Below are 71012 nucleotides of genomic sequence, written 5' to 3'. Positions count from 1 at the left end.
CTGGAGCTTAACCCCCATTTAATGGATGGGTCATTGAGTCTCAGAAAACCATCCTGGCTACCTGTCTCCCCATCCAGGCAAGGCGGGTAGCCATGCTTCCCAGCTAACCCGTGTATCTCTGCTGCTTAGAACATTTCCTGTTGCCACAGCAACACCTCTTGGGAGGCTTGCCCTACTTTGCATCCCTGGCATAGGGCAGGCAGCCTCAACCCACTCCTGAGACAGAGGGACAGGGCAGATCCCACTCGCTGTGGAAACACGACCCACTGGAGAAGCAACTGGCCTCCCACATTCAGCTACTCAGCCAATGCTACAATGTCAGTACTGGACTGGCCAACCCCTGGCACCAAAGGAGAAATAAGTTGTGGTCTCAGCTCTGATAAGGGGAAGCTGAGGACCAAGCAGCTAGAGCAGTCATGACTACAGCCACAGCATGACCAGTACAGCAGTGAAGTACAAGGCACAGTCGGTTCTAAGCTCTCTTAAGTATGAACTCAGATGAGGCTTCCATTAACGTGGGTATCAACATTATCTTCCATTTTACAGAAATGGAAACTGAGGCTCAGAGAGCTTAAGAAACTTACGGAAGGCTACCCAGCTGAAAAGCAGCAGAGCCGAAAGCTAGATGCAGTCTCAGCTTCATTATGGGTATATAGCTAAAGGGCCCTGACTCCAGGCTCGTCCAGAAGGGTCTTCTCAGGGAAGATATTATCCCAAAGGTAAGCTCCAAAAGAGGAGATGAGGGAAGGAAAGAGCAGTAGACCAGAATTTGGAGAGAAACTTTAAGAACTACCTGATTCCTCAGTGGTGGTGTAAGCAGTCAGCTGCCGGGCTCCCTGCTCCAAAAACCTCAGTTGGCCTTTGGGCAGCCTTGAGAAAAGAAAATGCAATGGGTAGGAGGAAAAAATGCTGCAAAGGCAGGTGGCAGCCACAGGGCACTGACCCTGAAGAGGCCAAAATGGCCCTATGTGGAGGGCCAATACCAAGCTGGTATTGGCTTAATTTTCACAGCACCAGCACACACCAAAAAAGGCTTTCATTTCCAAGTTAGCTCAAGGGCCATGAGTGTGGATTGTGGAGCTCACTGCCCGAGGCCAGCACTTCCCCCACGACTTCCTAGCTGTGGGGGCCTGGACATGGTGTGAGTGTTAGCAAGAGATAATAAAGCTCATACAGGAAAATAAATAAAGGTCTGTTTGGGCTGATAACTAAGAGGTTTCTGTCTGGGGTGGCTTGGCCTTGTTGCTCTGAGCCTGGGGCAGCACAGTACCTCGTGGTTGGAGCCCATAGCAGAACCATACAATGGCCAAGAAGGAAAAAGACAGAGGAACGGGAAAGTGCTAGGTCCCAATATTCCAAGTAAGGCCATGTTCAGGGAACCCCACTTCCTTCCCTTGGCCATGCCCCCAATGACCTCACTTCCTTCCCCAGGCCACACCCCAACAGCATCACTTTCTTCCAAGTCCCTCCACAAAGTTCTAGTCCTGCCATAGTCTGATGACCAAGCCTTCAACACATGAGCCTGCGAGGAACATTTGAAAACCTCAGCTGCAACATGCTGTAACTTCCTTGGCTTTGGATGTGGGGATGATAATGAGATCCCCAAAGTGCACAATGCAGACCCAGCATGTGTCACTCTCAGCTGTAACAATTACTCAATGACACACTTTGGACACACACCAATAAGAGGTCGTGTAAGCCGATGCACAGTGAACAAACAGGCATGACTGAGAGGTCTCAGTGTGTGTGCAAACCTACTTCTTCCAGGAATTGTATGCAGGACCTTCATAGCTATGGGTGGTAGCAGGATACAGCTGAGAGAAAGAAAAGAAAAAAATGGGATCCTGCATGGAGAGAACAAGCCCGTGTCCATACCCAGGTGTCAGTTGGTCTTCCTGTGCACAACCAGGGTCTGTCTGTAGGGGGTGGAGCATGAGCACCTGAGGGGCGACAGGCGTGACACGTGTGTTCACTTAGCTTGAGGTGAGGAAGAAGCTGGCTGAGGTTTTTCTGCTTGTGATATAAAGAGAAATCTCGGTTCTGGAAAACAAAGATCAATCAGCAGAGGAAAAATAGTGCTTAAAGCTTAAACCTCCTACAGCAAGTCCCCTGAGGGCATTAAAGCCACAGTCAGGAGAAGAACACAATTAAGATTAAAGTCAGGAGCTGCCGAGGGGGAGTGGGCCAGCCGTGGGCTTTCCTGTTTTCCTAGGAAGGAGACTGACCCAGCAAATGCCATTTTCTCCTTGGAATGACTCAAAATCCTAGGGGCCTCCAGCAGCCCCCAAGCTTTTGAAGATATGAATCTTCTCAAACCTGTCTGCCCAGCCTCCTCCCCATCCTCCCCTATATACACACACTTTGGGTAGGTGGAGGTAGAGGTACAGGAGAGAAAAGGCTGCCTACTGAGCTGCCCTGAAACAAGACCACCTACCACTGCCCCCTGGTGAGGAATAAGAAGCATAGAGTAGCCAAATGCTGGTGACTCATGCTAGTGATCTTAGCTGCTCAGAAAGCTAAGATCTGAGGATCACAGTTCAAAGCCAGCCCAGGTAGGAAAAATCTATGAGACTCAACTCCAATTAACCACCAAAAAAAGCCAGAAGTGGAGCTGTAGCTCAGTCAGTAGAAAACTAGTACAAAAGCTCAGGAACAACATTCAGGCCCTGAGTTCAAGCCCAGGACCAGAAGGAGAGGAGGAAGAAGAGGAAGAGAAGGAAGAGGGGGGAGGGGAGGGGACTGCTGAAGTGATCAGCAATTATTCTAGATCACAAGTATGAGGAGCAAGGAGAAAACACAAAAACCCCTGTTGTTCAAACAGCACTGAAGATTTTCCAAAGACATGGCTTGGCATATTTGCATACCCACCTCTACAGTTGAGCAAGGCACAGAAGCCTGGCACTTGTGGACAAAGTTAAGGCCTGACTCCTTATCCCCATTGCCATGGTTTTGGCTTTCCATCACAGCTCCACCCAAGTGTACTGATGGGAGGCCAGAGCAGGCTCTCATCTCCAGAATATGAAAGGTTGATTGTTAACCAACTAAGAAGCTAATGCAGAGCCAGGCTCTACACAAGTGGCTCAGGCCTGTAATCCTAACTGATGAGGAGGCTAAGATCTAAAGATCACAGTTCATGAGACTCTTAGCTCCACTTAAACAGCAAAAACCCAGAAGTGGGGGTATAGCTCAAGTGGTCAAGTGCCAACCTTGAGAGAAAAAGTCAAATTGGAGCCCTGAGTTCAAGCTCCAGCTCCAGAATACACACACACACACACACACACACACACACACACGCACACGCACACACACACAAAAAAAACATGAGAAGACTCCAGTGTAGGAGCAGCACTGTGCCTTCCCTTTATTAGCCTAAAGATGGGCAGGTATACAAAGAGGAAAGGAGTCTTGCTCCCCAGTGCTCCAATCCCGCCAGGGACACCAAAGGATAACCTCTGGTAACGACATTAGGCCATTCTCATCTAGAAAGAAGGAAGTAAATGGGCTTCCTGAACTATCCTGTCTACCACTTATTTACCTTCCCCTCAATTGCCACCCATGGAAACTCAAACTCATTTTCATTTGTCTTTTAATTTCTCTAAAAAAAATTTACTCTGTGTGTGTGTGTGTGTGCGTGCACGCATGTTAGTCCTGGAGCTTGAACTCAGGGTCTTAGTCTCTCACTTGGCTTCTTCACTTAAGCTAGTGCTCTACCACTTGACCCATATTTCTACTTCTGCCTTTTGGCTGGTTAATTGGAGATAAGTCTCACAAACTTTTCTGCACTGGGTGGTTTTGAACCATAGTCCTCAGATCTCAGACTCTTGAGTAGCTAGAATTACAGGCATGAGCTACTAGCGCCTAGATAAATGCGCTCTTGTTTACTGAAGATGCTATTCAAGCTGAACTTGAAAACCGCCTCTGTAAGAACTACTCATTTCTGGATACCACCCATGTGTGTATGAAATATACGTGTTAATAAACCTACATGTTTTCTCTTGTTAATCTGTCTTTGGTAACAGAGGCCTGTTCCTACTAGGAGAGGGTGTGGATGGAAGAAACAACCCTCTCTAAGAGTAGCAACAGTGAGACTCTAGTGAAATAGCATGGGGCTCAGGGCAGAAAGAAACAGCCAGAAATGATTCTGGATTACAATTCCTCAGCAAAAGTTCAGAAGAAAGAAGAACTCACCTTGACTGGATGGGGGAGGTAATGCTTTAGAAAGGTGGGGGTGCTTTTCTGTGGGTCTTCAAGGACAAGTGTTTAGATAAATATGAGGAAGCATTATAGGTAAGTGGACACAATGACAGAGACCATAAAAGAAAGGCCTGATGTGCTAGAGCAGGATGGGAAGATGAGCATCAGTAGGTCTAGATGGGAGAATATTGGTTTGAGCAAAGGAGAGATGAAGGAAGTAGGTAGACCAGATGGCCTCAGTAATCACCAAGGGTTCCAAGCAAGAAAATTGAGTTCCTTTGTTGTGTTTACACCCAGGTCATGCAGACCATTCAGTAGGTACTTAACATCTGGATGGATAGATGGATGGATGGATGGATGGATGGATGGATAAATGGGTAGATGGACTCTCACGTTCATGATGGGAATATGATGAGTATGAGAGCAAAGGATGTAGCTTGGAAGCTAGGAATCCAAAGGTTAAGCATCTGTTTTAGCACTAATCAGTTATCATGGGGATGACTTCTAGGCCTCAGTTTCCCCACCTACAAACACCAGGTAACACTCAAAGTTTCTTCACCATGACAGTCTGTGATTTTGTACACTGAAGCAGAAGTACAGTATCCTACCAGTTAACAAAACAATACTAGGCAGGAGAGCCAGGCCTGGGTCTATAATTCATCAGATACCACCACAGTTCCTATGGATGCATTCCAATTTTTTTTTTTTGCCTAGAGTTTGAACCTGGGGGCTGGGCACTGTCCCTGAGCTTCATTTTTGCTCAAGGCCAGCACTCTACCACTTGAGCCACAGCACCACTTCCAGCTTTTTCCGTTTATGTGGTACTGAGGAATCAAAGCCAGGGCTGCATGTATGCTAGGCAAGCACTCTACCACTAAACCACATTCCCAGCCATCCAATACTTTTTTTGTCGGTCATGGGGCTTGAACCTGAGGCCTGGGCACTGTCCCCGAGCTCTACCACTTTGAGCCTTAGTGCTACTTCTGGTTTTCTGATGGTTCATTAGAGGTTGCAGTCTCACTGACTTTCCTACCTGGGCTGGCTTTGAACTGTGATCCTCAGATCTCAGCCTCCTGAGTAGCTAGGATTACAGGTGTGAGCCACTAGCACCCAACCAACATTTTTGGATTTGATGGAAGGGCTTAATTTTTAGGAGAGAAGAGCTGAGCTGCATCTTCTCTATCCCACTTAAGAAACTAGAGTGACTTGGGAAAGTATTCATCCCCACTCCTGGAACTACCCTTCACTTTTCTGGCAGATAAATGGGGCAAAGCAGATGCATTTAGATAGAGTGAGGCAGGAGGGAGTTTATAAGATTTGAATATGCTTTTTGGCTGCTTTTGAATATTCATTTTCCCGGGGGAGAATTGGACAGCTAGATCTATGGGCCTACAGGGAGGTTATTTAAGGTTGGGGCGGGGAGGAAAGAGGCACAAACACAGGGTTGGCAGGAATTCCTGTTCATCAGATTTTCAGGAGTGAACTGTGATTCTCCTCCAGTTAAAATGTCACAGGCTCAGAGTAAATTCTGGGAGTTGACACGCCTCATGGTTACTGTTGCCAAGCAACTGCCTCCCCGTAACCATGTGAACTAGCAGATCATTGCCAACAAGATAAGCCCAAGGAGGTGAATGGTTGGGGAGCCAACCCAAGACTCCAACAGGCACCCCAAGTTCTGAAACATGTCCCAGAATGTCAGAATATACCCACAGCTTCTCAAACATCTTTCATAATTCTGAAACAGAGCCCAGAACTCTAGCACAAGCCTGGAATCCAAAAATCTGTCCTCAATTTCCAGAATATCTAACCCAAGGTTTGTTACACACCCACAGTATCCAAAGAGCTCCTCCACTGCCAGCAGTTTCTGTGCACTTTCTAGGTATGCACCCCTGAGCCCTAACCCATTACCTTGGTTGGATCAAACAAATGCTTATAAATTAGTTTTTACTTCCCCTTGGATTAACTCTTCCTGGAAGCTGGGATTCTTTTTACTTTCTTTCTTTCTTTCTTTTTTTTTTTTTTTGCCAGTCCTGGGGCTTGAGCTCTGGGCCTGAGCACTGTCCTGGGGCTTTCTCAAGTCTAGTGCTCTGCCACTTGAGCCACAATACCACTTCTGGCTTTTTCTATGGATATGATACCAAGGAATCAAACCCAGGGCTTCGTGCATGCTAGGCAAGCACTCTACCACTAGGGCCACGCTCCTGGCCTGGAAGCTGGGTTTCTGACCCACAAGAAGTGTGGCTCACTCAAGACTTGCATTGTAGCCAAGGGTCACAGGGGCAGCCCGTAGGGTTGTCCTGATGTCTGCCATACACCAGCCCTCATAGTGGGCCTGGCCCTGGCCCGACCCATTCTTGGGGCATTCCATCCCATCCATGCCTAGTCCTCTACAGTGGGCTGAGCTGTTGCTGAGTCATCTTTACTCTCCACCAGGATCCTGGGGTGACCATTAGCACATGAATCCCAGGATTAATTAATAGGGATGGGATAGACTGTGCAGCCTTAGAAAGCTATCCCCAAAACTCTCCTGGCCCAGGCTGCTAGAAACACTTAGACAGGATGTTATAAAGCCTTTCTCTCCCGCTGGGGATTAGGGACCTTCCTGTCCCAAAGCTCTGCCCCTTCCCACCCTCTCCCTCCCCCACCCCACCACCGCCTCACATCACTTTCCAAAGTCACTGGGAGAAATTTCTGAATGGCAATACTCTCTACACAGAGTAGCAACCTCAGCTCAGACCTTTCTCCTCATTCCCACCATACTAAATCAGTTCATTCTTGGCTCCTTTCTCTCCTGGATCCCATCCTGCATCCCATCCCCACCACCTCAGAGTCCAGGCCTCCTCAGTCCTCAGTCCTCCTCTCCCTCTCTCCAATCCTGCCCTACTGGCATTACTACCCAGATACCAGGCCCTGACAACCTCACTCGCCTGCATAGAGCTTCAGCACCCATCCTCATACATTGCAAACCAACACAGGCATTTGCCTTAGCATCTTAGATCCTGAAATCTGGCCCTGTCTACACTTCCTATTGAATCTCTTCTGACTCCTGACAGGCTAGTTGGCTCCCAGATTTCTTTACTCACAGATCTTTGTCTTATCCCTCTTCTTCCAAGGCCCCTGGCACCATCTCCAAATCTCCCATGCCATGTGAAGACCACTCCTTGAAGACCACTGAGGACATGCCTGTCCAGTTCTTCCTGGCTAGACCACTGATCTCAGAGCTGGCTGGGGATTGGCAGAACCCTAAGGGTTACTGATCGCAGAGGTCTTCAGATTGGGCCTTTGGGACACCCTAATTGGAGGGTGGGAGGGGTCTTGGAGTCCATGGTAGGAGGGCAGTGGCCTAGCCAGTGACATCTGCTCCAACACAAGTGGCCTCATGCAGATATGGTTTCGATGTCATTCATTCACTCATCAGATATGTGTGGGGCATCTTTGCCAGGGAAAGACTAGTGGTAAAGAGTCAAAACTCTGTCCCCGTAAAACCTGCAAGAACGGTATCAGCCAATGAAGACACCAAAACTAGGAAGGAGTGAAAATGCCCAGGACACAGACAGATAGGAGCAGAGGACGAGTGCTCCAGGAGTGCAGAATATCAGTAAATAGGTGGCAAGGGAAGACTCTCTGAAGAAAGGGCATTGAGCTGACTCCTGAAGGACAAGGTAAGAGGATAAGAGGTAGATACACACACGCCATCCTCCGCAGATTACATTTGTGCAAAAGGCAGAACCTGGGCAAAAGGTCTGAGACACACACATACATACATGACACCTTCAAAGCACAAAGAAGAAGCAGGTTTGGGTGCTGTGAGCCTGTGGTTTTAGTGACCTGGAAAGTTGGAGCAGGAGGATTTGGGTTTTTTGGTTTTTGGTTTTTTTGTGGGTTTTTTTGCTAGTCCTTGGTCTTGAGCTCAGGGCCTGGGCACCATCCCTAGACTTCCTAACTCTAGAGCCACAGCACCACTTCTGGCTTTTTTCTGTGTATGTGGAACTGAGGGATCAAATCCAGGGCTTCATGCATGCTAGGCAAGCACTCTCCCACTAGGCCAGGCTTCCAGCCCCAAGGAGGATCATTTGAACACAGGAAATCAAGGCCACCCTGGCAATATAATGGAATCATAAAAAGTAAATAAAACTTAAAAAGAAGGCAAAAGAGTGGTGACCAAGCTATGGGAGATAAGCCTTCTATAGTCAGTCCTGCCTGAGGAAATTGAACTTTGCAGATAATAAATAGGTAGAGCAATCTATAGATAGATAATAGACAGATAGATCGACCATTGGTCTTATTCTTGCCAATTTACTTCCTGAAATAGCATGTCCTAGGATTGCCCAATGCCAAGGGACCCTGGTGACAGAGCTGAGAGCAAGAACCGGGTTCCAGAAGCCACCCCAGGTACCATGTGTCACCCCTTCCAGTAAGTCACAGGGGGAAGGCCTGTCCCTCCCTCCCCTTCCCCCACCCTGCACACAGGTGGGACGCAGGAATGAGGTAATGTCTCCCAGGCCAGGCCAGCTCCTGGAAGCAAGCAGACAGACAAATCAAAGGCTTATTGGATTTGCTAAACACTCAGCCTGTGGCCAAGGGCCTCCTGGCATCAGACGCCACACAGAGGGAAAGGAAGATCAGACGATGAAATTAAAAGGCATTTCATTTCCAGGGCCAAGTCTGACACACGCAGATCAAGAACATGGCTCACCCTCATTTCACACCCACCAGGCCCTGAGTCTCCAGCCTCTGTCTGCAGCGAACTTACCCTGACTGGGGCCTCATTGCTTACATAGTGGCATGGCGTCTCCTACAGGTCTCCTTAGGCCCCTGACCAAAGGACTCAGAACATGTAATGGATCCACCTGATGGAGGTACCAGAGGTACCTGAAGTCTGTCATCCTCCACCCTCACTGTCTCAGGACACAGTCTGAACATGGTTCCCTCCTTCATACATGAGAGTAGGCATCAAACTGGAAGGAAAGGCTACTCCAATCAAGGCCAAGTATGGAATGAGCAGGAAGAGAAAGCAAACAGGTATATTCTAAGCCCCAGACTCCACAGAACAGCTCTGCAAACAGGCCAGTCATGTGACCTCTGAATGCACAAATCCCTCTCTACATCAAAAGCAGACTTGTTGAGGGTACATAGGAAACAAAGGCTATGTTTTATTTACTTTATGCCAGTCCTGGGGCTTGAACTCAGGTCCTGGGTGCTCTCCCTGAGTTTTTTCCTCTCAAAGTTGGTACTCTATCCTTTGGCTTGTCACTGAAACTAAGAGCCCCATAGATTTTTTTCCTGTCCAGACTGGCTTAGTCCCACGATCCTCAGACAGCCTCCAGAGTAGTTAGGATTATAAGCATGAACCACCAGCACCCAGCCAGACTGTGTTTAAGAGGCACCCAGAGGCCTGATTTTCCACGTGAGTTCCACTGGTGGGAGAAATCTCTGTTTTCCAATCCTCACCCACATCACCACCAGTTTCCCCAGAGCCTCAGATCAGAGCAAACTATTTGTATGTAATTACATTAAATTGCATAATATTTTCACTGCTTCCCCCGAGAGTGTCACCTGATTTGTCTCTGTTCATTTCTTCCAGATCCATCAGGCCACTGAGATAGTTACTTGTAAACAGATGGGGAGTGTGTGTGTGTGTGTGTGTGTGTGGTATGAGTAGGGTGTATGGCAGTCAGAAGACCAAGGCTCCCCCTCTGACTGCTGCCCTGGCTAAAGGGGACAAGGGGACAGACAGGCACTGGGAGAAAATGGAATTATAAGTGGGCTTCTTCAGAGATCGTGCCACTCACTGCTGGCTCTTTTCCATGGCTTTCTTTCTTTTCTTTTCTTTTTTGGTCTTGTTTTGATGTGCTGTTGTTGTTTTCCTAAAAAGCATCTATTAAGCACTTAATTTGTGTCTTAAACAAGACAGATCCTCTTCCTTTTCTGACATGTCAGGACTGAGTCAAGTGATTTTCTGGATCTATAATCTCCCCAGTAATCCCATTTCAAGGGGTTCTGCTGAATGGCATATGTGGCCAGCGGGAGGTCTCTGATGGGGCGTCATGAGGTCCTGCTTTGATGCCACTCAATGGGGCAGGGTGACTGAGGGATCCCAGGTGCAAGCAAGCTGGGGCATTCACACTCAAACCATAGGGCACCACCTGATCTATGCCAGTACCAGGAACCCAGCTGGGAACAAGGAAAACCAAACTGTGTCTTCTGACAGAGACAAAAGCAACAAAGCGAACATGTCAGCCAAGGTCGAAGGAAGGAGAGACTCTGTGCAAAAGCACTGGGGTGCCATATTCACAAAGCAGCCAGGAAGCCAATATCGTTGGAGTGGAGTGACAAGAGGGTAGGGTAGGAGATTAGGTCAGAAAGGAAACCAAGAGACCAGTGCAGGAATTCAAGTGCCAGAATGATATCAACCCCCTCTCCCGAGTGCCTGAATAATATGTTCTGCAACTACTTGCCTGTGCAATATTAATACTTGGCAACACTAAAGCCTGGATAGGTAAATGCATTCATTAAATAGCTGATAGGAAACAGGACCATAGACCCAGAGCTTCTGCCTGGAACAAAGGTGAGGGCTGAGTGAGCTTTCATAGAGACACATAGGCCACATCTATTTATTGAGCACCTACAATGTACCAGGCATTTCTCTAGAGGCTGAGGATACAGTAATCACAAATCCCTGCCCTCATGACCACCCGTTCTAGAGAGGACAGTCAACTACAAATATCCAAAAAGGCAAACAGGAATCTGTCCCACTCCAGGGTCACTCGAGAGAAAGGTAAGTGTGGGCCAGGGTAAGGAGGACTTGACTTTGGAAGAGATGGGTCAGGGGCACATCCCCCATGACCTGAAGAAGGAAAGGGAGGGAGCCCCACAGATACTCAGATGAAGGGTGTTCCTGGCCAAGGGAACAGCACGAGGCTGGCAGGATGAGAAGGTATGTGGGAGTTAGTCACATGGGGTCTTGGCTTCGGGTGGGAGTCAAGTAGAAGCTCCAGGAAGAGGATTCAGATGACAGGACAGGACAGGCCAAACCAAGAGAGAACAAGAGAGCCATTGAGGCCTTTGTATCCACAGCCAAGATCTCAGTGACTGGCCCCAGGTAGTGGGGGAAGAGGGAAGAGGCAACTGGAGCATATATTCTAAAGGCAGAACTCCCTGTCAGAGACTGACTATGGGAGGCAGAAGAGTGGGGTCCAGGAAGGCTCCAGAATCTGGTGTGTGCATGTGAGCAGATGTGCACATGCACACCAGTACTAGAGGTTGAACTCTCACCTTCTTGGTTCACTCAAGGCTGTCAGTCTACCATTTAACGCAGGCCCTCATTTCTCGCATTTCTTTCTAATTAATTAAGAGTCCCTCAGATTTGCCTGACTTAAATAGTAGAGTACTTGCCCAGCAAGCACAAAGCCCTGAATTCAAAACCGGAGTAACCACCAGAAAAGAAGGAAGGAAAGAAAGAATGACAATGCCTCATCAAATCATGAATTTTTAAAAGACACAGAAATGCTTTGAATTGGAAATTCTGGAGCTGGAAAGTACAAGAGCTAAAATAAACACCTCATTAGAGGTCCTCAACAATAGATTTGAATGGGCAGAAAAACCAATTGTAAACTTAAGGACAAAAGACAAAATAAGAAAAGAATGAAAGAAGGATGACTTTAATCTACAGATTAAAACAAAAGAAACTATAGGAAAAATGCAAAGTAGTAAAAGTGCTGAAATCCAAAGAGGAAGTTGGGGGGGGGGACCTCAAAACTAGCAAGAAAAAAATTAAGCATTATTTCCAGAACACAGTAAGATAAACTGCTGACTTCTCTTCAGAAACAATGAGGGCCAGAAAGCAGTAGAATAACATATTTGAACGGCTTTTTTTTTTTTTACAAACCTGTCCATCAAGAACATAATATTATTTAGAAAGAGTATCTTTCCAAGAAAAAAAAAAAGGAAAGAGAAACCACAAAGACATTCCAGTACTAAAATCAAAAGAAAGGACATCACAAGAAAATTATAGAATACCTCTTCTTTTTCTTTCCTTTTCTTTCTGTCTTTTTTTTTTTTGCCAGTCCTGTGACTTGAACTCAGGACCTGGGCACTGTCCTTGGGCTTTCTCAAGGCTAGAGCGCTACCACTTAAGCCACAGCACCACTTCTGGCTTTTCTCTGAGTATATGGTGCTGAGGAATTGAACGCAGGATTTCATGCATGCCAGGCAAGCACTCTTACCCCTAGGCCACACTCCCAGCCCTAGAATACCCATCATAAATACAATTCAACAAAATACTAGTAAGCCAAATCTACAACACATATCAAAATAGCTATGACCCAGTGAGGTTCTTCCAGAAATTCAAATTTGGCTTCCTATCTGAAACACAGTTAATATCATACAGTAAATCAATATATAATTTTTTAAGACTCACATAAGTATCCCCCATGGTGGCTCAAGCCTATAATGTACTGGGGAGGTAGAGTGCCAGAGAGCATGGTTCAAGGCCAGCGCAGACATAAAAGTTCTCAAGACTCCATCTCAACCAATGGCTGGACATGGTAGAGCATGCCTGTCATCTTACTCCAGGAGCAGCACAGTGGCCGGGCACAGTGTGCATTCCCAGTGACAGGGAAAACTACCACTAGCCAAAGAAGAAGGCAAGACCCAACATCAAAAATAACCAATTGGAAGCTGGACAACGGAGGCTCATGCTGGTAATCCTAGCTACTCAGGAGGCTGAGCTTGGAGAATCACAGTTCAAAGCCAGCTCAGGCAAGAAAGGCCATGAGACTTTTATCTCCAATAAACTACTCAGAAAAAGCCAGATGTGACATTGTGGCTCCAGTGGTAGAGTGCTTGCCTTGAACAAAAGCCGCTCAGGGACTGCACCCAGGTCCTGAGTTCGAGTTCCAGTTGAAGATGCAGCGGAACTCGTAATGCACCAGTCTAATAAGCGCAAAGCTCTAAGTTCAATTCCCATTGAAGGGGGGGAGGGGGACCTCATAGGGGCATCTCCTCAACACAGAAAAAGGCACTTGCCAGATTCCAGTGTCTTTCTATGCTAAAAGCACTCCCTAAACTAGGAATAGGAAAGGAAATTTTCTCAGCCTGATAAAACCCACCGCTGACATCCTATGTGATCGTGAAGTCCTGGTCGCTTTTCCACGATAATAGTAACAAGTGAAAGAAGGTCCAGTGCTCCATCCTGTCCCCGCCCATGGTCCACTGGTCCTCCAGCTGTCCCTTTCTGGTGACCTCCTCCACCCCCAGAGGCATCTCGCGTGCATCCTAGCCTTCTTCCTCTAGCTTTGCACCTTTCCTTCCTTCTGTCGGCCAGCCCTTCCCTTGCCTCTTGTTAGTCGGGATGTGGTTTGGGGGCCATGGGTCCCCAGATTTGGCAGTATTTGGAGGGGGTGACTTTAAGTAAGAAGTACTTAGGTTGTGGCAGGCACCACTCTTGGAAAGTATCAGGGTCACTCTCTGGGACCTGCTAGCTCTTGGGAGAGGGTTATTTTAAAGCCTTCCCCTCAACTGGGCATAATGGTGCATGCCTGTAATCCCAGCCCTCGAGAGACTGAGACAGTCAGATTCCACGTTCCAGGCCTGCCCACGTTACAGTGAGACCTTATGCTCTGGACCCCTCCAACCGGGACCTCAGTAGATCTATCTTCTTTATAAAGTGCTTTGTTATGGTAGCAGAAACTGCCTGACAAAAGCTAACTAACCCACCCGTCCTCTCACACCATCACAGTATTAGACTCAACAGGCTCCACACAGCATGTACATTTACAGTTACTTACCATTTTCATTTTAAAATAAAATTCCTCATGTATAATAATCCCACCCCTGTGCCCACCTCATTCTAGGCCGTGCCCACACCTGGTAGAGCCCTACCATATTATAGGTCCCGGAAAGCACTTGTTGACTGACTGAGTGACTGCACCTGCTCTGGCAAAAGCGAACTCCAGGCCAAGTGTCTACTGTGCAGCCACTTCCCGGATTTGCCTTATTCAACTTGATCCTTAAAATGGTGCCAGGGTATAGAACAGTGAACCAGCTCCCGGCCAGACCCCAAGGAAGTCACTGTGAGGCCTGGGAAGGAAGGAAACTGAGCTCCTTCTTCCATCCCCCTGTAAGGCCCTCCCCCATTTGCAGCCCCTACAGGCCAGCTAGAAGCACCCCAAGAGTTGTGAGGGCTCCCTCTTTCTTCCTCCAGAGGACCCCCGCCAGTCTTAGGCTAGTTAATCCTGGGGTGACTGTGGCACCTGAGTGCCCTCTAGTGGGGGCAGGAAAGAGAGTCCCTGGGGTGAGAAAGTAGGAAAGGGGAGGGGGAGAAGCGGAGACAAACGAAGAGAAAGAAAGGGAGGAAAGCAAAGGGGTCAGGCAGGGCAGAGGAAGAGAGAAGAGGTACTGAGGAAAGGCTGGACAGAGGGACAGGGGAAGATAGGCAGGACCTGTGATCCTGCCTGATTATCCTGGGTTCAAGTCCCTCCCCTTTCCCAGGCTCCTGTTAGCTGGATTTCTGTCTTCGAGTCCTGTCTCGGCTCTGGAGCCTCCAGGGCCACTCCTGGCCTAGGGAACCATGGAGAGGAAGGAAGACAGCTTCCATCAGCAGCAGGGCAAAGAGGTCAGGAAGGGGTCCTCCCTGTTCTGCCTCTCCACCCCCATCAGAGACAGCCTGGAGCCCCACCACCCCAGCCACGCCAGAGCTGCACACCCCGGGTCTCCCCAGCCCTGGCCCACTCCCTCCTCACACAGCCACCCTAAAATTTGAAAAAAAAAAAATCTCAGCAGCTGTGGTTGCCATGGTAACAGAACCCCCCCACACACACACACACACCCCGCACATAAATAAACTGCAACCTGGGGACCGAGCACTGCTGGCAGGGCCTGGATGTGCAGCGCCAGCTCATTTCCCGCTCTCCTCGCACTTCGGGATAATTAGTGCAAATTAAATTTCACACCCCTCTCCCCAGCAGTTAGAGCTCCCCGGGAATGAATACTTCGTCTAAAGGGGAACAAAGCACACCAATGGGCAGCCTCCAGGAAACATTCCTCAGCTGTGAGGGCGCCATGGCTCCCCAGGGGTGGCAAAGACGCCTGGCTGGCACCAGGGGTCCCTCCGGGGCCTGCACAGAGCCTGGGAGATGGGACACCTGAGTCCTGCCCTTTCCGGTCCTAACAGCCTTCTCCCAGGCTTCTCCCAACTGTAAAACCAAAGGAGTCAACCCCTCTGGGAAAGGAGGCCCTCAGGTCCCCAGGATTCCCCACGCCAGCTTGTCTATCCACACCTGCAGCCGGTGGCCTGGGCGGCTTCCCAGCCCCCCCCCCCCCCCCCCCCGGCAGGTCACACAGGGTCCTGGGCTCAGCCGGTTTCAGCCTGGGTTAAGGCTCTGCTGCCAGAAGTTTAAGTCCTGTATCCGTTTCTGATTAGGTCGTGGAAAGTACAGAGTCAGCCTTGTCATGCTCCTTTATTTATACGTATTAAGTATCAAGAGCTGGGGTTCAATAATAAAATGCTGGTGCAGCGTGCACAAAGCCTTGGTCATGCAAAAAAAATGAAAAATCACAAAGGATACGGGTAAGAAAGCATGGACAATGCCCCTCCTCCAGCGTGAAGAATAAGGACAGCGCTCCCCCCCCCCCAGTCATAGGCAAGCATGCATTCACTTTGATCCACACACAACGGGCAGTTTGATATGGAGCTTCTCAAACATTAAAATGCCTAGGCCTGTGGATCTTGTTAAAAATGCAGGGCCTAGTAGCCAGACAGAGGTGGCTCACTCCTGTAATCGTGGTTATTCAGGAAGCTGAGTTCTGAGGATTGAGGTCCAAAGCCAATCCCAGGGGAAAAAAAAAAAACCAAAAAAAACAGAAGTGGAGTTGTAACTCAAGTGGTAGAGAACCAGCTTTGAGCAAAAAGCAAAGGGACAGTGCCCTGAGTTTAAAACCCAGTACAAGGAAGGAAGGAGGGAAGAAAGGAAGGGAAGGAGGGAGGGAGGGAGGGAGGGAGGGAGGGAGGGAGGGAGGGACGGAGGGAGGGAGGGAGGCAGGCAGGCAGGCAGGCAGGCAGGCAGGCAGGCAGGCAGGCTAGGAATGTGGCCTAATGGAAGAGTGCTTGCCTAGCATGCATGAAGCCCTGGGTTCCATTCCTCAGTACCACATAAACAGAAAAAGCTAGAAGTGGTGCTGTGGTTCTAGTGGTAGAGCGCTAGCTTTGCAAAAGAAGCTCAGGGACAGTGCCCAGGTCAATTTTTATTTTTTCAATGCAGGGCTTGGATCCCTAGTTCAGAGTGAAGGTATCTGCCTTTCTAACAAGCACACCCAGGGTTATCACCCCAGACCTCATGGGAGAAACCACAGTGAAAGAGGAAAGGCCTGGGCCGGGAGTTTGGCCTGGTGGTAGAGTGCTTGCCTAGCATGCACGAAGACCTGAGTTCGATTCCTCGGTACCACATACCTAGAAAAAAGCCAGAAATGGTGCTGAGGCTCAAGTGGTAGAGCTCTAGCCTTGAGAAAAGTCCAAGGACAGTGCTCAGGCCCAAGACTGGCAAAAAAAAAAAAAAAAAAAAAAGGAAAGAGGAAAGGCCTTTGGCATCCCACTCCCACTGCTGTGGAGCTGGAACCTTCTTTGGAGGGTTGCCCTCACTCAGCATCCTTGCCCACCGGAAGAGGCAGGCTCTGCACCCCTCAAGCCTCTTCCTGTGTCCCTTCTTCCTCTCAGGAGTTCCTACAGTCCATCACTGTGCAAGCAAGCCTACCCTGAGAGGCACAAGGGTTGCTGAGAGACACAGCCTAGATTCCATCTTCAAGGCAGGGAGAGGGGAGCCAGTGATTCCCCACACCCCCCTCACCTCCACCCCTGGTGCTAAGAATGAGACACCAGACCCTGTGCGTGCTAAGCTCCCACTGTGTCACAGAGCTCTGCTCCCAATCCCCATTAACAATGCTACAACAAGTGAGAAACCAGACTGCTAAGCAGAAAATGGGTGAGAGCCAGACCCTGAGTTTAGGTCCTGGGTTCAAACCCTAGTGCTGTTAAGCAAGAGATTAGCTGTCTAGAAGACTGCCATGCCAAAGCCAAACCAGGCAAGGCATGCGGGATTTCAAGACAAGTAAAATGAGTCTTGTATAGATGTCCTCGAATCTCAGAGACACCCCCATTTTGATAGACCTCAGATTTCACATGCGCGCTGGCTATGTCCATCCCACTGGACGCCAGGTCGCTGAATAGAACTCACCCCTGCACTCCTATCTTTGCCTCCACCATCACAGCCAGGTCTAGAAGTATTCAGCACCAGCTTAAGTCACAGGCTGTTCCTGCTGCCTGTCTTGTCTGTCCTTCAAAGTTATGGAACTTGTCTTCTCAGGCTTTCTTGTCTCCTCTAAACAGGTTCGACCACAGCACCAATATGGTGATGCCAGGACATGGTTTTCTGGGCCCAGGCTGGTCTCATTAGCCCCCAGGTACCACAGAAAGAGTCCTAAGCAATAAGTCCTGGCCTCACTCTGCCACGTATTTCCCTACTGGATTCCAGTTGTCTCCATCTGCCAAGTGAGATAATGCAATACAATGATGCTTAAAGATCTAGCCAATCAGAAAGCCCAAATCCTCTAGGCTACAGTGATTGGCTCCAAAGCTGACATATGACCCAAGCTGAACCAATGAGAGAAGAGTCCAGCCTGGAGCTCTGGTTAAAACTCTTATACACAAAGCATCCAGGAAGAGAGCACAGCCTGAGAACAGGGCCAACCCTTATCCCTGAGGGTAATGTTCAAGCACCTGGATCCAGCCATGCCTGAAATCAGTTACATGGACCAATAAGTTCTCTCTCCGGTCTGAAGTACACTTCTGGTGTTTGTAGCCAATAGAGTCCTGACCTACATAAGTCTTTCCACTCCTGATATTTAATGCTTTCTCCTATCCTACAGTTGGATGGCCTTCCTTGTTCTTATCTGATATCCCTCCCATTTGTCTTGGCTGAACCTGGCTAAAATATGTCCTCCCCCAAGATGCCTGCCCCAACTTCCTGTCATTTTCTCCTACTCAGTAAAACAATTCTATGGAAAAAAAAAAAAAAGCCTAGAAAAGCTCTATCTTCCTTTGGGAAGACACATAGAACAGATCAAGCCTTCTTTCTGAGAAATTCAAACATGAAGAAAGACACCATTTCAACTGGGCACTGATAGCTCACGTCTGTAATCCTAGCTACTTAGTAGGCTAAGGTCTGAGGATTGTGGTTGGAAATCAGTCCAGGCAGGAAAACTCATGAGACTCTTATGAACAACCAAAAAGCCAGACATGGAGCTGGAAGTGGCAGAGTCCTAGCCTTGAGGGGGAAAGCAAACAGGAATAAGAGGCCCTGAGTTCAAGTCCCAGTACTGGCAGAAAAAAAGGAAAGGAAGGAGGAAATGGCAATACAGGGTGTGTTTGCAGCTTTTGTGCAGGAACTAGCAGGGCTCAACTCCTGTGAAATATCTGAAAAGCACACCGTGTTCTGAAGAAGGGGTGCCAGGGGCTTTTCACCCAGTGCCATGCACTGCAGCAGCTGAGGGTATGCCCAGGCTGAGGCCAAGACTCAGCTCTGGAAACCCTTGTGGTTCATCCTGCCAATCACACAGGACTGGACATGGCAGCTATGCCAGGAAGCCCAGGCCAAGAAGATGACACTAGAAGCCAAAAACATCTGCACACTGTGTCCTGCAGCCCTCAGGCACAGCAACCCCCAGCTTTCTTCCCTCTGCTCAGCAACCCAGGAGAAGGAGCACCTCATTTCCTTGCTTCCAACCAAGGTCTCAGGATCAAAGCTCATTGGGTGACAAGACTCACATGCTCAGCTCTGAGCCAATGGCTGCTTCAGTTGATCAGGCCTGACTTTTCTCTATAGAATATACTAGGGAAAACAGGCGGGGGGCATAAAAAAAAGAGGAAATGAATGCTGGCCAGAAAAGACACATATAACTATCTGTTCACTCTGCATGAATTATGAATTTTATTAGGTCAACTTATTAGGTAGTTGCTTAGCCAGCATTTCTTAGACTAGAGTCAAACAGTAGTAATCGAATGTTAACTACTTGAGTATCACCCAGTAGACTTGTTAGAATGCAGATTGCTAGGCCCTCACCCAAAGTCTTTGAACCCCAGGTCAACAAAACTGGGTTAGGGTCCAAGAGTCCATATTCCTAAAACAAGATTTCAGATGATACTATTGCTACCAGTCCAGGGCCCACAGTTTTGAGAACCACTAACATAGAAAGTGGTAGCAATCACACAAAAGGTGTGTGTGTGTGTGTGTGTGTGTGTGTGTGTGTGTGTGTACGTGTGTGCGCGCGCGCTTGTTCTAAGGCTTGAATTCAGGACCTAGGTGCCGTCCCTGAGGTTTTTTGCTCCAATCTAATGCTCTACCACGTGAGCCACAACTCTACTCTGGCTCGTTAATTGGTTAAATTGGAGTCTCACAGACATTGCTACCCTGGCTGGCTACAAGCTGCAGTGTTCAGATCTCAGCCTCCTGAGTATAGCTAGGATTACAATTCTAAACCACCAGTGCCTAACCAGCTTTGAACCTCAAGGTTAGACTGATGATTGGCCTGCTTGAATTGCCTGCATGTAACTAACTTGGGGCAGGATCTGGGCTAGTGACTGAGCTGTGCTGGCTTCATGAAGATGGTAGGACACAGAGCAACAGACTCTAAATTCCAACAATTTAGACAAGATCAAAGTTTCGACAGTCCAAGGAAATATCATCCAAGGCAGACAGGTGAGTTTTACCAACTTCTATCAGTGCTGTGAATCCTGGGGTTCAATGGATCTGTTCCAGACACAGAAGTGAGGAACAGAAGAGGGAAACAGTTCAGTTCTTTTTAAGACTACAGCTCAAAAGGTCACAAGACCCTTTTGGCTAGATCCAAGTCAACACCAGCTGCAAGGGATGCTGGGAAATGTAGTCTTAAGATACAAGGCTAGCTGGGTGCTGGTGACTCATGCCTGTAATCCTAGCTCTCAGGAGGTTAAGATCTGAGGATCACAGTTCAAAGCCAGCCCCAAAAGCCAGGCACCAACGTCTGTGAGACTTTTTTTTATCTCCAATTAACGACCAAAAAACCAGAAGTGGCGCTGTAGCTCAAGGGGTAGAGCACTAACCTTGAGCTGAAGAGCTCAGGGGCAGCTCTCAGGCCCAGAGTTCAAGCCCCATGACTGACACACACAAAAGAAGAAAAGATGAAAGGCTATGAATACTGGAGGCAGCTGGTATACTGCATATCACCAGGTATTGTGATTTGAAGTGTCTGAACAAGGCAAACACCGGGGAAAATGGCAGCCCCAAAAGAATTCCCAGGGTGTCTCTCAGTGGCAGTGTCCCCCTCACTCCCAGATACCAGATCCAACCACCATCACCAGCCCTCACTGTGGACACAGCACTCACAATCTTTGTGGCTTAGCCCTTTCCAAGTGGCTCTGATGGGCATTCTTTTCCACTTGATGCACAGCTTTGAAGTTTATTTAATATTTGTTTGCTCCAAAAGGAGACTGTTACTTATTAAATAAAGCCATGTTCTGCTAGCCAACAAAATAATTGTCTCTCGCTGAATGGGAGTAAGACAGCACGCTCAAGCCAGGGCTCAGTTTTCACTGGCTCCATGGTTGAAGTTCACCTCCCTGTCTTATTCCCACTGCAGATGTCTCTCTGTTCCCAATTTTCCCCACAAAGCAGTGACTCATAAACAAGAACAGATTTCTCTTGCTTTGCAGAAAAGGTAAATTGCTGGCAGAAATAAATTTGCAGATGCTAGGAATTCCACAGCAAGGAGCCCATTGGTGGAAAGGGTTTCACATCCGGCCTCCTCCCCTCCCCCCTCCACCTGCTGGTTCTCTAGCTTCCCTTCCCCTGCAAAGCTGAGTGCAGATGGGACCTTGGGGAGGGGGTCAGAGGTGGGGTGGGGCAGGAAGGCAGACACTTCCCCCCACACCCAAGGGGGTGATTTCGTTCCAATTTCTGGGCCTGGGATTGGGTCGGAGAGAAAGGTCCCAGGCAGGGCCGAGGACTTGAGCATCCTCGCCTGGTCCAGGACACTGACCCCAATGTATATGGGTTACTCTCAGCCTGTGCACCTGTCACTTGGCACACAGAAGACCCAGGGGAGCTGCCCAAGGCCTGCTGAGAGGTGATTTCTAGACCAGGCAGATGGCAGGAGCTTGACCAGCCAGAGAGGTCTGAAAACTGCCACCTTGCCCATGGAATTCAGGTCAAAGGGTAAGAAGGGGACAAGCTCCCATTTCTAAACACTGCTCCATGTTTGCACTGTGGCCAGACCTCCCCCCTACCCCCCTAGCATCTTCCTCCATCCTCATGACACCCCCCTCCCCCACCCCGCACAAGTGTGTACCCATTTTGCAGATGAGGGCAACCACTCACCCACATCACACAGTGCCTGCCCTCTAGTGGCAGGCTGCAGGTTAGCACAGACCGTGGGACTGGTGGCTCCCACTTCTCTTCTCCATGTTCTGCCCGCTTCTCCCAGCCCACCCCAGGCTCACTCCTGCCCAGGAATCTTGACTATCTCGCCTCCTCTTACTGCTCTTTTCTAAGCACAGAACAACCAAGAGAGAACATTTCCCCAAAGTGAAAAAAAAAACAAGGAAAAAGCAGCCAGGAATGACCCGGGGAGAATCTCTGAGCCCAGTGGAAAAGCTCAGCCTCTCCGCACAGCCCAAAGCCTCAAAGACTCAGCCCAGATAGAGCACCAGGACCAGGCACTTCCTGTGCCCTCCAGAGGAAACCCAGCGAGGACCGGAAGCCAGGTGCTGTGGCTCAAGCTTTGTTACCTCAGCTCCTCCTCGAGAGGCAGAGATCAGGAGGACCACAACCAGAGGCCTGCCTGAGCAAAAAGATTGTGAGACTCCCAACTCAGCCAGTAAGAAGTTGAGGTGAGAGCCAGGCAGGGTGGCTCACGCCTGTAATCCTAGCTACTCAGGAGGTTGAGATCTGAGGATCAAGGTTCAAAGCCACCTGGGACACAAAAGGACCTGAGACTCTTATCTCCAATTAACCTCTAGAAAATGGGAAGTGGGGCTTGGCTCAAGGGTAGGGTGGAAGCCTTGAGCTGAAGAGTTCAGGGACAACGCCCAGCCTGAGTGCAAGCCCCATGATCCACCCCCCAAAAAAAAAAAATGTTGAGGTGAGGATACACACCTGTCATCCCAGATAGATGAGGTCACAATTGGAGGACCACAATCCAGTTGGGCCAGGCTGAAGAATGAGACCACTCATAATAATAACAACAAAGGCAAAAAATGGGGTGGGGGCATGGCTCAAGTGTTAGTGCACGTGCCTAGCAAGCACAAAAGCCCTGAGTTTAAACCCTGATACTGCCACACAGAAAAGGAAAGAAAGAAAAGGAAAGGAAAAAGAAGGGGCAAAGTGGTAGTACATACCTGTAACCCCAGATACTGTGGAGGTAGAGCAGAAGAATTGAAGCCCAAGGCAAAGATGGCATGAAACCCTAGCTGAAAACCTAAAAGCAAAAGGCGAAAAGACTAGAATGTGGCTGGCATGGAGTACTTTATTACTTCAACCTTCAACATTTCAAGGAAAGAAAGAAGGAAGGAAAACTCAATGATAATTCAATTTGCATACTCTGAACTACTTTTGCAGTTAGTTTTAGGTTTGTTGCTTTTTGATTTTTTTAATATCCTACACCTCCTACCCAGGCCTAAAATTTTCCCTATAGATAACGTGTTCATTGAAATGCTTCTAATTATTTATTAAAATCTAGATTTCAACCCAGTCCCAACCCACTGCCCTGTCAAAAGCGGTTAATCATTCACACCCTAGCGTGAATGAATCCCAGTCTTCTGAGGATGGAGCTAGAAGTTTAGCTGTCCATGGTCCACTCTTCTCCAGTGGCCCGGCTTCATTACCTCCTACCACTCCAGGGCTGAGAAGTACCAGATGTGTCCAGCGCCTGCCCGGCACAAGTCAGCTGCCTCCCCACACTAATCCCTAGCATGGCAAAGGCCTGACCCAAGTTTCCACAGGCAGCAGATGGAGAGAACCAACTTTTGTGTTGCCCTGGCAACCCCGAGGGTGGGGGAGAGGGGAGGGCAGGGGCGAGGAGCTAGCACTGCGAATGCACCCTCACATGTGCCTACAGATCATGGAGGCACCAAGGGGGTGGACACAGGTTCTCGCCCCTGGCCGGGTCTAGAGGCCACAGGGGTCCCTGGCGATGCCCTGGCAGGTGGAACCAAACAGGGCTGCCCAGCTCCTCACCACTGGCTGGAGAAGGGCCAGTTGTCAGGTCAGAAGCGCCGGGTGGCCGCGGGGAGCCTGGGTTCCCTGCGCAGGGGTTCACGGATCCCTTGGGGGTGCAGAGATTAAAGGGGTCTGGACCTGGTGGGCCTGGTGGGCCTGGTGGCCTGGTGGCCTGGTGGGCCTGGTGGACTGGTGGACTGGTGGGCCTGGTGGCCTGGTGGGCCTGGTGGCCTGGTGGCCTGGTGGGCCTAGTGGACTGGTGGACTGGTGGCCTGGTGGGCCTGGTGGACTGGTGGGCCTGGTGGCCTGGTGGCCTGGTGGGCCTGGTGGCCTGGTAGGCCTGGTTGGCCTGGTGGCGGTGGCCTGGTGGCCTGATGGGCCTGATGGGCCTGGTGGCCTGGTAGGCCTGGTTGGCCAGTGGGCCTGGTGGCCTAGTAGCCTGGTGGCTGGTGGCCTGGTGGCCTGATGGGCCTGGTGGCCTGGTGGCCTGGTAGGAGCGGACGTGAGCACCACACCGCCTCTCTGGAGTCCCGGCGCACGTTCACTCACCCGGTGCCATCGAGGAAGCGCTGGGCCGTGAGCCAGGGCTGGCAGCCTGGCACGCACAGGGCGGGTCTGACACACCCACGGCACGAGGCCTGCACACCACGCAGAGCGGGAGCCCAGGCAAACACATGAACCAGCACACCTGTCCACGGTGCAGATGGCACTGATGGGCGCGTCACACAGGGCCTGCGCTCGCGCACGCGCACTGGCATCCCCCAGGGAAGGGGTAAGCGTGCCAGAAAACCCTCCTCCCCACACAGGTGAGTCAACGCCTCCACAGAGGCTAATTGGGGCCCAGGGAATCCCTGACTCAACATCCCTGCCAGCTCCACGCACCGCAATGGGCCCAGCCCAGGACGCCTGGACAGCAGCCAGGCACAACTACCCTGTAATCGCTGGGGACGCCCTGGGGAGGCTCCCTGAGCCAGGCTGTGCCTTGGGATGGGCAAGTTCCAGCCTGCCTGCCTGCTGGGATGTCTCCTCAGGCCAGGAGGAAGCGAGGCAGAAGGCCCAAGTGTGGCTCAGGCAACTTGGGTTCTAGACTTAAGCTCTGCCTGTGGCCTCCTGGGTGTCTGCCGCACCCTGAACCTCAGTCTTCCCCCTTGGCACTGCTGCCTTCCATCACCTGCGGGCAGTGTCACAGGGAGCCGCCTGCTACTCACAAACCTCCCGCCTCAGTGGCCCCAGTCATGGCTTGTTTTGTTGTTGCTGTTGTTGTTGTTTTGGTTTTTTTTTGCCAGTCCCAGGGCTTAAACTCAGGGCCTGGGCACTGTCCTTGTGCTTTCTCAAGGCTAGGGCTCTCCCACTTGAGCCACAGCACCTTTTCTGGCTTTTTTTTCTGTATATGTGGTACCGAGGAATCGAACCCGGGTCTAGGTGCATGCCAGGCAAGCACTCTACCACTAAGCCAAATTCCAGAACCCCGTCATGGCCCTTTCTCCCAGGATTCCTCCAGCACCAGGCGGCTGTGTGCAGAGGAAGTCCAGGAAGAAAGAACCCCACTCCAGGCCTCCGGGTCCCCCATCTGGCCCAAGTGGGTTAAGGGACAGGGTCTTGCTTGCCTCTGCTCTTTGGAATTATCAAGCCCAGAACACAAGCACCTCACAGTCACCCTACAATCCCAGCATCACAAAAGCACCACCAGGCTAGGGGATAGAATGGGTGGGTTCCAGACAGTGACTCTTGGTGGTGGCCCTGGTCGAGTCCAACCTTGAGCCTCAGTTTCCCTATCTTTAGTAGAAAGATGTTGGACTGATCTTTAAGACACATGCCATGCTGAGCAGATGCCACCAGAAGACACGGGAAGTCTGAGCTGAAGTAAGGAAAGGAAGGCTTTCTGGGGAGCCCTCTCCTCACCATGTCCTCGGGGAGGAAAATGCATTTGGGTCTCCTTGTGCAGATTAGGATGTGGCCACTTAGAAAGGATCCAAACTCACTTCAGCCACAGAGCCACCCTGAAGATGGGCTCCATGACCCTCCAGATTCGAGGAGAAAACAAAGACCTTTCTGCTGAGCAATCTGTGATCAGGGCACATTTACCCTGGAATTCAACCCATAGCCATTCCAGTAAAGCCCTGGCAGGGTCACAGCACATCCCGTCCAGGTCTGCTGACCAGGTGTATCAGTTAGCTGACTCAGTAATGCCATGTAACAAACAGTCCCAATCCTCTGTGACACACAGCAGCCAGCCAGGCTGTAGTCAGTTGGGTGGTTCTGCAGAACTGGACCAGCTCTGGCTGTTGTCGACTTGTGTTGTTCTTGGGTCTAGTTACACCCATGGCTGAGAAGTGGATGGCTGTTGGCTGAGAAGAGAAAGATGACTGGAACACCTCTGTCATGCTCCAGCAGGCCAGGCCAGCACTGTTTCCACAGCGGTGCTGAGGGCTGCGGGGAGGGGAGAGGAAAAGGAGGGGAAAGAGGAGATATGGAGGGGAGGGGGAAAGTGGGAAAGGCAGGGGAGAGGAGGGAAAGGGAGGAGAGGGGAGGAGAGGAAAAGGGGAGGGGAGAAGGGGAGGAAAGAGGGGAGGAGGGCAAGATGGAAGGGGAAGAGAGTAAGAGGGGAGGGGAGGAAAGGAGGAGGGGAGGGGAGGAGAAAGGGAGGGGAGGAGGAGGGGAGGGGAGTCCTCAGGGCCTAAGGCTAGGATCCAGCCAGCACAAGACACCAGATCCAAGAACCAGGCAAGTATGGCAGGCCTCTGGAAAGAAGAGACCGCGGTCGTTTGGCAAATGGTGTGATTGCAGTGCAAAGGACGAACTGGACACTTTGTGCCGCCAATGTAGCACTCCATGTGTGTCTACACAGGCGCAGAACACTCCAAGCTTGCCATGGAGGCTTCACACCACCCATCCCGCATTCAGGAAGACTGAGGTCCAGGCTTTGTGCCCTGGTTCAAGCTGGGACTCGCAGCCTACCCTCCCTCCTCCCACTGGCACACTCTCGCCAGCCCACGGAGCTGGCACACGGTACTGAGTGCCAGGGAGCTGCTCCTCCTCCAGCCCCCTCTCCAGCTACCCAGATGCAGCAGTACACTGTGTTTGCATGAGTCACACAAAGCCTGACCTTTGTGTCATTGTCTTCCATATACAAAGTCACACATTGTTCAATCACCTTATGGGAGGGATGCAAACAACCATACTAACAACCCCCTGCCCGGCATGTCGCACAGGGTAAGCAACAGGCGGGCAGGAGGGCATTGTTCTATGGGTGACATAGTTGCTCATTTAACTGTCCTCATCTACCTCGCATCACCCTGTGAAGAAGGCACTCTAGTTACTCCACACTTCCAGTTACAGAAGGGGAGCGCAGTGCAGGGTGACGTGACTAGGCCACGCAATCAGGTGGCTGGAAGTACATCGTGATCTAATTTCAACCAGGCCCCAGGCGCATGAAGGGATACCTGGGCTCCAGATTCTGGACTGGAGTGCAGCTAGGACAGGGCTCCTCTCCTGGAAGAGGAGCTACCTGTGAGTCCATCAGGAGATACACAAGAGAGCCTAAGAGCTGGATGTGGGAAGCTGAACTGCAGGTTCAAATCCAGGCTCGGCCACCAGCCGGCTGCAAAACCTGGGCTGGTGTATTGAACCCCACTCTCCCTCTGGTTTCCATACCAAGCAATAGACAGAATGATAATATCTCCATGAGCTGTGGTTTCCAGAGACTATTCCTAACACATAATAAGTGCTCAATAAAACACTGGTGGTGGTCATGATTATTGGACTGCTTTGGCATCAAGAACAGCAGAGAAGAGAGAAACCAGTGTGCAGAGCTGTCCTACAAAACTCTAGTCCCTTTCTGGGACTGGGGGGGGGGGGAGGAGGATAGAGTAGCTGGGTTACCCCAGCGACCCTGCCCCCCATCCTTCATGTCCCCCTATTTTTCCTAAGACTAGATTCAAACTTTGAGACCCTAAGCAGTGGTCCCACTGACTCAGATGGCTTCACACAGGCAAGGAGCACCAGAGAATTGCAAACTGGGAGGAAAACAGGCAGTCTGGGCATTTTTGTCCCCTTTGAGTTTTTATCCTAGGAGCTGCTTCTGCTTAGCACCTTTAAGCCTGGCTTGGCCTGCCTGGGGGTGACCCTTCCAGGGCTACAGATGGCCTGAGGACCCCGAGGACAGGACCCGGCCATTGGTTTGCTAGAAGCGACAATGAGATCCCTTCTCATAGTACCCTATTTTTTCAGGGGGATCCAAGAAGGAAAAAAAACCCACTCAGGGGGAAAAAATCCCTCCAACCAACAATTTGGCAGCTGCGGTTGCCAGGGAGATGAGAGGATGCCTGCAGCGCTGCCTCCGTCTTGGCAGAGCCCCCACCCCCGCCCCGCCCCAGGGGGGGCATTCTCTGGGTGTCATGGTGGGGGCAAAGGCGCCAGGCCTGGCAATAGAACTGGAGGCGCACATTTCCCCATTGTTACTCAGTATCCTCAGAGCAGAGGGTCGGCAGCACACAAAGGGACTGGTGGACAATTACCAACAGCAGATGGTCCCCACCGCCCCGCACCCCCCATCCCCAGCCCTCCCCACACACCCACCAGCTGGTGCTGCCCACTTGCCAGACCTGCCTGAGAGGCTGCAGACCCCAGCCCAGCACCTGCCTGGGTTGGGTTTTTGCAAAGAGGACCCAATGCTGAATAATAGGAAAACCCAGACACAGGATAACGGTAGCTACCACAAGCTTGTGTCAAAAATAAACCTACACTTCATATAAAACCCAGATGCTTGCACAGACCCCAGCCTGCCTCGCTAGCTTCTCTCTCTGTAAAGCTCTTTCCCTGGATCTCAGCACCTGTTACATCCTCCTTTTGGGGCCAGAAATGTAGTCAGTTCTTCCCAACCCCAGTCCCTTTGCATATGCTTTCTCCACACTTAGAACACCTCTCCCCCAACCCCTCCTCCTCTCTTTGCCCACCATTCAGAACCCACCTTCCATATCAGCTCTCCTTGAAGACCCTCTGGCTACCTTGTCTGAAGGAGACAGTGCTGTAAGTCTTGATTTTATTTATCATGTGTCTGGCCACTACCCATGACTCTCAGGAGGACAGAGGCTGTATTACCTGATTCTGTGTGGTACATAGTAAGTGGTTCAATGTTTCCTAACCAGATAAGCTCCAGGCCATGAACCATTCCCACCCAGAGTATGCTGCTGCTTGTTGTTGTTGTTTGTTTTGGGGTTTTTGTTGTTGTTTTGGTTTGTTTTTTGTGGGTCATGGGGCTTGAACTCTGGGCCTGGGCACTGTCCCTGAGCTCTTCAGCTCAGGCTACCGCCCTACCTCAGAAGCCACAGCCCCACCCCCTTCCCATTTTCTAGTGATTAATTGGAGATAAGAGTCTCAGGTGTTCTTTTGTGCCCAGGCTGGCTTTGAACTGCGATCCTCAGATCTCAGCCTCCTGAGTAGCGAGGATTACAGGTGTGAGCCACCGTGCCCAGCATGACACTGTTTTTATCCCCGTTCTCCAGAAGGAAATGTTGAGGTAAGGCTGGGACTCGAACTCATTACCTGACACTTTCATTCACTGGCTAATGCCCTGCTAACCAAGCCATGATTCCAACCCCCAAAAGGTTGGTTTGCTCATTTCTATTCTTTTCTTTCTTTTCTTTTTGATCTAAGACTGGGACTCAAGCTCAGTAGCTGCTGCTTTGCTCATTGGCTGGCGCTCTACCAACTGAGCCATGCTTCCAACTTGTAAGAGGCAACGTAAGAGCTACCTCTGCCGTGTCCTGTGGATTAAGTGAAAGTCCTCCAACTTTGATGCTATGTCCTTTGATCTGAGCCATTCTCTGCTGTATGCACTGTCGCCATTACCAAAAAGACCAGGTTCATTGACTGCCAAATCAGGTGGAAGGCAAATTGGCCCTCAAACGAGCAACGTCACCTTCTTATTATCCTAAACCCCTCATTCTGCTGCTGTTCCAGTCATAATGTGACAACCGCTTCTCTGGAATTCCTCCAGAGACCAAGGCTTGAGCGCATGCACAACCTGGCCATACCTGTGACTTAGGATTCTCACTCCTGCCTGCCATTCTCTCTATTTAACCTGAAGCCAATGTCTGTGTGACAGTGTGCTGTCACCCTAGGGCCACCATGACATAAATCTCCTCTGTCCTTCACCATGATTCTTTAGTTGGCATATGGAGGGTGGGGGAGAGGAGATGTGATTGACCAGATCTAATTCAGGACTCCTGGATTTTAGGCCTGGGGTCTCAAAACTCAGTTCCAGAGTCTCAGGGAGAAGTTTAAGAATCAAGACAAGGGCTGGGCAGTGGTGGCTCATATTTGTAATCCGAGCTGCTCGGGAGACCTGAGGATAGTGGTTCAAAGGCAGGAAAAGCTGTGAGATTCTTATCTCCAGTCAGCCATTAAAAAACCTGAAGTGGTGTTGTGGCTAAAAGTGATAGAGCACTAGCCTTGAGCTAAAAAAAAAAAAAAAAGCTCAGGGAAAGCACCCGTGCCCTGGGTTCAAGCCCCAGGACACACACACACACACACACACACACACACACACACACACACACACACACACACACACACACACACACACACACACACACACACACACACACACACACACACACACACACACACACACACACACACACACACACACACACTGGAGATGTGGACCTGAGATTGATCTGACTCTACAAATCTCAGCACTCACTCAGTTCCCCAAGCCTGCCAATACCACTTGCTCACGGAAGGACAAAGGTCCCTTTTTTTCTAGGACCTCTGGTTTTCCACCTGATAGCAACACAGAGTTAAGCTTTCCTGTAGAACAGTTGACAATCCTCACAGAGATAAACTGCCCATCCAGTGCCACTCCACCACCCACCTGTGCCCCCAAATTCCTGTTCCATGCACAGTCTGGATTAGAGGCCAGGGTCCTGGGTTCAAATGTCAACAAAGGTATGGAGGAACTTGACTGTCGTCTCTGTTGGTACAAATGGAAGACAGTCAAGGCACTTTGCAAATTCTCAGCACACTCGTCAGCTGGACCAGCATCACGACCACTGGTTCTATATGACGACTGCCAGTACTTTATCAGTAAAAACCAGAAACCAGAAGCAATTGGATATCTTTCTGTCCATGACTAGACAAAATAAGCCGCTCAGGAATACTAGATAGCAATGAAAAGGGATGAACGACAAGCATGACTACAAGCAAAGCCAAGGATGAGCCTTTCTTAATTAAGCTGAGGGAAAGAAATCAGATGCAAAGGATGCATACCAGATGATTCCAGTGGAGTGAAATTCTAGAAAGGGTAGAACAAGTGACAGAACACAGGTGACCTGAGTCAGCGCTTGACATGCAAGGGGACCTAAGAGGATTCCATGAAGTGAATAAAATGATCTATCTGAGATACTGTGTTTTGGTAAGAAATATGTGTTTACGTTTCCTCTTAGCTTCTGGAAGAAAGTTTCTAGACCTCTTAGAAAGTCTTGAGTATTTTTTTTAAATTTTATTGTTATTAATAAAAGTGATAGAGGGTTTACAGTTATGTAAGTCAGGTAGAGGACTTTGCTTGTTGGATAGTGTCACTCTTTCCCTTGCTCTCTCCCCATCTTTTGTCTAGTTTGTCTTCAACATGGTATCCAGTACCACTGCTGCATTCGTTCACCCGTTGTTGCTGCATTTCTGTGCCCCCCCTACTCTCCCATAGACAGATAAATGAACATAGGAAAGAAAATAAAACAGCAAAAACAGAAAAGAACAAGCCTCTTACTCTCATAGAGTTCATTTTGACAAATGTAATTTTGGGTGATGAGATGCGCACAGCCACTGCGTCTTTCTGTTCCTCTCCTAAGAGCATCTTCCTTTGGCCTCACTGTGTGTGAATATCTACAGTCCTGTATCATTTATCCTATCCTGGTGTTTTTTTAGGTCTAGCTTGCCCATAGTAGAAAACATGTGCCGTTTGTCCCTGTGCTTGGCTTACCTCATTTAACATAACTTGTTCTCAGTCCATCCATTTCCCTGCAAATGACCTAATATTATTCATTCTAAAGGCTGTGTAAAAAGGAATCTTTTTTCAGCATTCTAATAAGTTCCTTCCAGGCACCCCTGAGTCTGTGATAAGGAGGGATAACTTGTAGGATAGGGCGAGGGCTGGTTGCCAAGGGAGCCAATCACATGATGAGAGGATGAGAAATTCCTGCCCCGCCCTCTGGGCTCTGGAGATTGAATTCACACTTGCTTAACAGAACCTCCAGAAAACCCTCACAAAACAAAACTGGGTTCTGAGAATCTCAGGACCACGGAGAGGGTAGTGTACCCCAGATTCCACAGGGACAAAACTTACCCTATTACCTCTTCCTCCTCAGTGCAATGCCACCTGTGCTTACCTTAAAAAAGGACCTGTTTAAACTGGGCGCCAGCGGCTCACGCCTGTAATCCCTGCTATTCAAGAGGCTGAGATGGGAGGATCCAAGTTCCAAGTCAGCAAAGTGCTAAGCCAGCTCAAGCCAACCACCAGTCTTATGTACAATTAACCAGCAAAAAGCCCAAAGTGGAGATGTGGCTCAAGTGGTAGAGCATCAACTGTGAGTGGAAACCACAGCATGAGACCCTAATAAGTTCAAGCCTCAGTACTGGTGCACACACAGACACACAGACACACAGACACACAGACACACAGACACACACACACACACACACACACACACACACACACACACACACGCCTGTCCTCCCTCCTAGCTGCCCCCAGGAACTTTCTCTTCATGCTCTGTCTAGCAAATAAACGCCCTGCAGGCCAGCACCCGTCCCACCTCTTAATACATAATTGAGCACGCGGGCAGGTTGCTCTGCAATTTTGTCAACAAGAGAAGAAATTCTTTCTAGAAGGAATTCAATTTGCATGTGTTAAATGCTGGGGAGCGTGTCTGGGACACCGTCCATGCTCAATAGGATTCCACACGTGTCCCTCCGTGGACAGAGGCTTCCCTCCGCCCCCCCTCCATGAGCAGTACTTGTGTGAGTACTGCTGTTTTCCTGACATCATCTGTTTTGCAAGTGTTCATCAGATTCCCATGAGTCAGTGGAGCAGGACACTGGCTCCCAGAGCCCTAGCACAGGAGGGAAGAGACCAGACCAGGGCGCTGAGGAGGGCTGGCAGCCCGGGCCTAGCCACGGCTTCCTAGCAGGAAAGCTCCGTGAGACCTGAGGGATAAAGAAGCGGGGATCAGTCAACTCAACTTAACACACATTCATCCTGCTGGGTGCAGATGGCTTGCGCGCACACATACACACACACACACACACACACACACACGCACACACACAATGTAAAAATGTTGGGCTTCATGTAAAGGCTTTTGTCCCCCTCTTCCACTGAGATCTGGCTGCATAACTACTGGGCTCTTCTCACTACTGGGCTCCAAGAGAGAGAAAGAGGGAGGGGGGAAGAAAAGATAAGTACCTGCCTCTGTCCAATATGTGACCTTGGGAAAGTCACATCTGAAATCCGGTCATATGTCTACAGCCATATCTTCCTGAGTCCACCAATCAGGCCTGAAATATGGGGGCCATAGTATTCTCACCTTCCAGAGTCTTCAGATTTCTGGCTTCATTGACTCCATTAGTTAATGTCTCTGGTACACATAGAACTGTGCTTAGAGCCAAGTGAACACTAAGTAAAGTCCATTTGGTTTGGCTGAAGTTCCATGACTTTCTGAGGTTTTGAAGGGGTGGTGGATGAAGAATATAGGATGGATAGATGAGTGGATGGATAGATGAGTGAATGGATTTTTACATAGATAGATAGATAGATAGATAGATAGATAGATAGATAGATAGATAGAGATGGATGCATGCATGCATGGATGAGTGGCTGGCTGGCTGGATGGATGATAGATGGATGGATAGATGCATGGGTGGATGGGTAGATATTTGGTTTGTTGGTGGATAGATACTTATTGTTAAATGGGTAGATAAATAGATGGATGAGATACTAAGATATGTTAACACAGTCTCTGTTTTCATTGAGTTTACAGTAGAGGGCAAAGCCACGGAAATGGATTATTTACAGCAGAGAACAATAGAGAATCCAGCTAGGGAGGGTAGAGGGTAGAAGAACAAGTAGGAGTTAGTCTGCCAGAAAAAAGAGGAGATATAATGAAGGTATTTCTTGCCTTCAAAGAGTTCACCATCTAATTGAATAATTACATATATATCAAGATTCTTTTTGCAAGAGAACCAGGTATAAATAAATCTACAAACAGAGCTGTTAAGTAAACAAGGTGTTCTTTAAAAGGCAGTGAGCTCTGGCGCATAATAACTCCTGATTCAAAACATCATTTTCTCCTTGGAACCACCTCACAGTTAATTCCTCAAATTTGCCAGAACACACACATCGCGTTGTCTCTGCGGCTCAGCCTCACCTGCTTCCCAGGCTGTCTGGGCTGCCGTGATAGGGAAATAAATACTTGCACCTGTCTCCCCCCACCCCACCCCACGCATACACACAACTGGCGTGTCACAAGGTGAATGGCTCCAATCTTCACTTCCCCCAGGTCCCTAACAAGCCATCAGAAGCAGAGGACCAAATGTCCCTACGTGTGTGATGTTGACTTCCTCGCTAGTGGTGGAAGGTTCTGTCTTTCATATGAGATCATTTAGGACATGGAATCTGAAAAAAAAGAACAACAAGAACAATGGAACAAAGAAGACCCAGATGTGACGTTGGCCCCTGGCTCTTCCACTGGTCATTTGACCTCTGGGGGAGACAGAGGAGCCTCGGGACAGGGGCTCAGATCCTATCTCTCAAAGAAATGACTCAGGTGAGATTAATGAGATTATTATAGGAAACTTCTTCACCCTGATATTCAACATTGTTTATATGTATCTATTATTAATTTGGGGGTTTAAATAGGGGAGATTTCAAGGGTTTTCCAAAGACTGGATGGTGGGAGATTGGTCCCTCACATTTCCTTCTCTTCACTTTACCACTTGAAACAGAAGGTGACCACACACACACACACACACACACACACACTCTCTCCTTGAGTTTGTGAGCTATTGAATAATGAGACTGGAGCTCAGCCAGGTCTTGTCCCAAGACCTGGCCAGAATCTCCATGCAGCAAAAGGCCTCGGGCCTCCCGAAGTCTCAATCTGGGTGAGAATAAGGTGGTATTGTAAATCTCTTCTCCCTCAGCTTTCCCAGCTGCTGTGCCCACATGTGGGCCAGCACACAGGCGAAGACAGCCTTCTCTGATGGCGGCGACAAAGGTGTGACAGGCAGCTGGGGAGTGGGTGGCGGAGGGAGGTGCTGTGATCCACGGAGATGCTGGCACTTGGAGGTGCATGAAGATAGCGGCTGTGGCTGCTACTATCTTGGCTGCTGGCACCATCAGGGGACACAGAGCCTCTGAGCAAGCGGCATTGGTATCAGAGCCATCCTCAGCTGTAATCTGGGGTGGGAAGGAGTGTTTACCACTCACTGCTCGTGGCTGACCTGCCTGTCATGGGCTGAGAGATGGAGTTCTGGAGCCAGCTGCCTTGTGTGCAAATCCCAACGTCTGCCACGCCCCCTCCCCCACCCCCTCCCCCCCCACCCTGGAAGCAGAGACTTGATGGTCCTGCAGAGGTGACTTATGTGTGGAAGTGGTTGGATCACGGTGTCACCTTGAAAGGGTTGGGAGAATTGAATGGGACAGGGCCAGCCAAGGGCTCTCCTGGGTCAGAGTCCTGAAAAGTGGCATCTGGGGTGGCCATTGGCCCACAAGAGGCAGTGGGCAGCATGGAGGCTTAGGAAAGCATCTGTGCAGGATTGGACTGCATGGCTAACAACGAGCTCTGGACAGGCTCACACTTTACATTCTCCCTCCTGGAGGCCAGGGGGCTGTGCCCGAGAAGGGGTGTGACCGCCCCCCCAACTTAGGCTGGTTGAAACCCCAGGGAGATATTCTGCAGGCAACCCTCCTGGGGACTATAGGAATGTTTCAGGACTGAATGGGGGACACCGGTGACACACAGTAGTGTCCACAAAAAGGGTGTAGGACTCACTAAATAAATATTGACTGTTACTCTTACCACTGTCACCTGAACCATCATTATGATCATCACCACCATAACTCTCACCCACCACTGCCACCATCACCCCACCATCCCCATCACCACACCCCAATTATCAGTACCATTACCACTATCATCACCACCACCATCACCTTCACCATCAGCACTACTCCCCCTGCTACCATCATCGCCTCCACCCACCTTGGCAAGCAGATTGCATAGATGCCATTTTACAAGGAAGGAAATGGGATCTGGCAGCAGCTGATGGGATCTACAGCCACGGGTGGCAGAGCCAACCCTGGGACATCAGACCGCTCTGACCATTCAACGTTTGTCCCTCTTCACTTAAAGGTGAGAGTCTATCTACTTACCCACGCTAGGATTGCCCAGCTCCTCAATGGAAAGGAGTCCACTCCTACCTGAGCCTCCAAATACAGCGCCAAGAGACTGGTACACGCTTCCCTGAGTCTGTTACTCCAAAACCTCGCTCACTAAAGCCCCCCCAAGCTACCCCGATCCACCCCCAGCACATGTTCTAACCATAACTGTCCCCCCCCACACACACACACACAGAGACTGAAGAGTAGAGCTCAAGCCTATAATCCTAGCTACTCGGGAGACTGAGATCTGAGGGTTGAGGTTCAAAGCCAGCCCGGGCACAAAAGTCCCTGAGAATCTTATCTCCAACTAATCACCAGAAAACTGGAAGTGGTGCTGTAGTGATAGAGCACTAGCCTTGAGCTGAAGAGCTCAGGGACAGCACCCTGACCCAGAGTTCAAGCTCCAGGACTGGCATCATCATCATCATCATCATCAACAACAACAACAAATGAATAGTGAAATGATCTGTGGAGAGAAGAGGAGAGGAATATGTGTGATTTACCAGTCCCTAGATCCAAAAAGGAGAGAGCCCTTTACCCAAAGTCCAGCCTTGCCCTGTGCCCTCCTCTGCCACATAGTGCTCTGATATTTAAGGAATCTTCTCAATTCCACCAATAAGGACCAAATCTGTTTGCAGACAGGAAGTTGAAATTTTCCTAAGATCACAACCTCTAAGGGTCCTTAAAATCAGAGGAGGAAACTGAGGCCCAGAAAGGGTCTAGAACCTCTCCCCAAGGTCATCACAGCAAGCTGGGAACCAAGCTTGCCGGATTGCTGTAGCCAATCACTCCTCCAGGTTGCCAGCAGTCTGCCAGCTGCAATCAGGGCCTCCCCTTCTAAGGGCAGAAAGCAGAGGACATGGGTCGGGAGTTTGGCCTAGTGGTAGAGTGCTTGCCTAGCATGCACGAAGACCCGGGTTCAATTCCTTGGTACCACATACTTAGAAAAAGCCAGAAGTGGTGCTGAGGCTCAAGTGACAGAGTTCTAGCCTTGAGAAAAATCCAAGGACAATGCTCAGGCCCTGAGCTTAAGCCCAAGACTGGCAAAGAAAAATAAAAAAAGAAATAAAAGAAAGAAAGCAAGCAGAGGACATGTCTTTTTTCCCCGCCCTGACTTCCGTCTCCCTCCTCACCTGTCCCCACCCTCCCTCCATTTCCCAAGCTCAGGGGTGGTGAGCAAGGGAGGCTGGCACCAGGGAAGCTGCAGGTTGGAAATAAATTCTAATCAAACACAGAATCACTCTGTCTTCTCCCCCTGCTCCAAGGATGGCATTTTTGCCGGGGTTATTACTCATCTATCTGTTCCAAGAGAACTCTCTGAGGCTTCTGAGAGCCGGAGGAAACTTGCAGGAATTGGAGGATAAAAATCTCTTCCCCCATCCCTCCCCAGGCTGCTTCTTGCTTTTATTATTGATTCTCTCTCTCTCTCTCTCTCTCTCTCTCTCTCTCTCTCTCTCTCTCTCTCTCTCTCTCTCTCTCTCTCTCTCATTATGACAGGCCTTTCAGGAGATAAGATTTCATTTCACCCTTCTTTCCCCATAATAAAGGCACAGGAATTGGCAGGAGATAGGGGTCAGAGACCAGGCCAGAGACAGTGGAGGAGGTCAGCCTGTTGTGTGCATAAGTAACTAGGAGTGGCTCCAGGGAATGGATTTGAAAGTCACTAAGGAAGTGGCAGCTTTTCCCAGAAGCAAGGAGCAAGGATGCTGAGGATAAAAACTGTCATTCTTGAAGACCTGGATACCCTCTCGCCTCCCTCACATAAACCCACCTAGCTTCCGTCTCTCTCTTCAGAATAGATCCTGCAGGCGTCTGCCTCTCTCCTCAGCCCCTGTTCTCATTTTAGCTCCAGGGGAGTCAGGCAAGACTATCCTGATCTACCTACCTGCATAAGTGAGCTAGGGGAAAACTTCATCAATGCGTTACTACTGCCTAAAACACTGCCCATTACAGTGACACCCAAATCCGCTGGCCCTACTGACCCAGAAGATTCCACTTGCTATTCCTGGGGCCCTTCTAATTGCATTTCATCTTGTTTTCCTTTTTCTTTTTCTTTTTTGGTGGCGGGGGCGGGGGGGGGGCAGTTGGGAGTCATGGGCCTTGAACTCAGGGCCTGAGTGCTGTCCCTGAGTTTTTCTTTTAAGCCACAGTGCCACTTCCTGTTTTCTAGTGGTTAATTGGAGACAAGCGTGTCACGGATTTTCCTGACCAGGCTGGCTTTGAACCATGGTCCTCAGATCTCAGCCTCCTGAGTAGCTAGGATCAGAGATGTGAGCACCCCGCTTCCAATTGCATTTCTACCTCTCCTCATCTCTGAGCTACAGCCACCTGCCTTCTGGTCCTTGCAACAAGACCACTCACAAGAGCTGCTTCCTAAATGGGGAGCCCCCTCTCTCCACCCACCTGTCCTGGAACAGCTCCAGCCCCTGACACTGTGGGCCATGCAACCCCCACGCCCTCACCTTTGGGCTTGCTTTGCACTCAATACGACTAGCACAATGCATCTTCCTAAGGAGGCTGGAAGCCTGTTCCCAAAATACCCTTCCCTGGGAGGCATGGGGGTGGCGTGGGGAGCAAGAAACATTTGGGTGAGATGGAGAAGGTGGGAGTGGAGCAGATCTGTGTTTTGATTGTGCCCTGTGGCACTGCTTTGCTGGCCTGGCCTAGCCTAGCCCTCCCCACTTCCCATCCCCCACTCAGCCACACAGTTCCTGTGTGCCATCCTTTCCTGCACATGACCTGGCATGGCGGTCAGTGCAGTTTCCCAGCTATCCTTGCTGTTGCCACACCTGGCTTTTCCTCCTCACCTTAGCCAGCAACTCAGCCTAAGCTCAAGGCAGAGGCAGCAGCCTACGGGACCTCCCATGAACTTGCACACTTGACTCAGGCCCGCTGCCCACGGCAAAGCCCTCATTCTGTCCTATCACCCTAAAGCAGGGCAGACTGAAGCCCAGAGGCACTGCCTCTATTCTACTCGGTCAAGATCCTTCCAGTCTGCCCTGCTCGCTGGAGCACCTCCCAGCTAGTCTATAAGGCTCCTGCTGGAAAGAACCCCGCCACCACAGCTCAGCCATGTCCCCAGCACAGGCACACAGGAGGCGCTCAGGGGTCACAAGGCCCAGGAGAATGAAATCAGTCTGTGCCTGGTGAACAAGAAACCAGTAGAAGTGAGCTGTGGACTTAGGACGCTGAGGCAGGAGCATCAAGAATTCAAAGCCATACAACTTGGTGTGTTATATATACATTTATCTGATTCCAGGATGGAAAGGGGGAATAACAAAATGCTGAGACCAAGGACAAAATGTGAACCAACCCAACAGTGATACTCATGAGACACTATGGTGGAATGAGCCTTACAACTTGGGGTGGGGGGGGAGGAGTCAGTGGGGAGGGAAAGTGAAAGAGAAAATGGAGGGAGGAGGTAACACTGTCCTACAAGAAATGCACTTGTCACCTCCCTTATGTAACTGAAACACTCTGCACATCACCTTTGCAATAAAATAAAATACTATCTAAAAAAAAAAGAATTTGAGGCCAGCTGGGTTTAACGTGGCAAAACACTGTCAAGAAAGGGCAAAGGGAGGGAGGGAAGAGAGGGGGGGAGGGATGGCGGAGGGGGAGAGAGAGGAGGGGAGATGGAAGAGAGGGAGGGGAGAGGAAAGGGGGGAGGGGTGTTGGGGGAGGGGAGAGAGAGGGAGGGGGAGGGAGAAGGGAGAGGAGAAGGGAGGAAGGAAGGAAGGAAAAAGATACAAATATGCTGGGCACAATGGCTCACATCTGTAACCCTAGCTATTCAGGAGGCTGAGATCTGAGGATCCTGGATCAAAGCCAGCCTGGGCACTGAAGTCCAGGAGGCTTTTATCTCCAGTTAACCACTAGAAAACCAGAAGTCACACTGTGGCTCAGGTAGCCTTGAGCTGAAGACCTCAGGGACAACATCCAGGCCCAGAATTCAAGCCCCATGACCAGCATATATATATATATATATATATATATATATATATATATATATATATATATATAGAGAGAGAGAGAGAGAGAGAGAGAGAGAGAGAGAGAGAGAGAGAGATGGAGGGAAAAATAGAACAACAGCAAAAAATATATAGAAGGAAGAGGAAAATGGAAGGGAGGGAGGGAGGGAAGGAGGAAGAGGGGGAAGGAGGAAGAGGGAAAAAGAAGCAAGAAGGAAAGATTGAAGATTTTAAAACATGACCATCTGCCATGCACCTGTACCCACCTGATACATGCCAAGCACCAAGGAGAGCTGTCTGTCCTGTGCCCAACTGCATCCTGTCCCCAGCGCTGCCAGCACACCCCTCTCCCTGTCACCAGCTCCCAAGAATGACTAAGGCATCCCATCTCTACTTCAGTTCCTTCCAACTCATGTCCCAGGTTCTGGTTTCTGCCTTAGGGTCCCCGAGATGGCCTTGTCCTGGTCACCAGTGCCCAAGTGGCCACAGGACCTGGGTCTTCTCTCATTCTCTTAACCACAGCCCTTGTCACAAGCTCTCCTCCATTCCATTCTGTCCCAAGCCTCAAAACATGAATCCCCAGGCCTCCAGTCGCTCCATCGTTATTCCCAGAGCTCCCCACTTGGTCCATGCTCTGCCTCTTCTCCCCACTTCCCTGCCTCTTCCCCCTACTTCCCTGCCTCTTCCCCCCACTTTCCCTTCAGCCCCAGCCCAGGAAATAGGCCCACCCCTCACTGGACCCATTGTCTATAAAGTTGCAACCTCAAATTTAGAAGATTTCAGCTGTTCTAAGACTCCCCACCCCTTCCAAGAATCTGAAATGGTTGGGCGCCATATTCAGACATGGAAAAATGGAAGAGGATGTACTTTATTGCAAGTTCATTGTCAATGTCATTTCCAGCCCATCCCTGAGCCTGAGCCTGAAAAACCCAAAGCAGGTGCCTTTGACACTATGGCACCAAGAACTAAGCTCCTAGTAGGTGCTGAATGAAAGACTGAGAGTTTGGTCTAGTGGCAGAGTACTTGCCTAGCATGCATGAAGACCCAGGTTCAATTCCCTGGTACCACATACTGAGAAAAAAGCCAGAAGTAGTGCTGTGGCTCAAGTGATAGAACTCTGGCCTTGAGAAAGCCCAAGGACAGTGCTCAGGCCCTGAGTTCAAACCCCAGGACTGGCCAAAAAAAAAAAAATGTTGCTGAATGAGTAATTAGTGCAGAAGGGAGAATCCAGCTTTCTGCTGATTCTAAACCCAGGGGAGAGGGCTGGTGGGAGGCCAAAGCAAGCCTTCAGGCCTAGAACCCTGAGATTCCCAGGGGAGGAAGTAAGGGGGGCGGGCACCCAGCCACAGCAATGGAGAAGCTGGGAGACTTGGGCGTGGGGGAAATCTCCTAAGCTTTCTTGCAAGGCCCTCAGTAATTAGACCCAAGGGAGGGTCAATCAGATGCCAATCTGTCTCAGGCTACTCTACAAAGGCTGTAGACCCTTTGTCATAGCCAGCTCAAGGCTGCAGGCCCAGGAAGGCCAGCCCACTGTGAATAACCCCTACCTCCGCAGGAAGGTGTGTGTTCAGCACTTAGTGACCCAGGCTTGACTGTCACCCTGCCTGCAGGCTGGCCTTTTCACCTCTATCTGAAAGCAGGCTCCCATGAGAAGTGATTTGCTCAAGGATTTAAGAGCCAGCAAGAAGTTTGATGAGACTGGAACCCAAGGTCTGTCTGAGTGACCTCACTCAGTTTCACACACACATACATACGTGTAGCACCACTACCCCTCCCCCCACCACTCCAATGTGATGCCTCTTGGAGAAAACTGGGACCCAGAGAGAAGTGAACTTTGGGGTAAAGTGATCAGAGCTTTTCACTCATTAGTCAGTGTTTGCAGTTGATGCTTAAAATGTATGATAATTGTTTACAGGTGAGATTAAAACAGTGCTCACAGTAGGTAGTTTTGGGGTGCAGAGTAAGTGCACTAACTAGGTTTATGGCAAGGGTGACAGAGGTGCCAGGGAAGGGGGCATCATTGGTGCACATTAGTGCCGCCAACCCAGGCACAGATGGGCAATCAGACTGAGTTGTCAGAGAAGATCTCTAGGGACAGATGCATTTGACACAGTGGGGTTAGAATGAAAGGCCAGGAGAGCAGAGAACAATGTGGAATAGATTATGGACCCAGGGAAGGAGAGTCAAGGTGCTGGAGACAAAGCAATTCCAGGTACCAGACTGGCTGTGGGCGAGCTCTGCCAGTGACTGTGTGACCGCAGCTGCACCCCTGGGAAAGATAGCCCAGTGCTCAGAATAATGGTGCTCAGTGGGTCACCCTCTTGCAAACTCCTGGAAACTCCAGCTGGGTCCCAGACCCCTCCTCTCCATGCCCATCAGCACCTTGAACTGACCCTTGCAACCCCAGTGTCTGCCTCTCAGCCCACAGATGAGTTAAAGCCAGGCAGTCTCACTCCAGGCTCCAACTGTTTATTCACTGCTTCACAATGGATGGATGAGTGGATAGATAGATGGGAGAAGAAGAAAAGGAAGGAGGAGGAGGAGGAGGAGGAGGAGGAGGAGGAAGAAGAGGAGGAGGAGGAGGAGGAGGAGGAGGAGGAGGAGGAGGAGGAGAAGAAGAAGAAGAAGAAGAAGAAGAAGAAGAAGAAGAAGAAGAAGAAGAAGAAGAAGGTGGTGGAGGAGGAAGAGGAGGAGGAAGAGGAGGAAGAAGAGGAAGAGGAGGAAGAGGAGGACGACACCTGAGGCAGGAGGCTGAGGAGTTCAACGCCAGTCTGGACTACACAGTGAGGCCCTGTGTCTCTTAAAAATAATAGAAGGAGCTGGGTGCTGGTGGATCACACCTGCAATCCTAGTTACTCAGGAAGATAAGATCTGAGGATCTTGGTTCAAAGCCAGCCCAGGCAAGAAACTCTCATTTCCAATTAATCACCAAAAAACAAAACAAAAAACTAGAAGCAGAGCTGTGGTTCTGGGGGTAGAGCACTAGCCTTGAGCAAAAACAAAAAACCTTAGGGACAGTGCCCAGGCCCTGAGTTCAAGCCGTAAGACTAGCACACAAAAATAATTATACAAGGAGGAAGAGGAAGGGGGGAGAGAAAAAGAGGAGGAGGGGGAGGAGAGGAGGAAGATGAAGAAGGCAGTACCACCTAGAAAACGAGAAAGTAAAGGATAATAAGATCTTGCCAGTAATAGCTGTCATGGGATGGGAGTTTGGCCTAGTGGTAGAATGCTTGCCTAGCATGCATGAAGACCTGGGTTTGATTCCTCAGTACCACATACATAGAAAAAAGCCAGAAGTGGTGCTGTGGCTCAAGGGGTAGAGCTCTAGCCTTGAGAAAGCCCAAGGACAGTGCTCAGGCCCTGAGCTCAAGCCCAGTACTGGCAAAAATAATAATAATAATAATAAAAATAGTAGTTGTCATTTAACCCATATCCCAAGACAAACTAGGAAATAACTAAATCTAGGTCTAACACAGACTTGTAGACTATAGGGACTGCCTCCTCCCACCCTCAATAGAAAGTTCAGAGCTCATACAAATCTGAGGAGAAATCAGGCTGGCTGGCTGGCCCACCAAGGACACACCCACCCACAGAGCCCAGATCAACTTTCTCCCAGTCGTTGCTTCCTTCCCTGTAAAAGCTAAGGCCTACCGGGATAGAGAAAAAGTAGATGATGGCAGAGGTGATCAGAATGATTCCTTCTCATTTCTGACCCATCCTGCCCAGGGAACTGTCATTGTCATCAGGTGGTGACAGTTTATGGTGGTGTCTATTTAAACAGCTTGGCTATTTGTGTCCATAGGCAGCATATGAAATTATTCAACTAGCAGATGAGAGATGGAAAGTACAGCCTGATGTGTTTGGAGAGAGATTTCTTTTCTACCTGGCAGCTGCTATTCCAGACAAGAAAATTATTGACATGGGTGTGCCCTTGAGTGTTAATTATGGAAGTTTTTCCCTGTGGTCACCTCTCTTAAGTCCAAAATCTGAGTCTGTTTTTTTTTTTTGTCTTTTTTTTGGTGGGGGGGAGGAGGGAAAGTAAGCTTAATCCTAAATATAACACATCTCAACCATACAGTGTTTTAGTGAGGGCTGAGGGAGAGGGCTCAGTGACAGAATCCTAGCCTGGCATACATGAGGTCCTGGGTTCCAACTCCAGTACTGAAAAAATTAAAATAAAATATTTAAAGAATGCAGAAGAGTGAGAACAGGGAGAAATTTTTAAAAAAAATAACCATTAGCCCACAGCCCAGAGAAACACCATGGAGAGCCCTTCCATCTGTTCTTAAACATAGTTGACATAACTGAATAACAGAAAAACTTTTGTTGGGGTTGGGAGTTTGGCCTAGTGGTAGAGTGCTTGCTTACCATGTACAAAGACTTGGGTTTGATTCCTCCTTACCACATACATAGAAAGGGCCAGAAGTGGTGCCGTGGCTCAAGTGGTAGAGCTCTAGCCTTGAGAAAGCCCCAAAACAGTGCTCAGGCCCTGAGTTCAAGCCCCTGGACTGGCAAAAAAAATGCCATACTAACTAAATATTAACAATATCTGCTAGGTTAAGTGCTTGGCAAAGTACTGATTCATTTCATCCTCCCAAGAGCTCTCTGAAGTCCAACTATTATTCTGCTTATTTTCCATGAGGAAACTGAGGCAGAAAGATCAGCTCACCTGAGTTTCACAGCCATGATGAGGCCCTCTGTTCTATCACTGTTATAATTTCTATTTCTCTATTCCTCTACCCCCAAATAGATGGCATTTCCCCCATGTCATTGCAGTAATTACAAGTATTTTTCTTCTGAGCTTGAACCCTGGGTCTCACACAAGCACTGTGCCTCTGAGCTACACCACCCCACCTCTGACACACCATGTTTAACAAATATTTCAGATGGGAATATTTCCCACTTGGGATATTTTTTCCCCCTGAATTTACAAGACTGTATGCCACCAACATCAGAACAGTGAATAACCTTTTAAAGAAGAAAGTTGCTGGTTCCTCCAGTTTGCTCTCCTGGGAACACAGCCACCTCTGTCTACCAGCATGCAAAGTAAAGATGGCCCCAGCAACTCTCTGAACTTGAAAGCAACAAAGAACTTCTGGCTTCCTCATCTCCTTCACCCCTCAACACCCCCCCCACCTAGAAAGCCTGGAATTGGAGCTCCCAAGGAGACTCCCACTCGGAACCAAATATATCACAAACATATCCAGGCCTGCCTAAGGCAAAGACAATATGGGCAGTCGACCTGAGCTTTGTCCTATGAACGCGATGTATCTGATCCTTTCCTGCCTTCCTCAATCCACAATCTGTCTAGAAGGATCAGATGACAGGCACCTACCGAAAAAGGCTTTTGAAAACTGCAAAACTACATATGCAAGAGATTGTTATTATTATAACAGTAATCTAGCAGTATTCCCCTGGGTTCCGGCTATGTGCCTGACATTTGTGTGAAGCCCTCGGGATGCTGGAGATAAATAGAAGCTCGGGTAGATACCCCAGAGGGAAACATGGTCTGATGGAAGAAGACAGATTGGCAATAGCACACAAGGGGACGGGCAGGGGGATAGAGAGCCACTGGAATGAGGAGGAAGGGTTTCAGGGAAGGCTTCCTGGAGGTGACATCATCCCAGCAGAGAACAACTTAAGCAAAGGCACAGAGGCTGAGAAGAGAGTGTTCTGGAAAGAAGGGTGTGACCAGGGTATTAGAGGAGATGAGGATAGCAGGACAGCGCCCCTCTCTGGTTTTCTAAAGCATCTTTGACCCCAGTAACTGTCCTCATTCCCCAGAAGGCAAAATGGAAGTATTGTCATCCAACTTAGAGCCCACAGTTAGCCCAGCAGAAAGGAAAGAGACCCTCAACAGTCTGGCCTTGCCTTCGGGAATGGTGCAGGGCAGTCTTGAACACTTCCCACACCCCACCTTAAGCCTTCGTCTACTATTGGATCCCTTCCTCTAGTATCCTCCTTGTACCCCTGCCCCAAGGGGTACAAAACTCACACTTGAAATTTGTCTCCAGGAAGTTCAAGGACAGAACTGGTCTGCAGCCTGTGCGTGGGAACCCTAGACACAGCAGCATGGTAACGGAGTGACAAGAGTACCCCTGCTCCCATAGGCAACCTGACTGAAATGTGTCCAAAGCATGTCTCACGTGGACTGCCCTGAAAAGACCATGCCAGCCTCACCCTGGATCCTACACAGATCCAATCCCAGGGCACAGAACTGGGGCTGGATTAAATTGATCTCTGGGAAGCACTGGGAGAGGAAGACATGGTCTGAAAGGAAATGTATTCACTGCCTGCCTCAAGTCATTGTAATCCCTCCTCTGTACATCATCTTTATAATAACAATAAAGTAAATGACAATTTAAGATAAATGAATAAATGAAATCTCTGTGCATTCAACCACGGTGAGCCAGTGCAGTCCCACATGAAATACGAGGTACTGAATAAATGAGCTGCCCAATTTGGTCAAACTTCAAGATGGAATCCTTTCCAACTCTGCCAGAACTCCAGGAAGACCCTTCCATAGCCACCCTTAGAACATCTCGAATGTCCCCATGGATGGCAGCACTTCTCTACTAGGAGACATAAGTACAGCTCAATTGCCCAGAGAAATTGCCAGAAGGGAGGGCTTCCCCTAGACCCCAGCCAGAAAGCTAGTGCCTCCATTTCTTCACAATGACAGAGGTCTGAGGGCTCACTGAAGTCCTGGAGGTTTAGTGGTCTCCTCAACAAATACTGATTGAGACAGCAGACAACAAATGAGACATTGCCTTCAGAAATATTACACACACACCACACACCTAGTGCATTTGTTTCCCTAACTGGTAAGCAAGGAGGGTAACAATGGATCAAAGAAAAGAATATGCATAAGAAGCTTAGCACAGGGCCTGGCACTTGCTAGTGCCCCCAGAGGCCATCAGTGGCAGTGCAGTCCTTTTCACTGCGGAGAAAAGGTAATAAAGCCTGGGAAGATTGCAGCCACTTCCTCAAGCGTGAGCTTTATCATCAGACAGGCAGGGAGGGAAGTTAATTCATTGCCCCCAGGCTCAATGTGAAGCCTCAGTTTTGGTCTCAGCACTGAGACTGGGGCTGGCTGGCTCTTCATCTTGCTATAGGAAAGCTCAGTGTCCTCTCTGTCTTCCATCCCATTAGATGCCCCTGGCACCACCCTCCTCCTACCCACACTGCCAATCTGAAATGACCTAAGACATTGCAAAGATATCCTGGTAGCCTCAGCTGAGAACTGACCCTTGAACTCCTACGTCAAGAAGCCCCAGGACCTGACTCTAACCCCATTTTCCTCCCAACCCAAATTCCTCATAAATGTCTTATTCCAACCATTACCTGAAGGACCTATCCTTGCTACAAACCCCAAACCTGCCAGCCTCTGTCACCTTCTCACCAGTCCCCTTAATCAAGCATGCCCTTCCCACCTGGACCTTTCTTTAAGGACCAGTTGAAACAGCATCTGCTCCCCAGCCTAGACTAGCAGCCACATCATCTGGGTACCTTAACTCCCGAGCTCCAAAGCTTCCTGTCCTGGACCCAACCCCGACCCCCAACTCCAAAGGGAACTCAGGGCAGGGGCTGTGCCTGTCTCACTAATGTGCGCCCAGCATCCAGCACGGAGCCAGAGCTCAAGGCAGCATCAGGACTCTGTACCACACAGTGAAGGGGGTGGGGGCTATGAAAGGCCACAGGCTAATGAAGCAACAAGGCCAGGCGCCAGTGGAATGCTGTGGAAGTCAGGTGAAACATTTGCAGAACTGAGGCATGGGCTAAAATTTAAACCCATCTATCCCAGGGGCACTGGTAGCTCACAATTGTAATCCTAGCTACTGAAAAGGCTGAGAGTTAAGGATCAAGGGAATAGAGCTCTGGCTCTTCTTCTCGGGAGCCTTGGGGGGGGGGGGGGAATAGGAAAAGAAAATCTCATACAGGGCTGGGAGTTTGGCCTACTGGTAAGAGTGCTTGCCTAGCATGCGCAAAGACCTGGGTTCGATTCCTTGGTACCACATACATAGAAAAGGCTGGAAGTGGTGCTGTGGCTCAAGTGGCAGAATGCTAGCCTTAAGAAAAGCCCAAAGACATGCCAGGGGTCCCTTGTGACCAGGAGTTGTGATCACCTCCTATCATGCACTTGCAGGGTCTGTGGGTTTGTACTTTCCAGCTCTGGAGGTGTTTAACTTTCTAGTAATAGATGATTGTTGGTTTTGAAATACCAAAGCTTTTTTTATTCTGTTTTTAAATAAATACCTTTCAAACTTTAAAGAAGGAAAGAAAGAAAGAAAGAAAAGAAAAGAAAAGCCCAAGGACAGTGCTCAGGCCCTGAGTTCAAGCCCCATGACTAGCAAAAAGAAAGAAAAGCTCATACAGCATCATGCAGGCTCTAACCTAAGTTCAAGCCCCAGGACAGACACAAAGAAAAATAATAACTGGGGCCAGGAGTAAAGCCTCCTGGTAGCATGCTCGTCTAGCATGCATGAAGCTCTGGGCTCAATTTCTCAGTAACATGTACACAGATAAGCCAGAAGTAGCACTATGGCTCAAGTGGCAGAGCACTAGCCTTGAGCAAAAAGTATCCAAGGACAGTGCCCAGGCCCTGAGTTTGAGCCCCAGGACTGCCAATAAAATAATAATAATAATAATAATAATAATAATAATTGGTCTAATGACAATATTGTAGACAGAAGACACAGTTTAGAGGCCGCTCTCCCACATCTCCCTGGGTATGCCATGGGCAGTCTTGCAAATGCCCACCTGGATAGCACAAAGTAGTGGGGAGTTGTTCACAGCAGATCCAGCTCCTGGCTCCCAACTCAGAGCCCAAGGATGGGGATTCCTGGTCAAGACCAAAAAGAATGAGAAGTCCTCCCCCCCAGGCCCCAGGGGGCATTGCTGGGGCTAGAGACTGGACTTGGAACAGCCCTGGGGACAGGGAGGTAGGAGGAGGGGATGGAGGGAAGAAGCGGGAGGGAGAGAGAGGAAAGGAGGCAGGCAGGCAGGCCAGGAGGCGGCCAGAAACAGTAAATAATTCAAGTGGGTGAACTGGAGACAGCCAGTGTGTGAGGATTGGGTTCAGGCCGAGGGGGAGGCCTAGATGGCTGGAGGGGACTTGTGGTCTCCCCAGCCCTAGAAAGGAGAATCCATGCAGCTCAGCTGCCAGGAAAACACAGCCCAGGATGCCAACCCAGGGCACTGAGAGAAGGGGCTCCCAGGAACTGCCCAGCAGGGTCCTGACCTGCCCAGCCATCCCCATAGCAACCAGCTGGCCTGGCCCAGGGTTCTCTCTGGCAGACCTGGGCTCCCCTCCCCTGCAGGCAGCTGATGGGCATCCATCCATCCCCCACTATGTAAAGGTTTGCCCTTCCATATCCTTGGGGTTCCTTCTCTGTACAGGGAAAGGGTGCTAATGAGAGTAACTCTCATAGTTTGAAACCAGCCTAGGTAGCCAAAGCCCGGAGACTCTTACCTCCAATTTACCAACCAAATGCCAGCAAGAGCGTGAGACCCTGAGTTCAAACCCTAAGACCAGTGCACTTACACACACACACACACACACACACACACACACACACAAGCTACCCACTGGCTGGAGATAAATGCTCACTGACCCCAAAGTTAAGTCTTTGACCAGGAAGAAGCCTTACCTTCGTATCTAGGGCTCTCCGGTGCCAAGTACAAGCCTCTGGGCTGCCAGAGGAGTTAATTAATGAAATCTATGTTCACTCAGTGACACGATTGCTTTTAGGAAATTCATTCCCAGAGCAGCTGCTGAAGCCCCAGACCACCCAGCAACCTGACTGACCACAACCGGTTCCTGCCATTACTCCTCCTGCCCTCATCCCACCCCTTCCCAATTCTTTTAGAATTTCCTCGGCATATTTCTGGGTTTTCCTTCTCTCTTTGCCAGTCCTCTCCCACTTCCCTCTGTGGTGACCCTATGTCCTCGAAGCAGCTACTTCTGGGTCAAAGACCTTGGTCCAAGCTCTGAGGGAAAGAATTGCTTCCCTTGGGGTGAAGAACAAACCCTCCAGTGGGAGGCACAAGGAGGTAAGCCAAATTCTCATCCCAGAACTTAAGGAAAATAAATGGAAGTGTGCTCTGGCCAGCAGCCAGTGGGAGAGCCCTATGGCTGTCTTGCTGGGACGTTTGGATCCCCTTGGGAGGGTGTGAGGTCTTTGGACACCAAGATCTCTGTCCCCAAAGGCCACCCCACAAGCTCCAATCCAGCTGCCAGGTTTCCTCGGTTACCGCCTCCCCCTCCCCGTTTCCCAGTTGCAAGGATTTATTTTTGCATAGGGTTTGGGAGAATCTCTGCTGCTGCTGCTGAATAACGACATGCTCTTTTTCTTCCCCCTTCTCCCTCCCTCCAATAGGCAGATTTTATAAACCAGAGCAGCTGCCTGAAAGTTTCCAAGAAAAAAAATCTGCACAGTTTCTAACAGGGTGACAGTTCCTCCACAGGAAGTTGCTTTTAATTTTTTTAAAAGCTCCATCTATTGGTCATTGGGCTGCATAGTGTCTGCACAGTGGGCACTGTGCATATTCTCGACCCACCCCGCCTCCTCGACGGTACCTCTCCCCCCACACATGGAACTCAAGATTACATCTAAACCATGGTGGTTTAGCCAACCCAGAGGTAAAGATGGAACTAGGCCACCGATACAAGGGACTCAAGGTTACCTGGGCCAAAGTATCCCACATAAATTATAAAAGTGCTCACCACTTACAAAGGTAGACCAGATGGCTGACAGTGGCTCCTGCCTGTAATCCCAGCTATTCAGATGGCTGAGATTTGAGGATCACAGATCAAAGTCAGCCTGAGCAGAAAAATCCTTGAGACACGTATCTCCAGTTAACCACCAGAAAATCAGAAGTAGTGCTGTGGCTCAAAGTGGCAGAGTGCTAGCCTTGAGCTGAAAAAGCTCAGAGAGAATGCCCAGGCCCCAGCTTCAAGCCCAGTGACGGGTAGGGGAAAAAACCAAAACACAAAAAAGGTAGACCAGACACTGTCTAGTAAATAAGGACTATGTAGTAACTTCCTTCCGGAGAATATAGTGTGGGGTGGAATGGGGAAAAAAAAAAAGGAGTAACATTGTTACATTGAAGTGCAGAAACAGAGAAAACACCACTACCCAGGTGACCCAGAGCAGCAGTGACAGTGATGAGTCATGTCTAGAACCTGTGTCCTTGGTATGACAAGACCATAACAGACCTCCCATGGGCTGGAAAAATGTCAGACAAACTCTAATGGAGGGCAGTCTACAAAGCACCGCTCCAGTGCATTAGCAAAAGCAAGGCAAAGTTAGGCAACCAGTGGCTCATGCCTACAATCCTCGCTACTCAGGAGGCTGAGCTCTGAGAATCCTGCCAATGTGGGCAGGAAAGTCTGAGATTCTCATCTCTAAAACAAACAAAAGCAAGAAGTAGTGCTGTGGCTCAAGTGGTACAGCACCAGCCTTCCTGAGTTCAAGTCCTAATATCAGTACACACACACACACACCACAAAAAGCAAGTCTGAGAAAATAAGAGTCCAGAGAAACTGAAGGAACCTTGTGACTAACGGAATATGCCATTCTTTGTGGAAACCTGGAGCAGGTGATGGACATTCATTAACCGCTACTAAGACCTGAGTTAAACTGAGTGGCTCAGTTACTAGCCTCGTACCATTGTTGGCTCCTTAATTGGGAAAAATGTGCCGTAGTGAAGTCGGATGTTAGCAATAGGAGAAACTGGGTCATGCATATCTGACAACATTATGGTTTCTGCACAACTCTTCTGTACATCTCATACTATTCTAGAGGGTTGGCAGAGCGGTAGAGCACCCACTTAGTAAGCATGAGGTCCTCAGTTTAAACCCCAGCACTGCCAAAAAACATTTGAAAAATGACTTTTTTTAAAAAGATATAAAAGAACAGTTGTTGTGTAAGTAGGTTTCCTGTTTGTGTATCAGGCAATCCCCCAAACCCAGCTATCTTTGGTTTCTTCTTTTTGCTAGCACTGAGGAGGTCAGCTGTTGATTTGGGGCTGTACCCAAGGCCCTAGATCATTTTCAAGTCCAGGAAAGATTCTCATTTAAGCCAAGTTCATCCCTTCCCAGAGCGAGAAGTCCATCTCTCCCAGTCTCTCCCAGTCTCCACACAGAATGGGATGACATTCCTGAGTCCAGTTAGAAAGGGAGGGTCAGCGTGTCTCCCTGGGGGTGAGACTCACCAGAATGTGTTTACTGGAACCTTTGGGAATCTGATGAAGATAACCGTCCAAACACTCTCCATCTCCTCATCCAAACTCCCATCCTCCCTACCCCTGCACCCCTAAAAGCTATCTGCTACAAAGAACCTTCATGAAATAAGATTGGTTGGCCATCTTAGCAGTCCAGCGCTGGCAAGCAGCAAGCGCTTCCTAGATGTGGATGTGTTGCTTTGGTATGTAGCCCAAGCTGGCCTGGAAATCTCAATCATCCTTCCATTTGCGCCCCAAGTGCGGGGATTACAGGTGTGCGCCACTGCACCTGGCTATAATATTTTATATTGATGGTTGCCGTTTATAATGTACTTGGCTCCATGGGCGGGACATGGAAGGGACTGCTGTCTAATTTTCCTGGATGGTTATTATCATTATTGTAGGAGAAATAGAAACTCAACAAGCTTTAGAATGCCCCCAAGTTACAAGGCAGAAAGGACAGAAGCTTCAAATCCACATCACCTAAACCCCAAATCTGTGCCCCCTAGAAACCCTAATGTCTGTTCTCCTCTGCCAGGCTCCGGGGCACCTGGGAACCGGTTGTCTGCTCTCTGCTCAGGCATTCCATGTCCATTTCTTCATTTACAACCTCCAGACACAGTCATCTTCAAGTCTCTTGTTTTTTACAAACTTGATTTGCCCATTTCTCCCTTAGAGGTGCCTTTTGCTACACCATCAGCCTGTCAGTTTAGACAGGCTACTAGGGCAGGACTGGAGCAGATGTATGCTTATGGCAAGCATCCAATTAGCCAAGTTTCCATAATACAGCCCCAGATGCCTGAAGGTTTGGATCTCCTCCCCCGACCCAAGTCTTAAATAGCCTATATGCCACCTTTTGCTTCCAACCTATCCTGCACACGGTATCATTTGATAACTGCTCCCTCCTGCAAAAGCCTTTCCACAAATGTTTATCCAAAATTCTAGTATATCCAAGAGATTTATCTTCCCTTGTTTGCTGAATGGAAGCCTCTGAAAAGGCAGAGGAGCCAAGGACTACCAGGAAGCCTCCAGAAGGAACATTTTAATAGATCACTTATTAAAATGACCCTGGAGCCTCAGCCTGGGACTCCCACACACCCCACTTCCCAGCAGAAGGCAGCTCCAGCTCTGAGCTGACCACATCCAAGTCCTGCCCCCTCCCAAGCCTCCATGCACTTTGTCTATTATGCAGTGGCCAGAAACCAACAGGGCTTCAGAACAACAAAGCAACAAAAGAACCTTTAAAAGATGCAAGACAGGGCTGCAGCTGAGTGAGGCGGGTCTGAGGTCAGATGATTCCACATCTCCAACCCCAGAGCATGGCCTGGGTTCTAATCCTGCTTCTATGACTTCCTAGCTTCCAGTTGGAGAGAACTGATAGTACTTACGTCATAGGGCTGCGTATATGGTAAAACCTCAATGAGTTGGTGCTCTATGGTTCTTTCAGCCTCTCTGGGGCCTCAACTTCTTCCTCTACTGGAATGTGAATGCTCTGAGGTGTTTGTTTTTTGTTGGTCGTGGTGCTTGAACTCTGCGCCTGGGAGCTGTCCCTGAGCTCTTCAGCTCAAGGCTAGTACTCTACTCCTTGAGTCACACAGCCACTTCCAGTTTTCTGGCCATTAACTGGAGATAAAGTATCTCAAGGACTTTACTGCCAGGGCTGGCTTTGAACCTTGATCCTCAGACCTCAGCCTCCTGAGTATCTAAGATTACAGGCGTGACATCACTGAGATGTCACCCAAAAGTGACTAGGTGTGCAAATCACTCCTGAATTCAGACACAAACCCTGACTTCCCAAAGAATTGTTTTCTTGTACCAGTCCTGGGGCTTGAACTCATGACCTGGGGCACTGTTCCTAAGTTTTTGTGCTCAAGGCTAGCACTCTACCATTTGAACCCCAGCTCTATTTACAGCATGTGGCTGGTTCATTGGAGATAAGAGTGTCACAAATATTTCTGCCCAGGCTGGCTTTGAACTGCAATCCTCAGATCTCAGCCTCCTGAGTAGTTAGGATTACAGGTGAAAGCTACTGACACCCAGCTCTGAAGAATCTTTTCACCTGGTTCCTGCTCCTCTTGGCCAGACTGGAGTCTAAACAGAAGCTTGAGGTGGCCTCACTTTACATAGCACCATTTAGCCTTCCAGAGGGAAAGCACAGGAGACCCCTGAGCACTAAGGGACTGGTAATATCTAGGGTCAGGAGGGAAGGGAGCCAGATGTGCCACTGCATCATGCTGCTGGTCCTGTCAGCTTCCCACCATCCCTGATTAAAAGACCAGCAGAGGCTGCAGGGCCTCCTCTGCCTGGAAATGAGGATGAGACATCACCTCTACCCCTGCGAAGGCCCCTGAAGCCCCTCTTTCCCACCCACTCCCCCTTCCTGGAGACACTTACCTGGTATCTGAGTCACACACCCTGCTCCTGTCACTGTAAACTCTGTTATGACTTCCCGGCTGACAATTTCACAACAAACACATTAAGAACTGCAGGCACTGGGGCTGCGGGATGCCTGACAAACCAGGAGAAAAGCCTCACCTCCCAAGGCCTCCCTCCTTCACCAACCACAGATCAGGTGCGTGAAAATCCCACCTGGGTCCAGAAGCAAACCCTGAATTCTCAAAGAACCTTTTCACGGGGCGTCTGCCCCTCTTGGCAGATTGGTATCCATACAGGAGCTAGGTATGCCTCGCTCTACACAGCCCTGAAGTTACCGAAAACCAAACCAGAGGCTGCATGTATTATTATTTCCAAGTGGTTATTGTTGGATGCCAGAGATCTTTGGCTGTAGATTCTGAAGAATGGATTCATCTCCAGCATGGACCATTGAGCTCCAGCAGCTGAAGATCCAGGCCAAGTGCATAAGTCCTCAGCCCTGTCTTTGAGGACAGGGGCCCTTGGTGACTCATTAAGTGGACATGGAGGAGCCTGACCCTAAATGCCTCTATAAACTGGGTGTTGCTTACTGAAGTTCAATGACCCATTCAAGTTCAATGCTAGGGAGCTGGACTTTGAATCCAAACAGGTTGGCCTTTATTTTTGCTAGGCCTGGGGCTTTGCATGCAGAGCCTAGGTGCTGCCCCTGAGCTTTTTTTTATTCAAAGCTAGCACTTTGAATAAGCTAGGCATAACACCATTTCTCCCCTCCACTCCCGTGGTTAATTGGAGATAAGAGTCTCACAGACTTTTCTGCCCCAGGTGTCTTTGAACCAGTCCTCAGATCTCAACCCCCTGAGCAGGCAGGGTTACAGGCAGGCGTGAGCCTCGGATCGCCAGCAAGGTTGACGTTCGGATACGAATTTCTCCTGGCTTTTTTTTTTTTTTCGGTGCCAGTACTGGGTCTTGAACTCAGGGCCTGGTGTTCTTGCTTGGTTTTTATTTATTTTTCCTTTTTCTCAAGGCTGGGTTTTCTAGGAAGCACAGCTCTACTTCCAGTTTTTGTTTTACTGATTAATTGTAAAGTCTCACAGAGAAACCTCTGTGAGCAAGCTGAAGCCAACCTGCAGATACAAAATGGAGTAAAGCCCGCCTTCTTCAGAGATGGCTTTGCCCATCTAGCCCATGAGAGCCCCTCCCTGCCTTTTTGCCTCAAAGACCCCCAGCCACCATCCATGCCTTCCTTTCTACCACCAGTAAATGGACAGACACCCTCCCCCAACCCCCCGGTCAAAAAAGGAGGAAAAAGAAGGGAGACACAGGAGCAATTCTTTATTGTACATCAGAGAAATAGCCCTGTGTGCCGCTTCAAGGTGCAACGTACAGAATATTGAATTAAGAAAAGAGGGAACAGGGAAGGGAAACCTTTTGAGGTCCAAAGTTGCAAACAAAAAGAAAAAAAAAAAGGATCAGTGAAAGATTCCTCACGCAAGAGGCATTTTTGCAAATACCATGCAAAACAGGCAGCTGGTGTGCCTTCAGAGAAACCCTACAAATAACAAAAGACTCCAAGCATTCCTGTACGGGGACTCAGAGCACAGGGGAAAAAAGAAACCAAAATGCCTTTCGGCATTTCAAGATATTTGGCACTCTTGTGATTACATATTTTTTTTTACAGTCCATTAAAGAGAATAAACTGACATAATAATGGGGGGAGGGGATCCAGGCAGCTCATACAACAGACTGGAGAGGGAGGTTAGAAAAAGCTCAAGCATTTTTTTTTATGTGTTTTGTTGTTGTTATTCCTGACATAAAAAATGTGTCCATTTGCATTAACTTGGGGAAATAGCTTGTAGCAACAAAGAAACACAAGCTTTACAATTCATTTTAAACTAAAACAAGGATCCTTTCCAAGTGCCATTTCTTAAAAACAAAAAAAAATTATCTTCTTGTTTTAAACACATTCCTGATAACTTCAAAAGATGACCAAAATAAAACAGTATCTACAGAGTTCATTTTCCAATTTTTTTTGTACATCCAAGGATAACATAAAAAAATTAAAATAAAACTGGACGGCATTTCACATCCGAGTGCACAGAATCATTTTTGCAAGATTAAATAATGTAAACATTAGGAAGAGCCAAATCAGCGAAGAAATGCAAACACCTCCAGACCTGGTGTTGCGACTTCAGAGAGTAGTTCAAAAATCCAGATCTAGAGTTGAGCAATATTCACCATATATAAAAAAGAAATAGATATCAATTTTTGACAAGTAGCTGCAACTGAGACTTTTTAAATTTTCTTTATGTGTGTATATAGTGACTTTTAAATTTTTTTATTTTTTTAAATTTTTTTTAAATTTTTGCAGAGGAGTCTAGAAGCTTCTCCTCCTCCTCTTCCTCCTCCACCTCCTCCTCCTCCTCCTGCCTCATCTGTCTCCCAGCCTGCCACGAGATACAGGTTGTTGATTTCATGGTGGGAACCAAGCTAATAATAAATTTCAAAGTGCTTTCTCCTTTTCATTCCTTTTTTTTCTTTCTCTCAATAACCATTGTTGCCTGCCGCTGTTAATTCTCTCCCTTAGCCCAATGTCTCTGGAGGAGTTAGACTCCAGGAGGTGCCTTGTCGGTCATATTTTTCAGCACGTCATCAATCCTATCATCTTCAATAACAACTGCAAAAAGAAAAGAGAGAAAAAAAGGGAGGGAAGATTGGTGAGCGCGTGTGGGCCCAGGCCAGGGGTCTCTGCCATTTCCACCCGCCGGTGGGCAGTGCCCGTGCGGAGGAGGCCGGCCACCCCTCCCCGGCCCTGCCCGGGGTCCCTCGCCGTCCGGCTGGGGCCGCCCCACCCCCAGCCTGCGTCCCGGCTGGACTCGGAGAGAGGAAAGGGGAGAGGCTGGGCGCAAACGCGCAGCCCCGCGAGCGCCCCGACCGCGCACCCCCCGACACACATACACACGCGCACACACACACGCACACACACACAGACACACGCACACACACAGACACACACGCACAGACACAAGCGCGCGCACACAGACACACGCACACACACATACACACACAGACACACGCACACACACACACACAGACACGCACACAGACACGCACACACACACACGCACGCACAGTCCGGGGTATTTTATTTAGAAAGCCATCTTGGAGGCTGGGAAGGGAGAGGAGAGACCTCCCCGGTCTGCGGGTCACCAGCACCCGGGGGTGTCCCGAGCGCGAACGTCGGTGGCTGCGGTCCGGTGCAGAGGTGCGGGGAGCCCGGAGGCCACCCCGGGGCGGGTTCCCGGGGCCAGCAGACCCGGGGCGGTCTGGCCTGCTTCGGGTGGGCGCCCCGACCCGCTCGCCCTTCCCAAGCCCCGGCCGACGGCCTCCGCCCCTCCGGTCTCCACCGCCGCGGGCTGAACCTCCTCCCCTCGCCGCCTCCCCGGGGCTCGGCCTCGGGCCGCCTCTCCCCGTCCCCCCACCAGGCCCTCGGCGCGCGATCGCCATCCAGGCGATCCCCGGGGTCTCCATTTCCGGGGTGTCGGACACCCCCATTGAGAGGGCCGTTACTCCCCGGACTTGCGTCCCGTCCCGGGCTCCGGGCGGACCGAGGTCCCCGCCCAGCGCCCTCCCCTGCGCCCCGGGCTCCCTCCTCGGCGCTCCGGCTCCGTGGAGTCCCCGGAGCCTCGGATCTCCCCTGGCTCGCGCGCAGCGGCCCAGCTCGGCCAGCCCCCTCCCCGGCCAGGGCAGGGCGAAGCGAGCCGCGGCCTCCCCGCGGTCGGGTCCCGGGGGACCCTGCGCCCCCTCCCCCAGGGCTGCACCGGACCACGGCGGCGACTTCTCTGCCCGGGGGGGGGGGAAGGGGGAGCGGAATCTAAAGCAAACTTTGGCGCGGGCGGGGGCGCGGGTCGGACCCGCCACGCCCCCGGTGACCCCGCGGGGACCCGGCCCGAGGCCGCCCGCTGCACCCGCAGTGCGGGATCACCGGCCCGAGGTAGGGACCCCGCGCCCCACGGTGGAGGAAGGGGACCGGGAACTCACCCCGCTTGCTCCGGCCGATCTGGCCCAGCTTGGGCGGCCGCTTGTTCTGCCCGGCGCCGAAGAAGTTGTTGGTGTCCTGCAGGCGGCACGAGAAGATCTGGCCCACGTCCCCACCGTCGCCGTAGGGGCTCAGCTTCTCGTCGCCGTAGGGCAGCACCTCCGACATGGTCGCGTCCAGGGGCTCGGCGGCGGCACCTCCTCCGCCCGCGTCCCCGCCCGCGGCGGACAGGGTCAGCGGCGCTGGGGCCGGGGGCTGCCGGCCGGGGACGGCCCGCGCGCGGGCTGCGGCGCCGGGGACGCCGGCGAGAGGCCGGGGGGCACCGCTAGAGCAGGGGCGCGCCGCTCGCGCTGGCGACCCCGCGAGCGCCCGCAGCCGGCTGTGCTGCGCTGCGCCCGGGCTCCGCGCGCGAGTGGCTGCGGCTGCTCCGGCAGCGGCGCGCAGGACTCACATCCTCGACGCGCTCGGGCGCGGGGCGGGGGCCGGGCGGGGCCGCGAGCCGCGGGGGAGGCGGGCGTCCCCGCGAGCCCGGGGGGCGCACCCCGAGGAGGGGCGGGCGGGCCGCTCGGTCCTGCCGCGGGTGCGGGCGGCGGCGCCGGGTCGGGGAGGCGGACTGGGGAGCTGCGATCCTCAGAGTTGCGAGAGGCGGAGGGGGAGGGGAGCGAGCGAGGAGGGAGAGCGGCGGGGGGGGGGGGTGGACCCGGAGGAAGGGAGAGAGGGCGCAGGGGGTGGGGAGGGGGTGAGGACGCTGGAGAGGGAGAGGCGGGAGGGAAAGAAAGGGGGAGGGTTAGACCGAGATCCGAGGGGCCGAGGGGAGAGGAGGAGGGCGAGGACCGGGAGGGGGGCCGGGAGGGTCCGGAGGGAAGGGGGAGAACGAGGGAGGTCGAGAAGCGGGGCGGCAGCCCGAGCGGCGAGCGACCACTGCGGGCCGCGGCGGCGATCGCGGCGCGGGGGGCGGGCGGGAGGCGGGGGCCGCGGGGAGAGATCCCGGGAAGCCGCCGACGTCACGGGCCGCGCCGGCTTCCTGCCCCCCGCCCCCGCCCGCGCCCAGGGGCCCCGGTGCGCCCCGCCCGCCCCGCCCGCGCCCCTCCCCGCCGGCTGTTTACCAGGCCCCGAGCCGGTGCGCGCCGGCTCGGCGGATCCGCCTCGGGAGGGGAGTGGGGAGGAGGGAACGGAGGGGGCGGCCGGCGCGCTGACCTCCCCGATGCCGGGGCCGAAGACCGGAGGGCCTCGGGGTGACCCTCGCAAAGGGACCCCCTCGCCCCTGCTCACCACACAAGCGCCCCACTTCGGACACTCGCGAGGTCCGTCCTTCCGCCCCGCACCCGCTCAGGGCGCCCCGAGGCCCGGCTCCCCCGCCCGCCCTGGCGGCGCAGGGCCCGGAGGCGAGAGGGAGGGGGGCCTCCCCCTCCCGGAGGGCGGGGGCTGGCCCGGGGTGCCCGGTCCCCAGCGCCCTCGGCCTCGCGGGGGACGCCCGGGCCTGCCGCCCTTTGCCCTCGGGACCTCCCTTCCAGCAACAGCCGAACGCCCCCGGGAGGAACTGGGGCCTCGGGGCGGGAGAGCGAGCCAGGTCCTCCCTCCGGAGAGGACACGGGGCAGCCCCGGAGGCCCGGGCCGGGGAGGGGGGCGGGGAGGACGGGGGCAGGTGCTTGAGAGCCTCTCCACCGGTGCTTGTTGGCTGGGCAGAGCCGCGGAACCACCAAGAGCGGCGGCCAGGCCAGGGTCATGCCGGCTGGGCTGGGGAAAGTTAGCTGTGGAGTCCCTCCGGCTCCTCCTGCTCCTTTGCAGGTGACCCCACCGCCGCGAGTGAGCACAGGGAGGTTGTCTGGAGTTAGGGGTGGAGAGGAGACAGCTGCACTCTCCTCAAACTATGCTGAAGGCTTAGCTGGCCTCCAGATTTCCCCCCTAATGGAAGGAGGAGCTAGGCACTGAGAAACTCTAGGCTTGTGTTGGGCACTGGTGGCTCACACCTGTAATCCTAACTACTAGGGAGGCTGAGATCTGAGGATCATGGTTTGAAGCCAGCCAAGACAGGAAAGACCTTGAGACTCTTGATGTCCTATGTATGAACCACTGAAAAAGCCAGAGTTAGAGCTGTGGCTCATGGTATAGAGCACTAACCTTGAGTTGGGGGTGGGGAGAGACAAATCTGGAGCAAATGTGACAGGTGTAATATAATGTATAACCTTTGGACTCTGGCCTGAGCTTGAATCCCAGTCCTCTCATTTGCTTGCTGTGAGCCTTTGGACCAAGTCATCTGTGAATTTGCAGGGTCTCTGCTGTAAGATCCAGGTGTGTGGCCAGCTAGCTTCCCATGTGACCGCAGGGAAAACATTGAAACCAGTCTCTTGCAGCCTGGCTGAGAGTGGAGGTGGTATAATCAATCTGAGAGGCTGCTTAATGAGCAACAACTGCTTTCTTCCCTTTACTGCTGCAAGGAGGATAGCCATCTTGTCATTTCCCTGGGGGAATCTAAAGCCAGTAGGGTCCTGGGCCAGGCTCAAACCCCAGAGTTTATGCATTGCAGGAACAGCAAGACACCAGACAGCTGTGCCCCACACCCATCTCCATTCATCAAGGCTATGCTGAGTGCCTGCTTTGCGGTTAGCTCTGAGGCCAAGTGCCAAGAGAGAAAACAAAGGCAAAACAAGCAGGATGATAAAGTGACAAGAGCCTCTTACCTTTGCCTGACACTGTCTACTTTCTTCCCCCTCACCCAAAGCATTTTCACATCCAGTATTGACCTTGCTTCTCAAAACAAATCCCTCCTGAAGTAGGAAGAGGAGAGGTTGCATGCTTGTCTCCTGGATGTGGCAGAAGCCGGGTAAGTGACTAGTCCAAGGTCACAGGCTGAGGACGCAGCTGGGGAAGCTGCTGTTCTCAGAGAGGTTCCAGGAGGGGACTCCCTGCAGTCATGGCAGCATCTAGGCCTAGGACTTCCAGTCCCTGCGTGCACACGACACCTTCATGACTGTGAAGGGGGAGGGGCAAAGCAATTTCCAGCAGCTTTGAGCACATGGAAGGTAAACAGGAAGTGGGACTGGTGAGGGTCACTGACTGACTAGAAGGAAGGAGAAACACGGCCGGAGGTTTGGCCTAGTGATAGAGTGCTTGCCTCGGTACCACATACATACCAAAGCCAGAAGTGATGCTTTGGCTCAAGTGGTGGAGCGCCAACCTTGAGGAAAAAGACCAAGGACATTGCTCAGGCCCTGAGTTCAAGCACCACGACTGGCAACAAAAAAAGAAAGAAAGGTAAGCCCTAGTCTTAGCCAAATAAGGTTGCACAGGGCAGCATCCCTCCCTCTTCCCTCTCAGTACCCACCCCTTCATGGGTACTTGGTCCTTGATGGTTTAAAAAATGTCTCCCTAACTGGCTAGATGTTGGTGGCTCACCCTTATGACCCTAAGCTAGTCAGGAGGCTGAGCTCTGGGGATGGTGATTCGAAGCCAGTCCAGGCAGACAAATCCAAGAGACCGTTATCTCCAATCAACTAGCAAAAAGGGGGAAATGTAGGTGTGGCCCATGTGGTAGAGTGCCAGCCTTGAGTGGAAAAAGTGAAGAGCTCAGTGTGCAGGCATGTGTGAGCACACACATACACATACACACACAAATGTCTCTGTGAAAATCATCTCCAGAATATTGGGCTCTTAAAGGTGGGCAGGGCTGGGGCTGTGAGGTGATGGTGCAAGACCCCCCCTAACCTGGGAAAGTAGGCCAGCACAAGCATTCCTTGCCTCACCTCCAAACTGTCTTCATTACAAAGGCCTTGCATAGGCTTCCCCCTCCTCTAGCCTTCTGTGACCATGGGACTATTATTCTTCCTGGCCCTACATGCCCCAAGGCCAAGAGGCTGGCTCTGAGCCAGATGCCCAGATCCAGAGGAAGGAACCAGCATAGATAAAGGGCCCACTCCTTGGTGCCCAGCAACAAAAATGGCAGCATTTAGTCTAGGGTCCAGGATGAGAGCTCTCGGCCCTGCCCTGTCATTTCCAGACTCAGGGACAGAGCCCAGGCCCTGAGTTAAAGTCAAACAACCACCACCACCACCAAAAAAAAAAAAAAAAAAAAATTGTTCTACCCAGTGGTCTTATTCTGTAGAAGGAAATCATCTAGGTAAGTTGTTGGTTTAATTTGTTCTCTAGTCCTGAGCTTGAGCTCAGGGCCTGAGCACCGTCCTTGGGATTTCTTTTTCCCTCAAGGCTAGAGCTATACCACTTGAGCACCAATACTGGCTTTTTTCTATATATGTGGTACAGAGGAATCAATCTTGGATCTTTGTGCATGCTAGGCAAGCACTCTACCACTAGGCCAAAGTCCCATCCCCTAGGTAAGATGTTTACCTAGACACAGAGGCAGTCCTCAATAGATATAGTGATTTAGGCTGTTGATTCTGTTTGTTTTTGAGACAGGTTCTGTGAATCCCAGGCTGACCTCCAACTGGCAAATCCCACATGCTGGGATCACAGGTGTGTACTGCCACGCACAGCTCTTTATGACTTTTGAGAAATTGTTTTTCCCCCTGGAAAAGTCCTCTGATGCTCCATCATAAAAGAGGGAACTTGAAGAAATCACTTAAATTTCTCCCAAATCTCAAGAAGACACAATCTGCATAGCCATCCCGCTATCAAAAATGTGTATCTGATGGGCTGGGAGTTTGGCCTAACGGTAGAGTGCTTGCCTAGCAGGCACAAAGACCTGGGTTTGATTCCTCATACATAGAAAAGGCTGGAAGTGGTGCTGTGGCTCAAGTGGTAGAGCTTTAGCCTTGAAAAAGTCCAAGGACAGTGCTCAGGCCCTGAGTTCAAGCCCCAGGACTGGCAAAAAAAAAAAAAAAATGCATGTGGAGCCATCCCCTCCTGGGCTTGCACTCCATACAACAGCTGATGTGATCCAGAAGGGGAAGATCAGCCCTGCATCGGGCTATGATGTTGGGGAAACTGAGGCACAGGCAGCAGCATCCAGCTATGGCAAGACTAGAGAAGAATGTGGCCGTTGGCACTTCAAGTCCAGGCGGTGGTAGAGATGGAGTGTTCAGTAAGTCGATCCTTGCCAAATCTGGCCCAAACTCTAGACGGTCATCAAGGAAGCCAGGGTGCAATGCCACATCAGCTGCCAGCTGGCCTCCTCCAAAGAGGCTGGGAACATCCAGCATGAATGAGTGCCCCAAGCCAAGGCTGGTAAAACTCTACCACCCCAGTGATGACATGAGATATGGACACAAATGCAGGCAGTTCTCTGCTCTCCTTGAAAGCCAGGGCTCCTGCCCCCACCCCACCCCCTCTCTCATACACACACTCCCTTCATTTGCCTAATCACTGAGGCCCCTTCTTCCAATGAAATCATGCAAGAAAACTTGGAGGGTATAAATGAGAGGGTGAGCTCTGGCTACCCTGCTCTGAAGCCCAGCACTGGGCCCTCATCTGCCATCGGTCAACGAAGAATGGCTAACAATTCTCTGCAAGGCTCAGTTTGTAGACACTTCCAGAGCTCTTCCAGTCCAATGCTCTCCTGGAACAGATCGGGAAACTGAGGCCAGACAAGAAAGGGTGGAACCCAGGTCTTCTGACTTCCAGTGTCAGTTCCTACCATGGCACCCTTCTTCCCTCTTTGTCGGAATCTCAAAGAGCAGGCCCTCCCAACAATGCACTTTTGGTCATAATGTCAGATCTTTTTGTCCCTCAGGAAGTTTGCTGTGTTTCATTCCAATGAAATTAAAAGACCACAGGGTCATCTTTAAAAAGGTTGTTGTGTGTTTCAGTGCCAGTACTGGGGCTTGAACTCAGGGTCTGTGCACTATCCCTTAGCTTTTTCACTCAAGGCTGGTGCTCTACCACTTGAACCACAACTCCACTTATGTTTTTTTTTTGGGGGGGAGGGGTAATTGGAGATAAGAATCTCAGAGACTCGGCCGGGAGTTTGGCCTAGTGGTTAAAGTGCTTGCCTAGCATGCATGAAGACCCGGCTTCGATTCCTCGGTACCACATACATAGAAAAAAGCCAGAAGTGGTGCTGAGGCTCAAGTGGTAGAGCTCTAGCCTTGAAAAAAAGTCCAAGGACAGTGCTCAGGCCCTGAGCTCAAGCCCAGGACTGGCAAGAAAAAAGAATCTCAGAGACTCTTCTACCTGGACTAGATTTGAACCACATCTCTTGGATCTCGGCTTCATGAGTAAGTAGGAATACAGGTCACTGGTGCCATCTTTAAAATGTCGATGATAGACAAAACGGGAGTTCATAGGAAGCCGTAAGAAACAGTGAAGGGGCCAGTGCATATGAAATTGTTATGGTAAGTGTAGGGGACAGCTCCAGGCAAATGCCCCTCTGTCTACAGTCCTTAGGGCCTGAGGGGTAGAGGGAAATGCAGAAGGCTGAAGGGCAGAGGGCTAAGCAGGAGATGGTGGCAGAGGACGTTGTGCTGTGGCAGGTATACCTGGCCACAGGTGAATGTTATGTAAAATGAGGCAGATTCACAGAAAGAGACAGAAAAGGAATCAAGAGAGGCTACAAAACCTCAGAGAGGGGGACAGGCCCACCTGGGGGTGGTGAGGTTAGGGGGACCCTTCTGTGTGCTCAGAAGCAAGAAACAGAGCAAAAAAGAAACAGAACTTCCAAGGGAAGTAAAAGCCAAAACACAGAAGAGGGGAAGGGGAAGTGTAAAGGTAGAGAAGCCTGGGAACCCAGAGGAAGGAAACAAAGCAAAGACAGCTCAGGAAAGAGCTAGGTTAAGAAAAGCAAAGTTTCTCGCAGAGGAAAAAAATCCAAGTCTGAACTGGGACTGGGAGTTTGGCCTAGTGGTAGAGTGCTTGCCTAGCATGCACAAAGACCTGGATTCGATTCCTTGGTACCACATACCTAGAAAAAACTGGAAGTGGTGGCTTAAGTGGTAGAGCTCTAACCTTGAGAAAGCCCAAGGACAGTGCTCAGGCCCTGAGTTTAAGCCCCAGGACTGGCAAAAAATAAAAATAAATAAAAATAAATGTTTGAGAAATTTCAGTGGCAGAAATGTGAGATTCCCCCACACCAGGAATTCTCTGGATTTCTCAAAAACACATTTGCATCTAACTCCCTGGTGAGAGAGGATTTCTGCCTTGTCCTGTCCTACGCTGTACCAAGGTAGCCCTAAGATCATCAGTCTAGTGCCTCCCCACCAAGTACCTCCCATCCCCAGCACCCCCTCACTTTCAGACTCTGGTCAAACCCCTCACTTTTCTCTGGCAAGGTTACTGGCTGCCTCAACTATGGGGACACAGCACCATCTGGTGGTCGTAGGAGAGATGGCATCATGGGTGGAACCACACATAAATACACACACACACCCTTAAATCCTGGAATTAGGGAAGGTAAGCAGAAAGAGAAGACAAAAAGCAATCTCTTTCAAGTATTCTTGAAGTAGCACCTTCTGGGGGCTACCAAGGATAGGCTCTGAAAGATCAGAGAGGAGGGGGTCGGGAGTTTGGCCTAGTGGTAGAGTGCTTGCCTAGCATGCACGAAGACCCGGGTTCAATTCCTCAGTACCCCACATACATAGCAAAAAGCTGGAAGTGGTGCTGAGGCTCAAGTGGTAGAGCTCTAGCCTTGAGAAAGTCCAAGGACAGTGCTCAGGCCCTGAGCCCAAGCCCAGGACTGGCAAAAAAAAAAAAAAAAAAAAAAAAGATCAGCGAGGACCTGCAGTAACGGCAATATGGACACAAACGTGAAGGCAACCATATTTGCACCCCCAGGCCAATGGAAGCACTCGGGTTCTTGATAGAGTTCAGCTGTAGCCTTCTATGATCTCGTTCCAGCAGCAGAGGGATGTGCTCTGAAGGCCCCTCACGCCGACCCTTCCGAGCTGTGCCAGCTCAGCCTGCCTCAGCCTGAGGCTCGGGGAAAGGAAATGCCAATCCCTCTGCAGGTGTCTGGAGAGGAGTAGGAAGGCAGCTGCGGGGAGATGACTAATGAGCACTTTGGGGAGCAATTCGGGACTTCATGCCTGGGAACTGATCTCATTCAAAATTGATAAGTTAGCGCTATCTAATTAGAGAGGAAATGTGCTGAGCTCCCAGGCTTTCTGGGACTGGTGCACAGCTAGCTCAAAGAGGAGTCAGGGCTGGGTCTCTCTCTCTCTCTCTCTCTCTCTCTCTCTCTCTCTCTCTCTGCCTCACAAGAGGGTCTCCTATGCCCTCCTCCATTCTTCCTCTTGAGGATATGAAAAAGGTCTGAGGTTCAGAGAGAAAGCCAGCCTTTGGGGCTGGCAGATCATTGACCACCATTCAATGACATTGCTCTGACTTTCCTGTGTGCAGCCCTCAACCCCTGCATAGACCACTGGACATGACATCCTTCCTTATAACCAAGCCACCGCTCTCATCTGTAGCCAAAGGCCAGCTCCTTCCAGCAGCCTTCCAGGACTGTTTCCTTCCCTCCCGTTTCCTTCTCCAGCTTACTCATTCGTTCAGCTGGAGTCAGACTGCCTGGCCTTCAAAACCTCACCTTTCTCCTGTGTCTGAGACACTCTACCTCTCTGGGCTTGTTTCCTTTGATTTAAAATTAGAATAGAAAACACAACCACAGGAGTCAAGCAATCACAGACCACTGCTCAGCACTTAGCCTGGCACTTTCTACAGACAACCCAACACAATAATCCCTGACTCACCCTGGGTGATATGGCTAAGAGCTGGGCTAAAGCGAAGAACAGGTTTAGGAATGTCTAAAGCCCCAGAGCCATGCCACGCCCTGCCAGACAAGCGCCCAGGAGGGGCTTGCAGTAGAGGAGGGGCAAGTGCAGGCCGGAGAGTTCAACAGATCTCTGTAGCCTTCAAGGGGCATGTCCCCTCTTCTCAGAACCCTGCAAGCATACCCAGCCCTGGGAGCCAATCAGCTCTGACAGACCTACCTCAGACCTGCGATGGTTTTAATACCCCCCTCAAACCCAAGGTTACATTCAATTGGCACTGTCACAGGCCACAGAGGTGACATGTTTGAGAAGTGACAAGGTCACAAGTAGATGAAGGTCTTCATGGAGAGCGTCGGTTCTCATGAGGGTGGCCAACTTTCTTGTCACGTGACACCTTCTCCATGTAGTAACAACAAGAAGGCCTCACCAGGGGCAGGGGACATGAGCTTGAACTTTCCAGACTTTGTGCCTTTGGGAAGCCAAGTCTAGTTTCTAAAAACAAAACAGACTTGGGTTTACTGCCACCGAAGTGGCAAGCAGGCCTGTCAAGCTGGGCTCATTATTCTTTATTTTGGTCAGTCATGGGGACTGAACCTCAGGTCAAGGCGCGTCCCTGACTTCTTTTTGTTCGGTCTTAGTGCTCTACTACTTGGAGCTACAGTGCCACTTTCCAGTTTTCTAATGGTTACCTGGAGAGAAGGGTTGCACAGGGAGGGTAAATGGGAGAAAAACAAGGGAGGGGTAAGAACGTTCGACAAGAAATGGACTTATTAGCTTACATGTATAACTGCAACCTCTATACATCACCCTGACAATAAAATTGTAAAAAAGTCTCACATTCTCCTGCCTGGACTGGCTTCAAACTGTGATGCTCAGATCTCAGCCTCTTAAGTAGCTTGTGGGATTGCAGGTCTCAGTGCCCGGCTGGTTCACTCCTTTTTGACACAACTCTAAGCCATAAGAGGGCTGAGTCTTGCTCATTTTACTTCTTCAGGTCCAGGTACAAAAAAAAGTCAGGGCTGGGAGTTTGGCCTAGTGGTAGAGTGCTTGCCTAGCATGCACAAAGACCCGGGTTCCATTCCTTGGTACCACATACTTAGAAAAAGCCAGAAGTGGTGCTGAGGCTCAAGTGGTAGAGTTCTATCCTTGAGAGAAAAAAATCCAAGGACAGTGCTCAGGCCCTGAGCTTACGCCCAGGACTGGCAAAAAAAAAAAAAAAAATTCAATGTCCAGTGGATGAGTGTATGTCCCTAGGTGGCACCCATTTCAACCAGTCCTTCCCTTGAGTCCTCCCAAAGCCATGTGGGCTGGCAAGCCAGAGCCACTGCCCAGCCGGGCCTTTTATGGCCTACAACCAGGCTGGGAGAGGGCATTACAGATGGGTTATGTTACAACTTTTTAAATTTTCCACCAGCATAATGGATGGCTTAGGATTCCAAACACTGCCTCGCAGCCCCTGCTCAGCTGGGATTCACTGTGGATCTGACCCAGGTTCCTGACATGTTGACTGGCTGGTGAAATGCTATTTTATCATCTAGTTGGCCTCTAGAATCTGTGGGCTCCGCACCTGAGTTTAACCAATCTTAATCAAAAGTATTGGGGGGACCTCTCTCTACTGAATGGGCACTTTCCCATTATTTTCTAACCAGGACAGTGCAGCAGCTGCTCGCACCGTGACCTCCAAGCACTGTAGAGAGGACCTAGCATGCAGGATGTAAGTCCATGCTAAGCAAACACTCAGCTGCTGTGAGAGTGGGGTAGTGCATCTGCCAAGGTCCTGAGACCCATCCTCCAGGCTCCCCAGACAGGTTGGCTGTTCCACAGGCTGCTCGGACACTGGGGTTCCAGGCCCAGTGTGATCATATGAGGGCTGAAGGCTCAGCAACAGCAACCTCGCTCAGGCTAGGTGTGTGACCTCATGCTACAGACCTCACTCCATTTATAAAACAGGGGGACAGGACCGACTATGGAGAGGCACAGCATTCAGGAATGCCTTGCTGGGACATGCTGAACGTGCTGAACGGCCGGTGGGGTACAGGGCCCCAGGAATTCATGCTTCACAACAACCCCAAGGTCAACTTCAGACTAATCTCCCCCTTCCCCTCTTGACTCCCCACCCAGCCCAGTCCCCCAAAGCTGGGAGAGCCTAAACAGTCCAACTGTCCCCATCCAAGGCAGGCTAAGACCAGGCGAGCAGCCACCTCATAGCTGCGCGGGCGCGTGTCAGAACCCGTCCACTTCCAGCTGGAAGGGGACCCATCTGTCAGGACATGCCTACTCCCGGTGGTAGGAACTCTGCTCTCCCCAAATTCCTGGGAGACAGGGCTGCGGGGCACCTGGGAATGAGTCTGCCAGGGCAGATGAATCCACACTGCTCACCAAGGCTCAGTACTTAACTACCACACAAATCCCTCCTCGGGTCCTCCCTCCCAAAAGCTGAGTGACAGGGTCTTCACTGTGGGGGGGGAGGGGTGTGTGTGTGTGTGTGTTCTCACTGTGGCCCGCTACCCCAGCACAGCACCAGTCCTCCCTGACTGGGGAAGTCGAGTTCCTGCTGCCACTCCGACAGGCAGTTTGGATTGAGGCCCACTGCTGGCGGAGCCCTGGGCACCCATGTCTTCCCCTCTACGCAGCTTCAGGGCTCCCTGAACACCTGTGCCTCCTTAGGCCCCCAACGCCTCATCCTTCCGGTTCAGCCAGCACTCTCGCGAAGCTCACGCCTGACAAGTGTTAACAAGGCCAGGGGCCGCCGCATTCCTCCTCAGCGACAAGCATCAGGGTCCAGCTGTGCCAGGCTGCATCCCACATGGGCAGCCCGGCCCACCTCACAGCCACGAGAGGACCCAGCAGCCCCGAGCCCCCACGTCCGTTCCATCTCAGCATGGAAGCGGTTCTTCCCGGGGATGCCAGGCTTAGCCCTTTAACCTATGTCCACAAAGCACCAGGCAAACACGTGGTGCATGTTTAATCTGTGCTGTTCGCTGGACACTGTGTGTCTGCCCCTGAGAGTCCCACCTCTCCCGGAGGAGGATGGGATGAAGAGTGAGCACGGGGAGAAATCTGGGCGGCTGGCCTGGCACACTCACAGGTTCAGCCTGTGGGAGGGTGGGAAGTGAGGGGTGGGGGCAGGGGAAGCAGGTATGGGGGAGCATGAAGAGCAGGCACAGGAATGCAGGCTAGAGCCCCGGGACTCTCGGGCTCTGCTGGCTATTTTTCCCTGGCAGAAGCCGGCATAGCAGCTGTGAAGGGCAGGGCGGCAGGGTCCTCTGCGAACTTCCTATGAGGCCCCGTGGCTTTGCCTGGGCAGGGAAACCAGAGTCGCCTGGTCTCTCCCACGCTCCACACTAGAGGGCCACGTCGGGGCTCTTGTATGTCTCGTGGCTGCTGCGGCCTGGGCAGAGGCTGCTGCCGCTCTTCCTGCTTCCTCTCCACACACGGCGAGCACGGCTTTCAGAAACAAGCAGTGGGAACGGACGCGCAACCTGCCAGGCTGACAGTTCTGAACGCGGATCTCTTACCCAGGCGGAGGCGTGAGAAAAGCAGAGTCTCGGGGGCCTCTCTTCAGGACTCCCAGAGCCCGCCTCTCCTCTACTCAGGGCGGCTACACACTCCGTCCAGAAAGGCCCAGGAGAGCTGAGGGTGGCTGGCTTTGAGGCTCAGGGCAACAGGTGCTTTGTCACCCATGGTCATCTGGCTCCTGGGAGGGGTTGCAGGGCACAGCCCACCCTCAGGGCTCCCCAGATACTCTGGGGAGCACACATGGCGCTCCTGGAATGGAAAGGCAACACTCTGCTGGTGGAGGGGGAGCCTGGATATTCCTGCTCAGTCAGACCTGGAGAGCGGCCACCCCTACCAAAGGCATGGAGAGAGAAC

The 71012-nt window shown here is 50.8% G+C and overlaps 2 protein-coding genes across 2 annotated transcripts in view; both read right to left on the bottom strand.

The window, feature by feature from the left end:
• Nucleotides 1-55761: 55761 nt before the first annotated feature.
• On the bottom strand, nucleotides 55762-58898 carry Camk2n1 (calcium/calmodulin dependent protein kinase II inhibitor 1). Its single transcript, XM_090335684.1, has 2 exons — nucleotides 58485-58898; nucleotides 55762-57120 (listed from the first exon to the last, which is right to left on the bottom strand). Exons 1-2 carry the CDS (start codon nucleotides 58648-58650, stop codon nucleotides 57050-57052), a joined length of 237 nt encoding a protein of 78 aa, XP_090191810.1. The 5' UTR covers nucleotides 58651-58898; the 3' UTR covers nucleotides 55762-57049.
• An 11191-nt stretch (nucleotides 58899-70089) lies between these two features.
• The window catches only part of Mul1 (mitochondrial E3 ubiquitin protein ligase 1), an 8520-nt gene continuing 7597 nt past the window's right edge, over nucleotides 70090-71012 (bottom strand). The window contains exon 4 of the mRNA XM_090335682.1: nucleotides 70090-71012. This exon is cut by the window's right edge and continues 757 nt beyond it. The gene's annotated coding sequence lies outside the window, so the exon portion shown is untranslated.

The sequence above is a fragment of the Megascapheus bottae genome, chromosome 6 (genome assembly GCF_031878675.1).
Source record: "Megascapheus bottae isolate mThoBot1 chromosome 6, mThoBot2.hap1, whole genome shotgun sequence".
Classification (NCBI taxonomy): Eukaryota; Metazoa; Chordata; class Mammalia; order Rodentia; family Geomyidae; genus Megascapheus; species Megascapheus bottae.
This window is presented reverse-complemented; position numbering and strand designations above follow the sequence as displayed.

Coding starts and splice junctions, on each gene's coding strand:
- Camk2n1 (XM_090335684.1), bottom strand. CDS start 58,650: ATGTCGGAGGTGCTGCCCTACGGCGACGAGAAGCTGAGCCCCTACGGC. Junction 57,121..58,484: donor GATCGGCCGGAGCAAGCGGG/GTGAGTTCCCGG, acceptor TTCTTTTTGCAG/TTGTTATTGAAGATGATAGG.